Source organism: Mytilus edulis, chromosome 12 (genome assembly GCF_963676685.1).
Source record: "Mytilus edulis chromosome 12, xbMytEdul2.2, whole genome shotgun sequence".
Taxonomy (NCBI): domain Eukaryota; kingdom Metazoa; phylum Mollusca; class Bivalvia; order Mytilida; family Mytilidae; genus Mytilus; species Mytilus edulis.
In genome coordinates, this window is record NC_092355.1 from 66145231 (window position 1) to 66217319 (window position 72089).

The 72089-nt window shown below is 31.5% G+C and overlaps 1 protein-coding gene and 1 long non-coding RNA gene across 3 annotated transcripts; one reads left to right on the plus strand and one right to left on the minus strand.

Moving 5' to 3' along the window:
* The first annotated feature begins 24917 nt into the window (after positions 1-24917).
* Positions 24918-32706, plus strand: LOC139498952 (complement C1q-like protein 2). Its single transcript, XM_071287546.1, has 6 exons — positions 24918-24988; positions 25665-25744; positions 27575-27607; positions 29045-29077; positions 30117-30188; positions 31452-32706. Exons 2-6 carry the CDS (start codon positions 25690-25692, stop codon positions 31847-31849), a joined length of 591 nt encoding a protein of 196 aa, XP_071143647.1. The 5' UTR covers positions 24918-24988; positions 25665-25689; the 3' UTR covers positions 31850-32706.
* Positions 32707-33328: 622 nt separating this feature from the next.
* LOC139498953 (uncharacterized) lies at positions 33329-46333 on the minus strand. 2 transcript variants are annotated; one of them, XR_011658054.1, is made up of 4 exons: positions 46050-46333; positions 44627-44695; positions 34245-34352; positions 33329-33811 (listed from the first exon to the last, which is right to left on the minus strand). It is a non-coding gene; the product is annotated as an uncharacterized lncRNA (long non-coding RNA). The 2 variants fall into 2 exon arrangements; XR_011658053.1 differs by having other exon boundaries at positions 44614-44695.
* Between the last annotated feature and the right edge of the window lie 25756 nt (positions 46334-72089).

Here is a 72089-nt window from a genome sequence, read left to right on the forward strand (position 1 = left end):
TACTATCAACAGGTCAAATTAACAAAAAAAGTACGATTTGAGAGTACTCGCAGTTACTGACAGCTAGTTAAAAGCCAAAACTATTAATTATAAAAAAAATCATGCATCAGGGACTAAAATCAACTAAAACACGTCCCAGGGATTTAGTGTTTTAACATCATGAACAGTCAGAGAAGAGATGACGTGTGCACTATATATCTTGGTGTGTTTCTTATTTTAATTGTGACGTGGCTCTGTACATTCTTTATCCTGTCATTGCGCTATGGTTAATATTGTATCCTTGTCTTTCATTATTGTCAATGTGCGTTGAATATATGCCTTTTTGTGTTTTCTTATTAAAACATATTTCTGACTGCTACATGTATATCCTTATTATTTTTTGTTCACACATCGTTGTTAATATAATGATATTTAATGCAACTGTTAGCGTCACTGATGAGTCTTATGTAGACGAAACGCGCGTCTGGCGTATTAAATTATAATCCTGGTACCTTTGATAACTAATTAGACAGGTGAGAGGTCTACCTAACTATAAGTTCAGTCCACCATTTTCTACATAAGAAAATGCATTTACCCAGTAAGGAATGTGACAGTTGTTGTCCATTCGTTTAATGTGTTTGAGCTTTTGATTTTGCCATTAGATTTGAGGCTGTCCGTTTTTAAATTTTCCTCTGAGTTCACTATTATTGTAACTTTGCCTTCAAGTTTGTAACCCGAATTTTATTTCGCTTAATCGATTTATGACTTGTTATACTTTTGCCTTTATTTACTGTATGAACAATAAACAAAAGTATTCAAAAGTTGTTTGTTGACTGCTTGAAAACAAATAAAAAAATTCTTTTAAGTTTAACAGTGTTTAAGTGATATTTGATATTTATCTTAGGTAAATGTCATAAATAAATCGTAGTATATTTTTGGATGAAGTAAAGAATACGTAATTGCCGGTCTATCTGATTTTTATTTGTTCTTGGTTAATGAATTGGTTCTTATATCTATAAAATAAAAGACATTTTTTCTACTGTTTGGTTTTCAGTTTTTTTTTTTTTTGTACAATTGTTGTTACTTTCAATTTGGGAATTGTATGCATTTAAAATATCGAAAATATTAAATGGTTGACAGATCAGCAGGTCGAAAGCTTTTGATACATTCGAAATGATGATATAAAATCGACAGGATGACAAGTCCACCTGCTGACGCAATAAACCTATTGTTTGAGAATAATTTTTTTTATATACTGACATGTCGACCGGCTAATGTACTGCACTGTTTGGCTAGCGTAAGGGTTAGTCTCCAGTTTCAACAAAAATCTTAGTGAGGATCAATATTTATTCGACATGCCGAAATTTCGACAGCCTTATCTGTCGAATTTCTAACCTGTCGATCTGCTGATATATTGACTTATTGACCTGACTCAAATAGTTGGAGACCAATTATATTTGCTGACCTGTCAACATGCTGACTTGTCGACCTGCCGACCTGCTGCTTTATAGGATTATGTTAGTTTTCGCATAAGGGTTGGTCTGAGGTTTTTGAGTTTCTTAGTGAGGATATTTCATCGACATACTGACTTGCTGACCTGTTGATATGCTGACCTGTCAAGCTGCTGACTTGAAGAGCGGTCAACCTGGTTACCTGTATATATACATGCTGATTCTATAATTTAATTGTGTGAGACCAATTTTTGCTACATTGTATGCTGTCGACCCGTTAGTATATTGTATTAAACTCCAATAGCACTCAGCGTATGAATTTATTAAATACCAGCGAAGGAATTTAGGAGGACTATTTAAACGTCACCTATATATTTGGGTCATATGCTCTTCGTGTTGCAATATGGTATTTAAGTAAAAAAAAGTTCAGAAGAAACTGGGAAATGCATTTATGTGACATATTAATTTAACGTGAAAGCACAAAAGAGTCGTGATAATCGATTCAAATTCAGTTTTTTGCAAACTTGCCAGTAATCTCACGACATATCAAATTTAACATGTAGATTGATTTCGGCATGATCATATCTAACATATTGAACCATTAATGTTAGATCTAGATAATTACTATGGTTATATGAATTTCATAATATTTTTGAAACACGAATGTGAATCTATGTTATACTTTATATGCAAATTCCTTATATCATTCATTCATTATATTAGACAAGCGGCCTTTGTTTATTTCTACTTACCTATCACCATAAGACCCGTTCACCATTAACAATGCCTAAATTAACATCTGCTGAGCACGAGGTTTGTCGAATCGGACCAATAACCACCCGCTGCAAGCCATGTTTACCGATTCTTATTTCTACATCATTTCCGTCGTTTTGCCGTTGTTCCTAAAATTTCGTAGGCAGCACAAACGACACAGGAACGTATATCATAATCTATATAACAAAGCACATCTAAGTAACCAAGAATGAAACGTTACATACGGAACACTTAAGTACAAAGACAACAGTAGTATACCGCTGTTCGAAATTCATAAATCGATTAAAGAAAAAAACTAATCCGGGTTACAAATTTAAACTGAGGGAAAGAGGAGATAAACGACACAAAAGAACGCAACTTTAAAATGTAACACACACAGAAACGAAATATTAAGTTAAACTTCATATTTAAATAAACAAATTCTATATATTAACAACTAATAACTTTTTCTTTTAGTTTTAATCTACCCTTACACATTCATCTAATGGCAGTATGTGTATATTATCATGATTATATGCTTAGAATATTCATCAAAAAAGCGCTTCTGTTGCCTGTCGAAGTTTTTCGAATTCTTAACATTGACAAATACATGAATTATTCTCGTGTATTTTTGGTTCCGTATTATCTCATAAAGCAATCTTATCTGATTTTTGTTTTGCATTGTATTTAAATGATTGCACTCTATACATGTATATGTTTAACCCCACCGCATTTTCGCGCCTGTCCCAAGTCAGGAGCCTCTGGCCTTTGTTGGTCTTGTATTATTTTAAATTTTAGTTTCTTGTATACAATTTGGAGATTAGTATGGCGAACAAGTAATTATTTGTTTAGGGGCTAGCTGAAGGACGCCTCCGGGTGCTGGAATTCTCGTTTCATTGAAGACCTGTTGGAGACCTTCTGCTGTTGTCTGCTCTATGGTCGGGTTGTTGTCTCTTTGGCACATTCCCCATTTCCATTCTCAAATTTATATGAGTGTGGTTGTTTGTCATATCTATTTATTACATTTTGTCTAATTTGTAATGTATATGGAGTATGTTATGCTGTAAAGTTGTTAGTTTACTTTAGGTTACATATGTAAATATTCACTTTGTGTATTAATAATAAACGTAACAAATATGTCTGTTAATTGGCTGACGAAATAGACTAAAATATTTTGTAAAAGTTTTAAATAACTACTAAAACACAATGGTGTACCAGGCAAAACGAACATTCCTCATATAGAAGTAACGTTGTTTCTTAACGTTAACGCTGACATGACTTATTATTAATATGGTCATATTTATACATTAATTGCTTAGAACATTTTTGAATTTTTGAAATACTAAGGCTTTTTCTACCTTAGGAATAGATTACCTTAGCTGTATTTGGCAAAACTTTCAGGAATTTTGGTCATCAGTGGTCTTCAACTTCGTCCTTTTTAACTTTTTTGAATTCGAGCGTCACTGATGAGTCTTTTGTAGACGAAACGCGTAAATACAAAATTAAATCCTGGTATCTATGATAAGTTTATTTACGTTAAATGCAACTTCGAAGACTAGTATCTCCAAGGCGGGTCTTACGTCTTGCAATAGTCGTTAAATTATTTTCAACCTGAATTTGAGTCATTCCTGCTGTAAACATCTTAATGTCTCATTCTCTTTCATTTTGGTGTAGTGGGGGCCATAACCTTACTTGTGGCTTTTTTTTTAATGAGACCTTTTGTTACCAATAGTGTACGACACAATTAATGACCAAAATGACAATTCGATTCCATCTCTTTACAGGTAAATTTTGAAAAAAAATATGTTTATTTGTTTGAAATCAGTAAAGAACGTTACGTCATTCCAAAATTTGTATGCAAAAAGAGTAAACTTGATAGATATATTATGCAGGTCACTAGTTTTATTCTTGAAATATTTAAAATTAATACTAGTATAATAAAGATTTGTTTGTGTCAAAAAACAACGTTACGTATTTTTTGTGTCCAGTATATATCAAGAGTTTCAAGGCACCTTTGTTTTTAATTTGGTTTATCTTTACAAAGATTTTTAAACTGGAGGTAACATGGTTACTTAAGCTTGTACATGTTGTACACAGGAATGAAATGGGTGAGATTTTGATTGGTTAACTTCCATCGTTGTGTTCTTATATGCAATTAAATGTTTTGTGAAATTTTGTCTGTATTTCTGGAAAAGATCAAACTTTACTCATGCCAAGTATTTATATATTTAAAACAAAGAAAAATTCTGCATTTTTTTTGCGCAAATTTAACAAAGACTAATTGGGGAAAACAATAGTGGTATTACAACTACACCTCCTTAACAGTCATTCAACATTAGCTACCATTCTTGTCATTATGTTCATGATGTATGTTAAACAGTGTACTTGCTTATACTGGTACGAGTACTCTTTTATTATAAATTTTAAGGAACAGTATCACAGTATCAATGAAAATATAGATTTATGAAACATAAATACCCTATAAATCTCTCTAGAGACTAGTTTATTGCTAAACACTTACACGCAGCCCTTCAGTTGACAAGTTTATTACAGTTATAAATTGAAATTTGTATTGCTTTTTATTTGTAAGTATATTTACAATCAACTTAATATTATCAAAGACACTGAAATTTTATGGTATGAAATTTGAGACAAATGGACTGCCAGCTGACCTCTTTTTATATAAATGTCAACAGTTAAATATTCAAATAAAAATACTCAAAGGATAACTTAAATCATAAAGTCTCTTTATATCAAAAGGCAAAATGAAGAGCTAAAACACATCAAACAAATGGAAAATAACTATCAATTGGTCTGTTGGAAAATGTGTTAAGTCTTATCGTTTGTAGTCCAACTAGTTATAAAATTACCTTCATTCCATCATTGTCAAGAAAAGTGTGTGAACTGGTAATGTATAAACTTCGAGATTGCATATCCTTAACGTAAGTGCGTCATTGTGGTTTGAAATTCAACCAGTTCACAAAAAAAATCATTTTTATTATGTTCAATATACAGACCTCCTAGTTCACAAAATAAATGAATTGATGAATTTGAAAAAGAAATTACAACTGCCATCAATCATAATTCAGATATTATTTTAGTTTGTGATTAAAATATAGATTTTTTAAAACCTTATAATCAACCACAAAAATGGCTTAGTTTATTAAAAACCTATAATTTCAACCAGATAATTCAAGAACCAACAAGAGTTTCACCTGATTCTAGTACACTAATTGATCATGTTTATGTCACCAATAAAGATCTGATACTAGAATCACGTGTTGCTAAATTTTCAATAAGTGATCATTATCCAGTTTGTTGAACTAGAAAAGAAAAAAAATCCAATTATTTAAAAAAGACATTCATACTACCATTTCTTACAGAAATTTCAAAAAATTCAATGAGACAAATTTACTAAGTGACTTAACTATTGCACCTTTTGATAAAATTGAACAAGAAAGTCACCCAAATACATGTATTCAGATGTGGTATGACATATTAAATGGAGTTCTAGATAAACATGCACCAATTGTAACTAAAAGAGTAAAAAGAGACAGACAACCTGAATGGTTCAATAATGAAATTGCATATGCCAGAAAAATGAGAGAGAAATACCATACATTAGGAATGTGGTTAGAGTTCAACTTTTGGCGAAACAGGACAAAACACATAATCAATGAATCAAAAAGATATTTTTATTCAAAGATGGTAAAAAATTCAAAACCTTCTAAAGATTTGTGGAAATGTTTTCACAGTCTTAACCCATCCCAACAAGAAAAGCCATACAAAAATGATATGAACTTTTAAATGAAGATGGTGTTAAAACTTATAATGTCAGTGACATTTGTAATGTTTTAAATAAGCTTTTTACATCTTGTTTTGAAAACACGAGGACTGACAGATGTATGAGCAAAAATAATGATTATGCAAAATTAACTCAATTTGTACAAAAGAAATTTACTAAGTCAGAACAAGTAAAATTTTCAATTCCACCAGTCCCAATAAATGGTATATTTAATGAGATGATCAAACTTGACATTAATAAATCCACCGGATCTGATGACATAGGACCAAAAATTTTTAAAGTGAGTGTTCCTTTCGTAATTTCATCTTTAACTTACATTTTTAACAGAATAATAGATACAAGTACATTACCAAGTGTTCTAAAGAATGCAAGAGTAACCCCTGTTTTTAAAGCTGGTGAAAAATTCATGGCAACAAATTATAAACCAATTTCTATACTTCCCGTTTTATCAGAACTTTTAGAAAAGCATATTTCAAAACATTTTTAAAAAGATTAGATCTTTTACACCCAGCACAGTCTGGGTTTCGACAAGAACACTCTTGCCAAACTGCCCTTATCGATATCATAGATAAATGGATGCAGGATATGAATGATGGTGATATCAACTTAGCAGTCCTGTTGGATTTTAAGAAATCTTTTGATGTAGTAAATCATGATATTCTCTGTAAAAAACTTTGTTTTAAATCATATTTGAATGAAAGAACTCAACAAGTACAAATTGGTAATTCTCATTCTGAAAAACCTTATATCAAGTATGGTGTCCCCCAAGGTTCCATATTAGCCCCCCTGCTGTTAATATTATACATAAACGACCTTCCTATTTATAGGAAAAATTGTTGCACTGATTTATATGCCGATGATTCAACTTTACATCTTTCTGGTAATTGTTATCAAACTCTACAGTCAAAGGTACAGGAATATTTACATGGTGTTGAGGAATGGTGCAATGATAACAATATGTTCATCAATTAAAATAAAACAAAATATATGAATATTGGAACGAAGCAAAGAGCAATGCCACATTTCAATGAGAGTTGTTTAACTTTTAATAATCAAGTGATACAATAGTCCACATGCTAAAGTCTTTTAGGCACTAAAATTGAAACTTCCCTCACACGGACAAACCAAATTAACGTGATCTGTTCAAAAATATCATCTAGACTATATCCATTATTAAAGATTAAAAAAATTCCAAATCTAGACTGCAGAAAATTATTCTATAATGGTTATATCTAGCCACTAATTGATTATTGTTGTATAGTGTGGAGAAGTTGTAGCAGTGAGGATTTAAAAAAAAGAAAAAAATCAAAGGAGAGCTGCTAGATTAATACTCGAAACAGACCCTTTCGCTCCTTCTGCGCCCTTATTCAAACACTTAAATTGGATGACAGTTGAACAGAGAATAAAATATCACAAGCTTGTGATGACTTTTAAGTACATTTAAAATGATGGCCCATCATATCTTACTAACAAGTTTCATTGTGTTTCAGACAGATATTCTACCACTTGTGAAATGCTGTTTAAGGAAACCTCATACTCCCTAAACCAAAAACAGAATCGTTAAAAAAATCTTTTATGTATTCTGGACCATTCTTGTGGAATAATTTGCCAATACCGTTAAGAAATATTACAAATATTATTTTTTTCAAATACAAAATAACAGATCATTTAATGAAATCAACCTAGCTTTATGAATAATATTAAAAACTGATTTTGTCATCATGTTTATTTTGTCATCACATTTTCATCAAGTTGTATTGCTCATTATTATCATACTGGACTTGTTACACTAATGTATGCAATGTATATGTTTGCATTTTGTTTGATTTTTCATGATGAGAGCCTCAAGGAAGATTAGTTATATAGCTTACTGTGTAACGCTTTTAAAATAAAGTATTGTTGTTGTTATTGTTTGTGATGTCCTGTGATGTCTGTCATTGATTGCAGATACTCGTTGTTGTTCTTCGATTTGCCTTCCGTGTCGACTATTTTTTAATATTTTGTTGTGAGCTTCTCTGTGATTAGTGTTCACTTGTGTGCTGTATATGTGTCACGTAGTGTTTTCATTTTAGCGATATATTTTAGTATTATAATTTAAGAGGGAGTTTTGGCTAGTTTGTGAACAAGAAAAAACGCACATTTTTTTTTCTTTAAATGTCATGTACCAAGCCTGTTAAAAATTGCATGTGTTTTCAATTAGCTCGTTTTTATATATGGTGGTATTGATTTTTGTTGCACTTTAGTGTACCTGATATTCCATTTTATCATTTTGTAGTTGATGTGTTTTCCTCACTTTTAGTTTGTGACCCTGATTTATTTTCTCTCAATCGATTTATGTCTTTTGAACACCTGTATAATACGGTTGTCTTTATTTATATTCTCGACATATTACAGACATTTCCTTATGTAGAAAAATTGCGGATTAAACCTAGTATTAAAACTAGCTAAACTTGTATAACTGTCAGATTACATATCAATTATATTGAAAACAACGTGTGGTCAATTCAGAAGAGTGGAACAGCATTCGACATTTTATGATAATCTTCACAACAAGGTTCTAATTTCTTTCGAATCCGACATAAACCGTTGCTGGGATCTGAACATTTTCAATCGGTAGAGTTGTCGTACTTGCACGGACTGTGAAATAAAGAATGGAGGATTCCGGTGTTGTTAATTTGAATAAAATTTCGAACAAAGTTATTATTTTTTAAGAAAACACTGTTGTCAATGGAGACTGAAAATAGTAGAATAACGGAATTCAAAATTTCATTTTGATTGTGCGATTCCAGTTGCAAACGGGGGTTAATATATATTTTGACATTCATATTGATAACATATAAGTGTCGTTATAAAGATTTATGGTACTTGAAAACATTAAAAAGACCTTTGTAAAAAGTTGAAATGGTGATTGTGTTGAACACTATTTCACTCGGTGGTTCTATCTAAACAAGATCAATACTCATAGTTAATAGAAGTGCAAAGATATGTATGAAATTGTTTTATGACGCCTTCAAATAGAAACCTTGCTTTTTGGAATTTTAGGTCATTATTGCTCTTCAACTTTGTACTTGTTTGGCTTTATAACTATTTTGATCTGAACCACTGATGAGTCTTATTTAGACGCAACGCGCGTCCGTCGTATTAAATTATAATCGTGGTTCCTTTGATAACTATTTTGTAAATCGCACATTTGTCTTTTTGAAAAATATAGGATTAAATCAATAAAACGACACCACAGCTGTACTTTTATATATATGAAATTCTAAAAACGACCACCCTAGTTACATTTAAAAAAAATGCGAAACCATACAGGAGATCGCTTAATAGAGATTTCCAATAAAATGACATACGTACCTAACTCGACGTACGCACGTAACGGGACCGGTTATTGCTAACCAATTAATTTTGTTAAATGCGTTACTCAAATTTTAACTAAGTATTCCTAAACTATGAAACCAATTCCTGATAAATTTTATTAATATCAAATATTTGTAAGATGTTGAAAAACGAAAGAAATCATGATTTTTATATATCACGTGACTATTGAGATTCCCGCCTAAACTTCACTGTCAGAAGACCACGTATATATACGTATCTTTACCTATCATACGATTCATTTGAGTTGTCTTTCATAGTTTTGACCATGACTTTGTTTTTCCGATATACTTTGCAAAATTTAATGAACCTTTTATTATTAGATATTTATATTGATTTTGTGTGTCGTTATCAGATAAATGTCCCTTCTTCTTTTCGTTTTATAATGTTTATAATATTTAATTTCAGTGGGTATTTATCATAAGATAGATTTTTTTAGCCATTTTAGAAAGAATTACTTATGAACTCAAAGTGTTAATCAGAATCTGTTAAAGTTGATAACTGGGATTGCATCATACTTTATTAAGCATCATTTCAAACATTTTCTTCTTCTGCATTTAATCTCCTTAATTTACAATCTCCGATTTTTTTTCAACTTGGAAAACGTACGTCAACGGGAAGTGTATATTTAAAAAAAAAAAGAACAATGTATTATACATGTCTTCTACTTCTTTATATTTAATAGTTGAAATACTCTTTTTCTTTTAAATGAAAGTCAACGAACATTAAAAAAAATAAAAAATTGTAATTGATAATAATGTATGTAAATAAATGTGTACACCAATTCGTTATATAGTTTGTAATTTGGAAGGTGTACTTGATTAGCAACTGATGACTATTAATCTGCATATAAACATTGACCACTGTGGATAGTAAACTATCAATTTATAGTACATGTACATAGTAATTGGCTAAAAATATCCTGTCCCCAAGTATCTCTGATTAAAAGCGGACGAGAATGCCAAGTTGCAGAGTTGTTATATTTTTGAGACAACTATTATGTCACTTCAGTCTTTACGGGTATTTTATTTTACTCTTACGTATCCAATTAGAAGTAGATTCTACACATATATTGATTGAGTTAGCGAAAATTTTTAGTTTCAATTTTTGTCCCGCTTTGGAGGTAGATATATAAATTGACAACTATGCGACAGATCCATGAACAGGATCACAAGTGAAGGTGTTACACGACTGAAAAAAAAACCCATTTTATATTCATAATTTATATACTTGTATATGGGATTGACGGGTAGCAGTCTAGCCTCGAATACGGGTTCAATTATTTTGTTGGACCCCCTGATCGAATGACTTTAAGACTGTATTTTTCAATTTCTCCACCAAGCATGATGGTATCGGTTTCCTCGTAGAAAAACAAGTGTGTTTTTGTGGTAGTTACTCTCCTTTGTTACCTAGCATATGAAAATGTGTTGGGCATGTATAAAAGGTAGATGCATTGATCATTATCAATTCATCCTCCTTAATATATATGTAATATTTGTCGCTGGATATAAGACATACATCAGTATCATCATCATCATAAGTACTATAGCTTGAGGCTAAATCTCCGTCGTAAGTACATTTATTATATATATATATTGAGGCTTCTTCGTCGTAAGTATTGTAACTTGAGGCTTAATTCTTATCTGATATTTTAGCAAATTTATGTCGAGAACTTATTTTACACATGCTCCTCTATGCTACATAGTTTTTATAAATATCCAAGCTAAAGCCATTAGAGATCATAGAAGTATGTTTATCAATTGATCATGTAACAGTAATTAAAACAGTAAGAAAGGGATGGACTCGTGAGACTGAAACGAAGCATAAAAACAGCAATTTTTAGTATTTCCATATAAACTCCATGTACTGATCTAATAGTATCCACAGCTGCTGAACGCTATCTTAAAAAACAACTTCAACTAATAAATAAAAAATAATTATTCAGTTTATAATATTGATCAACTATGTCGCACTGTTACACCATTGTCCTAGTATGGATATGCTTGTCCCAAGTCAGGAGCCAGTAATTCAGTGCCTATCGTTTGTTGTTGTGTTTTCGTTCATTTTTTCGCACATTAATTTGGCTGTTAGTTTCCTTGTTTTAGTTGTTTTACTTTTGTCATTTTGCGGCCTCTTATACGTGTAGCTGACTATGCTGTATAAGTTTTGCTCATTGTTGAAAGCCGTACGGTGGCCTATAGTTGTTAAAATGTCTGTGTCATTTGGTCTCTTGTGAAGAGTTGTCTCATTGGCAATCATACTACACCTTGTGTTTAGTACAAATTAAGTATAAAAAAATCATAGACAGTCTAGAAAAACAAGAACTTTTGTGATGTCAAAAGCACAAAGTATCTGTAGGACCATTAGTGGTCATAACTTAGATTATATGTAGTTTCCATGGGTCCATTAAATTACACGTCAGTATCACATTTCTGTGTTCAGTGAGCTAATACATAACGGGAAAAATGTAGTTACAGTGTTAGTCTTAAACTTTTTAAAATCTCATGCTAGATGCCATATGTTCAGACATTTTTGTTTTTAAAAAGTATTTATCAATCAGTTAAGTTTTTGTTGTTGAGCAATACAATTTGTGATTATGGCCGGATCAAAGATATTTCAAAGAGGGTGTAGTTCCCGATAATTGAATTTATACTGACGAGCGGAGCGATGCGAAAAATAATGTGGACGATTATACGCTAAAAATTTGTATAGATATTGTGGAAAACATGAGATTTTAAAATTATCTAGGGATCGAAATGGGGGAGAACGCCCTTTAACCCTGTATCCTCGAATGCACGTTTAGGATACATGGACAAAACACTTGTCCCATACATAAGTATAGGTTAAGACGAAAAAGTACTATTTGATAAATATATCAATGATATGAATGTCTGCACACCTCAAATTATCTTCAATTTAAAAAAAATAGTCGAGTACACCTTTTACATTCGGTTGTGTTGGAATCTATTTTAAACGCTAAAAATCGTAAAACAATAAAAAGGCAACCTTCTCGCTTTGGAATTCATTATTTTATTATTTTCATGCTAAATTTTGTCTTGGTAGTTTTTGAAATTCATAATTTGAGAAGAACTGAAATATGGGTCAAGTGTAATGACAAGAAATGATGGGTGCATTTGATTACAAGTTGCTATCTTACTTATTCCATTATAAGATTTGTGTCAATAAAATCATTTAAAGTTTAATGACCAAGAATTTAAAGATTGAAAAAATAGTTGGGATGATTTCTACTTAAAGTATATTCCAGAAAATAATGAGTGTTCAAAGAGCAATACATGCATGCAGTGCATGCTCCCCTCCGTCATGCTTCAGTGCAATAGGACGAAATACGTTGAGTTAGGTCGGTTATGTCGAGTAAAGTCATTTTATTGGAAATCTCTATTAACACGAGACCCTTCTGATCTCAATTTTCTTATGTTATGTAGAAAGTTCATTAATTTAAAGATGCAAACGAGACAAAAAGAAATTTGGTTAATTTGCCTTTAATGTTTACAGAGGGCTTAAAGTGCCAGTTTGATATTTAAAATAGTATTAGTGAAAGCCTAACTTAGACCCCGTATATGACGGTGAGAACCAATGATCTTTCACTGTCAATAAAATTTAATGAAGTTTTCGGATGTATATATATGAAGATGGTATCAAAATTATTTTACGAAAAAAAAACCTTCATCTTCGATATCTACATAGCGCTTTAATTGTCTTTGTTTGCCTTTTTTAGCTCACCTGGCCCGAAGGGCCAAGTGAGCTTTTCTCATAACTTGGCGTCCAGCGTCCGTCGTCCGTCGTCTGTCGTCGTCCGGCGTCGTTAACTTTTACAAAAATCTTCTCCTCTGAAACTACTGGGCCAAATTTGACCAAACTTGGCCATAATCATCATTGGGGTATCTAGTTTAGAAAATGTGTCCGGTGACCCGGCCAACCAACCAAGATGGCCGCCATGGCTAAAAATAGAACATAGGGGTAAAATGCAGTTTTTGGCTTATAACTCAAAAACCAAAGCATTTAGAGCAAATCTGACATGGGTAATATTGTTCATCAGGTCAAGATCTATCTGCCCTGAAATTTTCAGATGAATCGGACATTCCGTTGTTGGGTTGCTGCCCCTGAAATTGTAATTTTAAGGACATTTTGCTGTTTTTGGTTATTATCTTGAATATTATTATAGATAGAGATACACTTTAAACAGCAATAATGTTCAGCAAAGTAAGATGTACAAATAAGTCAACATGAAAAAATGGTCAGTTGACCACTTTAGGAGTTATTGCCCTTTATAGTCAATTTTTAACCATTTTTCGTAAATCTTAGTAATCTTTTACAAAAATCTTCTCCTCTGAAACTACTGGGCCAAATTTAACCAAACTTAGCCATAATCATCATTGGGGTATTTAGTTAAAAAAATGTGTCCGGTAACTCGACCAACAAACCAAGATGGCCGCCATGGCTAAAAATAGAACATGGGGTAAAATGCAGTTATTAGCTTATAACTCAAAAACCAAAGCATAAAGAGCAAATCTGACAGGAAGTAAAATTGTTGATCAGGTCACGATCTATCTGCCCTGGAATTTTCAGATGAATCGGATAATCGGTTGTTAGGTTGCTGCCCCTGAATTGGTAATTTTGAGGAAATTTTGCTGTTTTTTTGTTATTATCTTGAATATTATTATAGATAGAGATAAACTGTAAACAGCAATAATGTACAGCAAAGTAAGAACTAAAAATAAGTCGGTATGACCAAAATAATCCATTGACCCCCTAAGGAGTTATTGCCCTTCATAGTCAATTTTTAACAATTTTCTTAAAATTTGAAGATTTTCAATAACATTTTCCACAGAAAGTACTGTTATAGATAGAGATAATTGTAAGCAGCAACAATGTTTAGTAAAGTAAGATCTACAAACACATCACCATCACCAAAACACAATTTTGTCATGAATCCATTTGTGTCCATTGTTTAATATTCACATAGACCAAGGCGAGCGACACAGGCTCCTTAGAGCCTCTAGTTTTTCGAAAATTCAGATCAAAGGGCACAGGGCGATGTTTAGCCAAGGCTCAATGTGCTAGTGTGATATTCGAAATATATCGTGAATATCTACCTTAGATATTGACGACTTCAAGTCTAAACCTCCTGATTGCACTTGTGCTAATTCCCAATTCACATATTATCATGCTGGCCACGTTATTACCGGTGACCTCAACATTGTTAATAACATTTCTCTACGAAATGTGTAATCGAATGGTCCGAAATATCGTACGCCTAAATCCATCAATTAAAAATACAACTTTAAAATGTTGATGGATTCAGTAGAGGATTATGCCAGGCAATAGGCTAAGCGCGAGAAGGAAGACGTAGATACTCTTTCCGAATGGATTAAGGAATTGAGGTCGTTGATACAAATCAGAATTAAGAAACTGAATGGGTCTATCAATGCCCATGCTACGTCAATCTTTAAAGACACAAATGTCTTTGATTTTAAAATACCAGAAATCAATCGGTCTAGATCTTTAATAAAATGTGCAAATTTTGAGAGTAGTAGGTAAATCGTGTGTAAGAATTTTCATTTCTATATAGAAAACGACATGTCTAGTCATATTTATGGTGATATTTTACAAAACAAAACCGAATATTTTTTTTCCATCTTTGCCACATAAGGGTAGGCAACTTAAATGTATGGGCTGATTGTTCAGATAAAGTTACTTATACTGTTGCCTTTATTTATACAATAGAATGTTTAAGGAATGTTTACCCTTTTTTTACTTAATCTGTAAGTATAATATTAGAGCTATCTTCGTATATTTTATCTCAAAATTTTATGGTGTAGGTTTCGTTTTTATAGCAGAAACTTTGGTTTTCAATGCATTTTCTATACAACACCTCTGTCAATTTTGCAGAACCTGTAGCGTGAAAATAAGCCCTGTGATCCATTTTTTTTCTTTTTTTTTCTTTGAAAAGCAAGATATAAACTATGTTTTGGCAAATTAATAAAAAAAAATCTATGGACTATAATCTAGACACCCCCATCTACCTAAATACATATTTTCCTGCTCTGAAATGATTTATATAGTAAATATGTCTTCATGAAGCATTTTGTAACTGTAGTCATAGTTATACTTAATATACAAGACATCATGATAATTCGTTTAAAAAAATACAATAATATTGAAAAAAATCAACATGAATCTACTGATATCAGATATATTTCTGATATTGGAGATCATATCTTTAGAAGTGAAAGATAGACTTTTGGCTTATTCATCTTTTATTTTTCAAGTTAGAAAAAAAAATGTTGATTTTACTTTAAAAGTATCGTTTTGAAAATATAATATCTATTTACATTGCATGTGTAGAAATAATGTTACTTGCAGTGAAAAACATAACAGTTCTTTGTGCATTGTATTGTGCATGATATTATAACTAAAGATAAACGAACCAAGAATATTATAAAAATACTCGTCTTTTCATGGTTCATTCATGACAACACCATAAAATAATTACAATCAATTAAAAGTTATCTAATAATTTAAATAGTTTATTTAAGTATATTCATGTCATTGTCATAGCGTTACTCAGAGGTATATAAAAATCTCGTATACAACATAAACATGTTTTCGTTCGCATAGGGAAAGGGAAAAGGGAATAAAGATAGAAAACATTTTCTAAGGATGATCACATGGTTATGACAGAAATTAACACATTTTTGTAATCTCCAAAGCCTTTTCATGGACTTCTCCTCATGATGACACCTCAAAAAAACAAGATACCTTCATACGTGATAAGTTATATGACAAATAAAGTACAGTAGTATACCGCTGTTCGAAATTCAGAAATCGATTGAGGAAAAAAGAAATCCGGGTTTCAAATTTAAATTGAGGTAAACTCATCAAATATAAGAGGAGAACAACGACACAACAGAAACACAACACTAAAATGCAACACACGCATAAACAAACTATAATATAACAACTGCCATTTCCTAACTTGGTACAGGACATTTTAAAGAAAAATGGTGGATTGACCCTGGTTTTGTGGCTAGTGAAACCTCGCACTTAACCAGACGACAAAAGAAGCGAAACAATCCACTTCGAAAAAGGTGACACTGAATGACTTGCTTTAATTTATAAAAAAAAACAATTTAACTTTTCAAAGTCAATTATCAATAGTTCAACACATTTAACATATGAAATGTTAAATCCGATTGTTGTCTTAATATTTTAAAACGTTTGCGTTTTAGGATTTACTAAGGATGAAATTTTACAACATTACAAATCTGTCCTTCTTTCTTATGGTATCAACATCAAAGAAAACGAACAAAATGTACCGTCATTATACTGGATACCAAAACGTCACAAAGCTCCATATAGAGAACGCTACATAGCTGGCTCATCAACATGTTCAATTTTACATCTTTCTTAGTACTTACCACTATTCTTTCTACAGTTAAAATGGCCTTCAAAATTATTGTGATGATGTATATTCAACCAGTGGTGTTAACCAGATGTGGATTCTCAAAAATTCGAAAAATCTTCGATCATAATCTTTGCAATTATGCAGCAACATAAAGACTGTTGATTTTTCTACGCTTTACACTACTATTCCCAATGCTTAGTTGAAAGATAGAATTCACCATATCCTTTAACAGAGCTTTTTCTTTAAAAATGGGAATAGAAGATACAAATTCCTTGTTTTTGGGACACATTTACCAGAAAATATACGAAAGATGATTTTATCATAATGCTGGACGTTTTGATCGACTATTTATTTGTTGAGTTTGGAGGATTGGTATTTCAACAGACAGTCGGCATTCCAATGGGTACTAATTGAGCACTCTACTGGCCGATTTGTTTTTGTACTCGTATGAAGCAAATTCAGTCAGAACCTTCTAAAAGACAAAAAGAAAAAAGCACTATGCGAAATTCTTTTATTTTAGTTTCAGATATATTGATGATCCTATTATAAAATAACTCATATTTCAGTAAATACTTAAATCTCATATATCCCAGTGAACTTGAAATTAAGTATACTTCTGACACTAAAAGAACTGTTTCATACTTTGATTTTTGCACAGATGGACTACTTCACACTAAAATCTATGACAAACGGGACGATTTCAACTGCCAGTTATCAATTTCCCATTTCGCAACAGTAACATACCTTCGTATGTTGTTTACACATATCTCAGTTGATACGTTATTTTTGTGCATGTTCTTACTATACGGACTCCATATAAAGAAGTGTGCTCCTTACGCAGAAACTGCTTCAACAAAAATATGAGGAGGAACGATTAAAAATGACACTCCGTTAATTTTATGGATACCATCATAATTTTGTTTATCCATACGATGTGTCTCTGTCAAAACAAGCTAAGGAAATTTTTACAACGCCTAAGATTGTTGCTTGCCATTTAAGTCGTCTAGTCTTTTAAGTACCGAACGTGACCTATTCCCGAAATCGACTATTTTGCTGAGAGTGATTTCTCATTACTATAAGACGTGTCAAGGTACTTTGCTATCAAACATTAGTTTATTTAGTTATATTGTTGTATTTGTAATTCTGATCGGATCTTGTTAAATGTTTTATCGTTTGTAGTTGTTATCATATTTCTTCTATATTCTATTCATATGTAAAAGTAAAGATTATTAGTAACCCAGTTCATTTATAACATTTTAGTTCTTGGCAACTTAACATATACCAATCAATTGTTTTATAGCTTGAGTTAGAAGAAATACCGACATTGCTAGGAAATACAGTTAATTATCTAATGCTCCAATCCCACTAGATCATGATCGCACCACACTTACCGCGATCTAAAATAAATTCAGATATTTGTGAGGTTGCGGTATTAACGGCATGAAAATGTAAATGTTCGTTTCAATGACGTTGCTACTACGCTCTTATTACACTTCTACCACGATCCCGGTACGATTATACCACATTCTCACCACGCTTATTCTGCGACCTCACTACGATTATCACCATCTTAATACGGTCATCACGTCCTCACAACGACCCTACCACACTTTATCTGATTGCAACACGATCTTACCACGCTTCTTCTAGGATTATACAGATGTAGCACGCTCTTACCACGACCATACTACGATCAGACCACGTTCATACTGCGATCTTCATCGCTCTCAGCATTTACGTCAACATCGTGTCTCATATGAATACTGTATTATTCCTTCTTTTTCTCATTGATACGTAGAGTTTCTCGTAAAACATCGTACTTATGAAACCAAAATCTACGTTATGGTAAGTGTAGAGGTAGAGGTAAATGGAAATCTGATAGTAACGAATCATGATCCCGAAGATATATGTCGGACTGACCAATCCAACCTGTATCTAAACACATTGCTGGTCAATCAACATCAAATGATAATGCTTTAGTGAACGATCATAGTAGGATTAACATAGATTTGTTAAGAATAAGTGAGCCGTTGGAGATAAAGGACAAGAGGTTCAAATTACATACAGAAAAACAAAAGCTAGATAGCTTTTATAAATTTTATATGACAATGACAATGCATGAGTATGATGATCGTGGTCTAAACGAAGTCGGGTCATAAGAACGGCGTGATGAGGACGGCATGGGCGTGCTAAAATCGTTATATAGTCTTGAACAAGGTGGTATAAGCGTGGTATAAACGTAGTAAAGTCGCAGTTGAACGTTTTCTGTCGCTCTTAGCACCTGATGGTCGAAGTGGGGTCGTAGTAAAGTCGCTGTGAGATCGTACTGTAGTCCGGTCATGTAATGATGTTATTTTAGTGTTATATTTAACATTGTCATTGAAACCCGAGGTTTGGCTAGCCGCAAAACCAGATTCAACTAACCATTTGTTCTTAAAATGTCCTGTTCCAAATCAGAAAAATAACAGTTGTTATCTTATAGTTCGTTTCTGTGTGTGTTGCATTTTAGTGTTTCTGTTGTGTCATTGTTCTCCTCCTATATTTGATGTGGTTTCCCCAGTTTTAGTTTTTATCTCCGATTTTTTTCTCTCAATCGATTAATGAATATCGAACAGCGGTATACTACTATTGCCTTTATGTATCCCAGTTTTTGACAACGTCCATGTGTCATTTTGATAATGTTGATGTGCAACGTATACACAAGTTATAAAAGAGTTAACTGAAATTAAGCAGCAATGGACACTTTAGCAAAAAAAGATTTATAATACATAACAGTTGCATCTATGACATGAAAACGGTAACTTTTCGTCATAACAAAAAGTTATATGCCAAGGGAGTTAACTATTATTGTTCTGAATAGACTAGCATACATCTCGTTTTACAGTTTGTTGAATTATCTCTATCAAATGCTTTAAATATTAGATGCAGCTGATAGTTTATAATACATTATAATATATATGTTCCTGTTATTAAATTTTATATACTGTATATACATTTTTTCCTATTTTCAACTTTTGATTATGAACAAAACTTCTCTAATAAATAATACGAACTATGGGAAAAAGGGAGGTACATTTTTATTTTTTTATTTTTAAATAAATGAACATCTTATAGATCTTTTTGCGTTCCAACTTTCATTATGATATATACAGTTGAAAGGTTAATAAGTACACAATACTAAGCAATATATGCAAAATGAAGCTTTCCGTCGTTTTTAGAACATTAATGACATGCCCCAAGTAGTAAGTGTTGTCAGTGTTCTTTATTTTCTTCGACATTTTTAACATAAAATGTCGTCTACAAAAGACTGATCAGGGACACTCGAAACAAAAATGTTAAGGGCAAATAAAGTTCAAAGTTGAAGAGCATTGAGGACCAACAATACCTAAAAGTTTTGCCAATTAAAGCTTAAGGTAATTTATTCCTCAGGTAGAAAAGCCTTAGTATTTAAAAAAAATGAAGTTTTTGTAAGCAGTTCATCTTATAATACTCGACATTAATATTAACCAGTATCGACTAGACACATTTATACTCCACCATTCTGTTGCAACAGCCTTAACCATAACGACTTTGTTTTCTAAATTCCAATATTAAATCATTCTTTGAACGTATACATTGTATTACTTGAAACCCAGATGTGACCTTTCATCCTGGTTATATAGCTTCAAATTTAGTCTTAATTATCTAGTTTAGGGGTAGCGTGAATTCAGTTGACCAATGAGATATAATTCCTCTGGCAATTGAATTCACACACTATTTTATTGACCCTTTGCATAAGAACTCCCCATTACAAATCACAAAGCACATTGAAAAAAATTATCATGTTTTGTTTCCTTAAAAATAGCGAGCAAGGTAGACATCAATACACATAGCTTGTCTTTTGAAATTAGTGAAAATTTGAAAATAAATAGCAGATGAGTTGTAGCAGTAAACTTTAGCGAATTATCTGAATATTGTATGTTTTGACATGTATCAAACTGAAGTTGGAAACAGTAACGGTGGACTATTGGCAGGGAAAACATTTTCTATCTTACATGGTTTTTACTGATAAATTCTATTGGCTTATCCTTTTATTCTTTAAACAGTGAATTGATTACTACGTATTTGTAAAGTTGCGAAAATTTCAATATCACTAGCTGAATCAAATCCAGTGTTACCTTCCTTATCCGACACCTGAGTATTCCAACATGTTTAAGCCCTGCTTAATCCGACATTTTGTTTTGGTTCCCCCAGTGTGTGGGATTACACAGCTTACACTGTACTTATACTTTTTGCACTTTCAAAACATCAACCATTTCTAAATATGTGTACTTTAATTATACCAACGTATACTGTAAACTGTCTTAATTTGCAGTCACTATTTGTGTAAAACACTTTCAAGTTTTTTTGCGGCGATTTAATTTCGCAATTCAAAAAATTATAGATTTCTTCAATTAAAAGACGATTAGTGTTTTGCATTTTCTTTACAATTTCTATCCGCGTTATTTTTCTATTCGTCAAAATGAATCGATATAAAAAATTAGTTGGTGTAAAGTATACAAATGAATTTCGTCGTTCATTTTCAGTTACAGACAAAACGAACAAAATGATGCGTTTTACAGGTATCTTCGATACAATTGGACAAGTTGATCATATCGCAAGCAATTGTAGTACAAATTAAGGTTTCAAAATCATGTGGCTTGGCCTTATCAAAATTAAACTGTTCATAACAAAAATTTAAATTTTCATATTTCGTGAAAAAGGATGAAAACTAAAAGTAAAAAAGTTATATACATCCCATCAGATTATATGTTCGTATTCTTTCAAATTATAGTCCAAGGTCGCTGAGCTTCACGTATTTCTAGTTATCATAAAGTACATGGACGTGGCAGCTTTTTCTGAAAATCGAAAGCATGACATAAAATGTCTATAGTTATATAATATTTTTAGGTAATTTGACAAATTAATTGATATTTAGTATTTATACATTAATTACACGCAGAATACACCGTCTTGCTTCAGTGAAAATAAAACGTTACGTCATTAGTTCAAGGTCCAATGTTTAGTACTTTTTTAACCATTCATACCGTTTTGGTGAACGCTTTGAAAATATTACCTAGAATGCATTTGATTCTAAAACGTCGATTTATATCTATGATGATGATGATCTCCTATATATCACAGAATTTAAAAGTTGATATTAACTTCCTACTGATAACTTCGAGTTTGCTCTATATCTTTTTTTTTTTAAATTTCATAAACAAGAAAGTCGAAAAATTGTTTGGAAAAATTCATTTCATCGAAAGGAGAAATAAAAAAATGGGGAATGTGTCAAAGAGACAACAACCCCACCATAGAGCAGACAACAGCCGAAGGCCACCAATGGGTCTTCAATGTAGCGAGAAATTCCCGCATCCGGAGGCGTCCTTCAGCTGGCCCCTTAACAATATGTATATTAGTTCAGTGATAACGGACCTCATATTAAACTAAAGCATATATTATGATGATGTCAAAAGATTAACAAAAATAAAACAGAAGTTTAACATCAGTGAGGCAATTCGCATTTTTGCGATACAGGGAGAGTTGCTCGTATAAGACCACTTTCAATATCTGGTTTTAATTGATACAGTTATAGAAAACGTTTTTAAACATAATTAAAGTAAAGTCCAAAGTTGGAAAGCACCGAGAACCAAATTTTGAAGGTTTTTAGAAATACAACTTAGGTAATCTATACCCGATTTCAAATATCCTTAGTACAATGTATTTCTGTATATCTGAACAAAATACCATTTTCGTGCCATGAATAATTGTAGGTATTGTTTATGTGCATATTTACGTCCTTGATTGTTTACTACATGCAATATCATTCAAATAACCTTGTAAACCAGACACCGCTATACGTCATGTTCACAACATATTAATTTTTAATAAAACGACAAACTGTTTTGAGGGGTTTAATGAAGGTTTTGTCTAGAAGATGATCGGAAGGATATTTGTTGCAACGGGATAATTATAAGAAAAGATCACGTTATTCTGCTGAAGACAATGATCACATAGGTTGTGTAATATGGTGTTATTTTGTTAATGTATGCATTTATAAATTTGAATTTCGCTCTCATCTCCTCCTTTAACCATTTTCTTACCTTTATGGTGATAGGGTTCTCTATAATGTATTAATAGTTTTGAAGAAGTCAAGTTCGATAAATACACCCACATTATTAATATCTTGAAACGCAGTTTAAGCAAATTTAAATAAAACGCACTTCATTTGATTTTTTCACTATTTATAAAATCAAAATCCGATTTTAATAATGCAGGCATATATTAAGTTTAAAAATAGTTAATGGCATTATCGTCAGCATGTTTAATACTGTTTGTCTTTTTATACATGTTGCATGTAACATAGAACTCACAATTCAAGTTCTTCAAAAAAAAAAAAAAATTGATAGCAAGTGCATAGACATAAAGTATTTGAACAAACATGGTAATCTACCTAAATAAAGGCAAAAATAGTATACCGCTGTTCGAAAGTCATTAATAGATTGAGACAAAAAACAGATCCAGGTTATAAACTAAAATCGAGGGAAACACATCAATTATACGAGGAAAACAACAAAACAACGGAAGAAACATTGATGATATTTAGAATAGAGGTATAATAAAAAAAAAAAAGGCAACTGTCTTCAAATTTTTGTTGTAGTCTGTAATCTTGTATTATTTTTAAAAGGATAGATTATTGTGAATAAAATATAACAGTCATGTGACTTTTGATTCAGTACATAAAAAACAAAATGCATATTCTTTCGTTCGAAATTGAAAAACTAATTATCAATAAGATAAATTTTAATCACTAACAAAAATAAGTTGATGTAGTATGATTGTCATGGAGTCGACTCTCCACCAGAATTGAAATAAAGCGGAAGCAAGTATCTATAACCTCATAAGGCCTTCAACAATGACGAAAAAAATCATACATTTTTGTACATCGTATAGTCAGATATAAATAGCATCGACATGAAAAACGTAAAATCAATTCAAAGGAGAAACCAACAACCTATATACGGGTGCCATATACGGTGCAAGAAATGCTTACCCTTCCGGAGCACCTGATTTCACTCCCGGTTTTTAGTGGAGTTCATGTTGTTTTTTATTTATTATTTATAACTATTGATGTAAATGTCTTTTGGTTTTACTAGTCTTTGTTTACCCCTTGGTTTTGATTGTTATTGTTCTGTAACAAAAGAATTGCAGAACTACAAACATGACAGACATGAACCAACGACATCCGCTGGTGTTATTTGTCAAGTATGTAAAAATAATGTTCGAACAAATCAACAGCAATTTAGATTAATTTGATTTTTTAAAAATAAATATAGCATATACGTTAACATGTGCGATTGCTGGTTTCCTGGTTCATATCACAGTCTAAATATGCATTTTGCAGTCTTTTTCCGAAATAAATACTACTCCAATTGCTCGCTAATGGGGGGTGGGTGGATTTAGGGAAGCTATTTAATTCAAATCATGTTTTAAATGATTATATTATAATGTATTCCAAAGTATTCGTAAGACTTATCATAAACTGAGTATTCCATGTATTCACACCACTAACTTGTACATTTTAACTAGTATGTCTTTTTTGCACAATATCAATAGTTTAACAATGCCAAACATGTCATGTTATTCACTTATGTCTTGCAAAATGAATGCATGCACTGTAGTTTGAACACCAACAAGATCAATACAAAATTTATAAAAAAAAAGTGCTCGGTAATGTACTTGCACGACGGTCTTGTGAGAAATGGGGATTATTTTGTGTAGCCATCTCATTAAGAATATATATCATTCAATAACGCACAGTATTATAACTTCACTCATGTTAAGCATGTGCTGTAAACATGTAGCAGCCTTTTAAAAATAAAAATACTGTATGTACTTTTCATTAATGTATGGGTGGCTGAAGACCGAGATGAACAGATTAAGATTTATTTTTGGAATACATTATCTACAAACCATTTAGTAAGGAAAGCAATTTGTAAAAAAAATGTGGCAGACTTTTTCTTATCTTTATTTGTACATTCACAACTGCGCAGTTTTCTGAAGGTTATTTTAATTATGAACGTTTTCAAATACAATTTTGTGGTATAAATAACATTGTTGTACAGAAAAATTTACATTTGGAGAAAAGTGGAGTGGGAGTGTGCTGATTTTCTACTCACAGTAAGTTTCAAAATATTTTCTAGTCCTTGTTTGTCGATATTTATTATTCACATTTCAAATTAAGTATATATATGCAAAAATAATTCTATCATCGATTTGAAAGGACAACACATATCTCAGTATAATTTATTTTCGCGACGTCAAACTGTGACATATCGGAATAAGATGAAAAGAGGAACAAGGAAACCACTTGTTGAAGATCGTGCCTAAATACTGAAATATGTATGAAAATAATTTGTACCAATTTTATGAAAAAATCACCGATGTATATTTTTTTTTTTATATTAGATATAGTTTTTTTCCCTTTAAATTAATTTAATTCAATTTAATGAATTAATTATAAAAAAATGTTACTTATAAATGATCTTTTGAAATGCAGATTTTTCAGCTATTTTTGTAAAAGAATCAATTGTCAGAAACGAACATACTGTTGATTCATTATTTTTCGTTAGATACCACTTTTCCTTTGTTTCGTGGGTACAGGTTTACCACAAAATTAAAAATTCAGCGAATGAAAAATTGTCATAGACCTGTATGTTGACTTTGGCAAAATCACTAAATTCAGCCTTTAGTTACGAACATTTTAGTTTTTTTTACGAAAATTGATATCCACGAAAATAAATGAATCAACAGTATCGATTCTATATATATAATGTCATGTCAAATTAACTTTCAGCAAATTCTTCAAACAGCAATTAAAGATGATTCAAACAAAAGTGCAGACTTTGGTTGTTTTGTTACTTGTTGTTTTTATAGGTAAGTTACTCAATAGTGTAGACTTGGATGTTTGGTTGCTTGGTGTTTTTATAGGTAAGTTACTCATAAGAACGAAAGTGCAAACTTTGGTTGTATTTTTTTTTTTGGTCGTAATTGTAGGAAAGTTACTCAATAGGGACTTATGTGCAGGCCTTTTATAAATTTCCTGTTGACAAAACTTTATATTTTTCGAAAAAAACTAAGGATTTTCTTATCCCAGGCATAGATTACCTTAGCCGTATTTGGCACAACTTTTTGGAATTTTGGATCCTCAATGCTCTTCAACTTTGTACTTGTTTGGCTTTATAAATATTTTGATTTGAGCATCACTGATGAGTCTTATGTAGACGAAACGCGCGTCTGGCGTACTAAATTATAATCCTGGTACCTTTGATAACTATTTGGATGGTTTGTTGTTTGTCATTTTTGTAGGAAAGTTACTCAATAGGGACTAATGTGTAGGCTTTTGTTGTCTTATTGGTTGTCGTATTTGTAGAAAAGTTACTCATAAGAACGAAATTGCAGACTATGGGTTTATTTTTTGTCGTAATTGTAGGAAAGTTGCTCAATAGGGACTATTTTGCAGACTTCGGTTGTTTTGTTGCTTGCCGTATTCGAAGTTGAGTTACTCAATAAGAACAAAATTGCTGACTATGGTTGTTTTGTTGCTTGTCGTATTTCATGTCTTTGTTGGTAAGTGTCTCAATAAGAATGAACTTGTAGACTATGGTTATTTTGTTGCTTGTCTAATTTGTATGTTACAATGACTGTTTGATTTGTTTACACATCGTTGTCAATATAATGGAATTTTGTGCGACTGCAATACAAGCGAGAGGTTTATCTAGCTGTAAATCTAAGTTAAATCCACCAATTTCTACAAAAGAAAATACATGTACCAAGTTGGGAATATGACAGTTATTATCCATTCGTCCGGGTATGGTGTGTATTAACTTTTGATTTTACCATTTGGTTAGGAACTTTCCTTTTTGTATTTTCCTCTAAGTTCAGTATTTTTGTGATTTTACTTTTAACAGCTTGAGATCGAAAATATACGTGTTCACTTAACAATGTAAACATTGACACAACCTAGAAGGATTGACACAATAAAGTATTTGCATTGAACAACGAAATGCTGAATGCGACAGATTAACAATCTACGCATAGAAATTAAACTTCTTTCCATAGTTTAAAATTAAATAAATATTATTCCATATCGATCTTCACTCTTCATTGCAATTTTTCGGTTTTTTTTACCCATTGCATTGTAAGTCTGTTTTCATTAAATTTGTTGGATTATCATTTTGGTATGTTCTGCACAAAAAAATTGATAAATGACACTGACGGAAAAACATTTTAAAGAGATGAAACGGTCCAACGATGACAAAAATATGGGAAAAATGAAAACTATTGATGAAAAAATTAGAAATGAGATTGAAAGCTGTTATGAGATTGTTTAGGTATGGCCCTTTTTAAATACCAACCCAAGATTATAGGAAATAGTTTAAGCACTCCCGAGGACATTTGAAGACTAAATTCATCATTGTATCGGACAAGGTCTGATGTATTCCGGTTCCCATGTTCCTTTCTCCTTTGTCTTTTCTATAACCTTGGGATGGTATTTAAAAATACCTTACCCCAAACAACAGAAATTTGGTATAATAACAGTTTTGAATCTAATTTCTAATTTGTTCATCAATTAGAAATCAACAAGTATACCTTATTTAGGGATTTCAAAGGGTCACAGAACGGTAGTTATTTATCCAACAACTCATTTAAAACATACAATCCAAGATTTAGATTGGTAATTCATATATTTCAATTCCTTTTCAGGAATGTTGGAAGGATCGCAGTATAAGAAACACAGTAAGTTGATTAAATATTATATACTTTAACGGATGTACTTATGCCAGGTTTAGGAATTTGTGTCAGATATGCGGATTCCTTGTTTTGTTACCAACAAACCAGGGTAAATTATTTCCCCCAAAACACTAATTTCTCTTTTCATATGACTTTAATTGCTCGAAAATGTAAGTTGGCAGTTGTAAGGTGACAGAAAAAAGCAAACGTTTATAGTTTACATTGGCACTAATATCGATTTTGTCATTAGCAAATTAAAACATAACTAAATTGTATCTTCTTTTGAGGCGGGATGTATAGAGACACAGACACGTTAATTTTTATCTCTATAGCAGTCGCTCCTCACTATCCTACTACCTGTCGATACATTTATTTTTGGCATTGCACAAGTCATGTCTTCTCTGACTGTTCATGACGTTAAAATACTAAATCCCTGGGATGTGTTTTAGTTGATTTTAGTCTCTGATGCATGATTTTTTTTATTATTAATTGTTTTTGGCTTTTAACTAGCTGTCAGTAACTGCAAGTACTCTCAAATCGTATTTTCTTGTTAATTCGACCTGTTGATAATGTTTATAATGCTTTTTTGTTGTTTTATATTTATATGGATCTTGTTTATATTCCAGCTTTGATTATTTGGAATATCACTTCTTCTTACTGCATTTATATAAACTTCACGATCTACCTATATTTTTTTTTAAACCGTTTTTTTTTCTAAAGTGAATATTTTCGAAGGGTTAAATATTTCGCAGTGGTGTCTTGACATGGCTTTGTTTGGACTTGTTTGTTTGCTTTTTTGCCTTGAATGTTTGTCCCTAATATTTTATTAACTGTGCACTTGCATTCAGATATCGCAGATCAAATTTATTCGTTTATAGTGTATTAATGTACGTTTTTTTATTGAGTTAAGCCTGCCAATTGATATTTTATCGTGTGTTTTTCTATGTTGTGATGATATGCTATTGTTTCAGAAAAAGGGAGAAGGTTTGGATCCATTAAAACGTTTAATCCCACTGCAAATGTTTGCACCTGTCCTAAGTCAGGAATCTGATGTACAGTAGTTGTCGTTTGTTTATGTAATTTATGCGTGTTTCTCGCTTCTCGTTTTTTTTAATTTTATATAGATTAGAACGTTGGTTTTCCCGTCTGAATGGTTTTTCAGTAGTAATTTTGGGGCCCTTTATAGCTTGTTGTTCGGTGTGAGGCAAGGCTCCGTGTTGAAGGCCGTACATTGACCTATAATGGTTTATTTTTTTAAAAATTATTTGGATGGAGAGTTGTCTCATTGGCACTCACACCACATCTTCCTATATCTATATAAAATAATTTTATAAATGGTTTCTATTATTCCTGCCGCAATTTACTAGTTACAGTTTTTATCTCTTTTCTAACTGGTTTTATAAACGTTGAATGCTCTTGTTATATCTATGTCTATATTTTCAGGAATGTTTGGATTGCAACTAATTAGGGAAAACAGTAAGTAAAATTAATTTAGTCCTCAAAACGTATCCATTTTTGTCTCGTTTTTTTGGATGACTACATTTGCAAAAATGATGGACATAGATACTCAACGCTGTACAAACTTGCTAAACATTTAGTATCGATTTATCCACTGTCGGACTGATCATTCTAGATACATATGTATATATTGTTTTATTAAAGTGCAACCTGATATAACACTATAATACAAATATGAAACATATTTCATGCCAGCCAGGTCTTCATAGGTTTATGATGCACCGTACTTTTAAAGTTCTCATAGTTATCTGTTATAAGTATCAAATATCAAAGCAATGTTAATCCTGTTATATAAGTGGTTTTACCTGCGTGTTCAAAATGTCATACAATTTTTACTGTCCTTTCCTAAAGACTGTGGTTACATGGCAATATCTATCAATAGTAATTATATTGTTTTGCATCAATAGAATATTCTGAGTTAAAACCCATCACGACTTCACATGGTCTTGAGGAAAGATGATAGTCCGTAGGAAATGGACGATAAATGACTGACCCGTGTTAAGAGAGAACCATTTTTTTTCTTGCCTGTGAACGACAGCCTTGTAAATTTTGAAAAAGAGCAGGGCCATGCCGCAACAAGGCAGCACTCGCACCCGCAAATAAGAAAGGGATTAATATAAGTTGCAATAACATGTTTCCCAATCCATTGTAAATCAATATGTTTAAACTAATAGCAAACGATAGTTTAAAGATCAGCGGTAAACAGTTCTAATGTGCATTTAATCATATAATGTTTTATGCATTTCTGAATTTTATAATACAAAAAAAGAAGATGTGGTATGATTGCCAATGAGAAAACTCTCCACAAGAGACCAAAAAGACACAAAAACTAACAACTATAGGTCACGTGTGTATCGAATTCTAAATTATGTGATGTTCACTCTTCAAACAAAACGAAGATATCATGCAGAAAATGCAAAAGTTACTCAAGTTACGTCTACGGAAAATTCTGACTCAATATTTACTTTTTAACCTCACATGTTATTTTCCATTTCAGGAAGGTCTGACTTAGACAACTTGGACTTTGAAAATCAAGTTGATTCGTCAAAGCGTGTTGCGAGTGAAAGCCGTAAGTCTAAATATATGTGTAGGACTCAAATGTATGGCGGGTTCCAAATCTATGGCAGATTCCAAATCTATGGCAGATTCCAAATCTATGGCAGATTCCGTATCTATGGCGAATATGACGTTACAAGTAAAATCTGTAACATATATATATACTAAACGTTTTGCTCCTTTTGAAGGCCGAATAGTGACTTCAAGTTGTTTATTGATGTGTCATTGTGTCTCTTGTGATGAGTTGTCTCGTTGGCAATCATATCACATTTTCTTATTTGTACAAAAAGTATGCGTTTTATGTCCTTTTTGGTTATTAAGCTTGGTGTCTTGCGCTTAATAAGAAAGTAATAATTAAGCATATCATATTATTGTTAAACAAATTTACTTTTAATTTGTCATGATAATCAAGAAAAAGCTCAATTACAGCATAAAACAGAAATAGAAATAGATTGCGTTACTGTAACGTAAGCTGTATTTTGAAAACACTTCGTATCTGATGAGTTTTTTTAAGTCATTGTGTGGGCACACAGCTTAATTCCATGATGTTTATATAAAGAATATTTCTATGGTGCGGTAATCATCTTTACAAGCCAATTTACCGTATAATAAAACATTCAAAAGGTACACGAAGTGATTCGCAATTTGCATTTTTATCTTATCCTTCATGTTCTACTTAAGAAAAGCTTGTACCAAGTCAGGAATATTACAGATGTTAACCATTCGTAAGATGTGTTGTAGGTTTTAATTTTGGGATTTTCGTTTTGAATTTTCCTCAGAGTTCAGTATTTGTGTCATTTATTTTATATATATATATATATATATATAACCTTAAACAATGCAAACCATTTAACAAAAAAACTCTTGTAATTCTGTTAAACTGTTAAAATGTCTTATAAATATACGCTTCAGGGAAAATAATTTAATACAAAAGGGTTGTAGGTGCAATACAGATGGCACATTCAGCTAAAAATATATTACGTGAGGGACGATAAATTATCCTGGATAAGTAAACATATGATTCAGACAAATCTGTAAACGCGGGATAGAACCCGAAATGCAAAGGTACATGTAGCGCGTTATTATGAAATGAAAAAGGTATTGATAGAATATGAATAGCATTGAAACATATTTGATACATCCTCAGAAATATTTGCAAAAAGTATTAAAGCAATATTTCTGTTTTTCTTATCAACATGTATGTTAAGATCACATGTGTTTTTACAAAATGTATTCAATCTTTGATTTTTTTTAAATTTTTTCTTCTTTTTTTCAGCACCATTAAATGTAGCGTTCACTTATCGAATTTCTAAAGATACAGGAATAATTCCTGATGATGGTACAGTCAAGTTCGATTCAAAGGTTTTTGATAGTACAGAGAGCTACAATCCAAATACTGGAGAGTTTATCGCGCCTGGATGTGGCATGTATGTGTTCATGCTTAATATTCGTTCGAACCAAGGTAAAACATGCTGGGTTGATATCATTAAGGATGGCGATAGTTTGGCAACCGCCTTTGCTGAATCTGGTCCGAAATCGCAACTTGGAGATACCACATTTGTTACTATATACCTTGAAAGGGGAAACACAGTATGGGCTAAGAACCATGGCTACCAGGGAACAGTCTGTACCATTGATTTCTATTCTAGTTTTGCTGGATTTCGTCTGTTTTGAGCTATATCTTTTTTGTGACCAGACAACTGTATTATTGTAGCTGTGCATGTAACCGTTATGTTTTTTAATCATAAGTCGATCAATCAATTTGTTATAAACTTATTTAGGGGCCAGCTGATGCACCCCCCTCCCCCTGATGCGGGATTTTCTCGCTGCGTTGAAGACCAATTGGTGGCCTTCGGCTGTTGTCTGCTCTTTGGTTGGGTCGTTGTTGTATCTTTGATATATTCCCCATTTCCATTCTCAATTTCATTTATATTTTGAAATTGTATTCAGTACACAGGTAAAATAGCTACGGACGTTTTACGTCCGTAAAAAATCCGTAATACGTCCGTATTATACGGCACGTCTACGGACGAATAGTACCACGGACGTAAAACGTCCGTTGCTTCCCATCCGTAAAACGTCCGTAATACGGATATTTAGTACCACGTCCGTAATACGGACGTTTAGTACCACGTCTGTAATACGGATGTTTTGTACCACGGACGTATAACGTCTATTATAAATATGCATTATAATATATATATATATTATAGTATATAACACACTTATTGTAGTATATATAACACACTTATTATAGTATATAGTATAGTTTGATTTTTATGTTACAGTTGCAATGTATTGCTGAAACTTTTGATGAAACTGTCAATGATAAAATGCTATACTTTTTTTTAAGGTGATGATACTTTTTATTTGCATTTCCTTATATCATGTATATAGTCTCCTAGTGTTCTATCTAAAAAAAATATTCTGATGCAATACACATACAAGGATTTTGTCATAGAACTTTCTGTCATACAGTGACTTGTTGTTTATTGAATATTGATGATATCTTTTAAACATTTTACATAATATTTCAAGAGTGGTCTTTGGTTTATATTTTGCTTTCATGTATTAACTTGATAAAATAAGGCTCTTATTTTTCTCTTTTTGTCATGTCCAAACCTTTTCACAACACACTATATAGTTCATTTTTTTCATTGTTGGAGGACATATGGTGACCTATAATAGCTCACTATATATATATATATATATATATATATATATATATATATAAGTACGTCTGAGTCAGTGACAACTCTACAACAGATGTATCCATGGGATCGCCATCAAATGACAATGATGGTGATACATGGCTGTGTACATAATGTATATACAACTCGTCTTAACATCAACCCAACAATGTTAGATCTGTAAATTTGCTTTCGCAAATTTTTGGTTCTTCCCTCGACGGGATTCGAACCCATGCTACTGTGTTATCGTGACACCAAATCGCCTGCACTGCAGCCGTCCCGCTAGACCACACGACCACCTGGGCTCTCAAAAAAAGAGCTTTCGCTGGCCGTGTGTTACCTTTCCTCGTCAGTTTTAATCTAGCGGCGTACTACAGTACATGATATATAAGGCATGAAGATGTTATTGTTACAGATCAGCTGAATTATCCATAGTAAAGGATCCTACAAATTAATGTAATATACAGTCACAGAAAATAATTATATTTATAAGTACGTCTGAGTCAGTGACAACTCTACAACAGATTTATCCATCTAGCTATCACATCATGTGAACTCTGGTGGATATTTTTCTCATTGGCAATTCAACCAAATGTCCTTACTTTTATAAGTCCTTTTAATAAATATCAAGAGTAATTGATCTCAAGAGTATACATTGAGAATACTGTAATGTTTCCTTTTTAGTTTTGAATGTATCCTTTTTCTTCAAACTTTTTTAGAACAAACATAATCTTCAATCTTCTTCAAAGTTAAAATTTTTAATTCCAAGGATTTATATTCACATTATAATTTCTTTACTTTCCAAGTCTATGGATGTCAAAATAAATGTCTTCTTTGTAAATTTAAACGTTCTATTTTTTGTAAAATTCCCAAGTTTGTGAGGTAGTCTTTTATGTCCTGTATTCATGGTATTGGTTATTCTTCACCATGTTCACTGTGATGGTAACTGAAATAAAATATTCATAAAGAATATTAATCTAACTTCCATGAATTACATAAGTTAATTACTATATGTTTGCAAATTCATTCTGTTAATGCAAAATCATTAACTGGTCGTTTTTTTTTTGCTTATTTGAATGTCCAGTGGCAAATATTTTATGTTTTCTAAATGATAACAGCGTTAACTTATCAATACATAATATAGGCCAGTCTGAATAGGTAAGTTTGTAATGTAAATGCTATGATAGTCTGAATTTCTGACATCTCAAGTGTGTGTGTATGGAGCAGAAAGAGGCGAGCAGAGTAAGGCTTAATGCATGCATTGAATCAGAAAGTGAGAAAAATAAGCAACAGTGTACATGTACAATTAAACGTGAAACAGTTTTAGGTAGATAACATAAAATTATTTAAATTAACTGCAATTCTACAGATGAACTTACTTTGATATCAGGTCTGTTTTGCAGGGCATTCACACCTACATGACAAACATGTTCACCAGTAATATCAATCCTTGCCAATAATGTCCTTTCCTTTCATTTGGTAACAAGCTAAAATTGTATATATATATGTAAATTAATCAAGAAGTCCAGACAAAAACTACATGTAGTATGAACCGATGCTCACTAATTTATACCTTTCCTATATACTTTTACTTTTTAAGTAAATTGAAACAAAATGTAAGCTAACAACAGAAAGAAGATCAAGTTTAAGCTTATAAAAAAATCCTATATATGTGCAGATTTTAATAAAAGAACAACTTTTCAATGTACCTTGGCAATTGATAAACTTCAATTGAATCATAATTTCCTGTCAATATGCACATCTACAAATGTACATAGTATGTCCTTATTATCTACTAAGTTTCATGAAATTCTGTTGTGTGGATTCAGAGGAGTTGCAATGACAAACTGTTGAAGTAGTAATAAAGCAAATAAGTTCAAAGGGGCATAACTCCTAGAAAAAAAAATGAATTGTAATTTCCTGTCGATATGCACATCTACATAGTATGTCCTTATTATCTACAAAGTTTCATGAAATTCGGTTGTGTGGATTCAGGGGAGTTACAATAACAAACTGTTGAAGTAGTACATTAAAGCAAATAAGTTCAAAGGGGCTTAACTCCTAGAAAAAAAATTGAATCTTAATTTCCTGTCGATATGCACATCTACATTGTATGTCCTTATTATCTAAAAAGATTTCATGAAATTCTGTTGTGTGGTTTGAGAACAGTTGTGATGACAAGAAACAGGACTTGACGTCAGACAGACAGGTCAAAAACATTATACCCCACAAAACTTCGTTGAGTGGGACATAAAAATGCTGAATATCATGAAACTTAGTTAAATTGTTAATATTTTTTGTTGTAAGCTCCCATTTGATTTTTATAAATTAAAGTTTGTCAGTTGCTGAGTTAAAAGATTTTCTTCATACATGTCATAAGAAAAGGGCCGGGGTGACTTTCAAGTTTTTGGAAATACATGTATCCTTAAAATGTCATTAAACTTTGATGACTGATTTATAGCTATTCAGAAAACCTCCTTTTAGTTTTCTTTTTATAAATTTCCATACCTGCCAACTGTCACTATTTGCGGGAAATTTCCCCCATGGAGGATCCCAAATCAAAATTTTGAAAGAGCAATTTTGTCCACAATTTTAAACAAAACAATTAATTTTACAATGACATTAGGCTTATAAAAGTGTGAAGAGGCCAAAAAAACAACATTAAAATTTATTTGAATGCCCCTTTGAAGGTTTTTCAGGACTATGACAGCCATCTTGCACGCAAAACCCCCATGGGCATTTTGAAAAGTTGCAACTTCGTTTCCAATTGATCTTATCCAACTAATTATCAATCCGTTCTGTTATGTAGACATTAATGCAAACAGAACTGTTTTTGAGGAAACCAGTAACTTTTTGGAACCCCTGTGTAGACAGTTGCTTTATAATATGCATAACAAACGCTATGCTTTATTAGCTAATATAGATAAGCAAGGCAGTAGAAAATCTAACTTCTAATTGCTTAATAGTGTAGTTTAGAAAGATTGGCCTTGCAAGTACATAACGGGCACACATGGTCCCAGAATGAGTTGTTTTTGTATTCAAAGAACATTTAGTTATATTTCTATCAAAGATTTTTCTTATGTTTTATTTGTGTATGTAACATAAATTCTTGAGGTGGCGGAAATTTTTTATATTTTAATATATGAAGTGATGCGCGTTGTATTGTGTTATATTGCGTATTGACATTTTCCTCTGTGTGAATGGAGGTGTGCCTTGATTGGCAGAACTACGATTACAGATTACAGATCAAGGTATGTCTGATAATTTGCAATGCATGACACATATTTCTAACTAAATAAGTGTAATTTAGTGGTTCGATTTGTCTTATGTTGCTGTTTATCCTATTATTTTTTTTGTTCTGTTTTTTATATTTTACATTGTAAATGTATCCGACACATATTTCTAACTAAATAAGTGTAATTTAGTGGTTCGATTTGTCTTATGTTGCTGTTTATCTTATTATTTTTTTTGTTCTGTTTTTTATATTTTACATTGTATAAATCAGTCTCTTAGTTTTCTTGTTTGAATAGATTTACAAATTTGTGATTCTCATATAGGGTCCTTAATCAAAGTGCTGGATAGCACCTCTGGAAAGTTTGCAACTGTATATGTGTATTATTTCAAATAGGTTATAGACGTATATTGTTTCAAATATGTATTTAATCACAGTTTTTGATTTTTCAAACTAATCCATTGTCTCGCCAGCAATTTCAAAAAAAAATAACTTTTTACGCCTCATGTATGAGCATTATGTTTTCTGGTCTGTACGACCGTTCATCCGTCCGTTCGTCTGTCTGTCCCATTCAGGTTCAAGTTGTTGGTCGAGGTAGTTTTTGATGAAGCTGAAGTCCAATCAATTTGAAACTTAGAACACACCCGTCATATTGCGGGTCCGTGACTGAATTAAAGTATATAACTATGCGTGAGCCTTATTTTAGTATTGGGATTGTCATCTGATAAAGTCATGACGATTATAAGATGCAGTTTTCTCTGCTTTCAAATTTTTCTGTTTGAACCCGTCGACCTGAAACTTAGCAATTATTGGTAATATTAATCATTCGGAAAACAAAAGGTTTGAAATGGAGTATTTTTTAATCAACAGCATTGTCCTATATTTAGTAATTTAGTTATAAATAAAGTTGAATTCTTTGATTCACTGGTTTATGTCATGCCCGCTAACAAATTAAAAACTGTACCTATACGCCTTATTTTAAGTCCAGATTTTTAGTATTCGTATTGTCATCTTAGAAAGTCTTACTGCTTAAAATACTACAATAGGGAACAATTTGACAATGATTGAATTTATTTAATAGTGTCAACCCTGTGATTATAACCCGTGTACATAGCAAAATCCGAAATACACAGTTTGGTGGTGCAGCTGTCAGATGAGAAACGTACAGATAAGGTAATAGGTAACAGGTGAATATACTATTGGTATCGGTATCGGATTCCATTTTCACGATCCACTGAACATAGAAAATGATAGTCACGGCAGATGGGGCATGCATGTACTACGGACACATTCATGTTTTATATATCTATACTTCTAAATCTAAAGACCGTATTATGTTCACCTGATAAATGTATAACCGAAGAAAGCTACAAGTCAAACTTATATATAAGGGCTTATATACTTGATATGGTATACTGAAAATTTCACCCCTTTACATCTAGAATGGTAAAAGTGACGCCAACAAAATTCAAACTTGACTTGTGTTTTGTGGTTAATATAAGCATTGCGTATAAGTTTCATAAAATTTGGTACAGGCAAACTAAAGTAAGAGAACAGAAATCAATTTTGGGATGTATGGACGTACGTACAAGTAAGGGATGCACATACTTACAGAAAAAACAAGGATGATAACTCAATATGATGGGGGCATAAAAATAGTAGTATGACCTCAGGAATAAAAAGTTTATATACACTAGATTCATACAATGTTGATCTGATGTGCTTTATAACCATGTAACACATTTCAGTTGCTGCTGTGTAATTACCATTGAGGCAATGCTATTTGAGATTTTTGTTTTAAGTCATTTATTTGATATGCTAGTAATCATTGCCTCTGTGTAAGGACGACACACAGTTAATTATAGGTCAATCTTAAAGAATCAAACTGCACCAGGAATAAAGTGTGAGGATAAAAAATTCAGGATCCGCCATTGCATTGTTAAGCACTAAAAAAGCCATTTTGCTAGTACATGTCAGTAACATATGTCAGTAACATGTACAAATGTTATTAAATCATTTTAATAATTTCTACAGCACTTGTCTATAGCTTGATCTCAGTCTTGATATGATGACTCGGTTGCTTTTAAAATATTCGGATGCTATGATACTAATTGTCAATAAGACAATATTTTTCTCTTGTCAGTTTGATCCACTTGAGCATGCTGAACGAGTAAAGGTCCTTATATCCACAATAATATTGGAATTTGAAACAGCTAGTAATAACGCAATTAAAAGTTTTCAAATGATTTTTGGCATCAAAACTTTCAGATCGATGTCAGTTTGGGTTACACTAATGTCCTGACAATGTCCTGACAGTGTCCTGACAGAAATGAAAATGCTTAATACTTTTTTTATTATTGGATGGATTTACTTGAAATTTAGAATCAAACAAGATGAGAACTTATATTAAATAAATAAAATTAAAAAAAAATAAAATAAATATTTATAAGAGTTAGAAAACTTGACCTGACTTTGAATATACTAATGTCCTGGCCGATATGAAACAGCAACAAATTGCTTTACTATTGACAGGATAGACTTCAAATTCGATACCAAGGAAGATTAAAACATTTAATACAAAAATATAAGAAAAAATAAGAAAAAAAATATTTTCAAGAGTTAGAAAACTTGACCTCACCAACTACGTCTTTCCCATGACCAATGTCCTGACCGATGTAAAATGCCTATAACTTTTTTATTCTTTAAAGGATCGAATTCAAATTTGATGTCAATGAAGATTATAATACTAAATATTATATAGATACAAGAAAAAGATTTAAAAAATATAATTTAAATAGTTAAAAAACTTGACCTGACCAACGTTGACTCTGCTCAGACTAATGTCATGACCGATGCAGAAAATGTTAATAACTTTTTATTATTGAAAAAAAAAATGACTTAAGTTCCTTACCAAGGAAGAGGATAGCATTAAATATAGGAATTTATGAGAGTTTTTATATTTCTGTGTGATTCTAACAAAATTCTACTTTGAATGCTCGTAAAAACAATGTATTGAAATCAAAAGATGCCTATTCTGTAATCTGTAATCTGTAATCGTATTTCTGCCAATTAAGGCACACCTCCATTCACACAGAGGAAAATGTCAATACGCAATATAACACAATAAATAAATTTGGTGTTTTGACTGTCTTCTGATTGGTTAAAATTATTAGTTTTATTTTCAATGTTGTCAATTTTGATGGCGACACGCCCACTCTGACGTTGCGTATTCATACGCTAACATGTGTGTACGTTGTCATTGTTAATATAAATAATATAAAAAGTTCTTTGAGCCTTATTTTTGATAGAAATTTATTTATAATGAATGGCAATAATTTCTTTTGATTTTATTGAACCATAAAACTAATTTTTGACTCTTCACATTTTACATAATCCGCTTCGCGGATTATTCAATGTGAAGAGTCAAAAATTAGTTTTATGGTTCAATAAAATCAAAATAAATAATAGCCATTCACTAAATACAACGCGCACCACTTCATATATTAAAATATAAAAAATTTCCGCCACCTCAAGAATTTATGTTACATACACAAATAAAACATAAGAAAAATCTTTGATAGAAATATAACTAAATGTTCTTTGAATACAAAAACAACTCATTCTGGGACCATGTGTGCCCGTTATGTACTTGCAAGGCCAATCTTTCTAAACTGCACTATTAAGCAATTAGAAGTTAGATTTTCTACTGCCTTGCTTATCTATATTAGCTAATAAAGCATAGCGTTTGTTATGCATATTATAAAGCAACTGTCTACACAGGGGTTCCAAAATGTTACTGGTTTCCTCAAAAACAGTTCTGTTTGCATTAATGTCTACATAACAGAACGGATTGATAATTAGTTGGATAAGATCAATTGGAAACGAAGTTGCAACTTTGGCTAGGATCAGGCTTTCATTATCTAAGATCTTTGACAAAAGTGGTATTCTTGTCTCTTCTTACTTTTCACACAAAAGAATAAAATGTTCCACCGTTTCATCCGCTTTGCCACAGAGTTTACAAGTTGGACTTATATAATTATTCTTTGAAAATGATGCCTTGTGGGTTTGTAGAATATAGTTCCCAGTTGAAATTTTAAGACGTACAGGAATTTTTCTGATGTCCTTTAGATTTGCATTAACTGATATAGCTAAAGGATGTACGGATCCAATATTATATTTATGGTCCATAAATTTAAGAGTTGAGTAACCTTTTGACTCATCAGTAATTTTAGATGTCCAATAGTCATGAATTTTTTATAGATATATAGATACAAGAAAAAGATTTAAAAAATATAATTTAAATAGTTAAAAAACTTGACCTGACCAACGTTGACTCTGCTCAGACTAATGTCATGACCGATGCAGAAAATGTTAATAACTTTTTATTATTGAAAAAAAAATGACTTAAGTTCCTTACCAAGGAAGATGATAGCATTAAATATAGGAATTTATGAGAGTTTTTATATTTCTGTGTGATTCTAACAAAATTCTACTTTGAATGCTTGTAAAAACAATATATTGAAATCAAAAGAAGCCCATTCTGTAATCTGTAATCTGTAATCGTAGTTCTGCCAATCAAGGCACACCTCCATTCACACAGAGGAAAATGTCAATACGCAATATAACACAATACAACGCGCATCACTTCATATATTAAAATATAAAAAATTTCCGCCACCTCAAGAATTTATGTTACATACACAAATAAAACATAAGAAAAATCTTTGATAGAAATATAACTAAATGTTCTTTGAATACAAAAACAACTCATTCTGGGACCATGTGTGCCCGTTATGTACTTGCAAGGCCAATCTTTCTAAACTACACTATTAAGCAATTAGAAGTTAGATTTTCTACTGCCTTGCTTATCTATATTAGCTAATAAAGCATAGCGTTTGTTATGCATATTATAAAGCAACTGTCTACACAGGGGTTCCAAAAAGTTACTGGTTTCCTCAAAAACAGTTCTGTTTGCATTAATGTCTACATAACAGAACGGATTGATAATTAGTTGGATAAGATCAATTGGAAACGAAGTTGCAACTTTGGCTAGGATCAGGCTTCCATTATCTAAGATCTTTGACAAAAGTGGTATTCTTGTCTCTTCTAACTTTTCACACAAAAGAATAAAATGTTCCACCGTTTCATTCGCTTTGCCACAGAGTTTACAAGTTGGACTTATATAATTATTCGTTGAAAATGATGCCTTGTGGGTTTGTAGAATATAGTTCTCAGTTGAAATTTTAAGACGTACAGGAATTTTTCTGATGTCCTTTAGATTTGCATTAACTGATATAGCTAAAGGATGTACGGATCCAATATTATATTTATGGTCCATAAATTTAAGAGTTGAGTAACCTTTTGACTCATCAGTAATTTTAGATGTCCAATAGTCATGAATTTTGAATTTAACTAGCTTTTCCATTGGAATTTTGATAACGGATTGTTTAAATAAGCATATAAATCATTAATTTCATATTTTAAACACAATTCCTTGACTTCAATAAACCAGCTGCAACTAATATGGGGTTTTATCTGTAACTGTCTTTCGGCTAGCCGCCATTCAATTGAATCACTATTCGCTCTAGATATGTTTCCAAAAAGATTGATAGCTTTGACATGGATTTCAGCTTCTATAGGGAGTAAACCAGATAAAGTATAAACTGCAGAGTCTGCTACGTTGGAATTTAAAGACAGAATTTGTTTGATCCATTTTTTATATTGAATAGATATATTATTTAGTATTTTTCCTTTAGGTAATAAAATTTCCAAACCATAAGTTGGCAGAATATATGTTCTTATCAATGCTATTGAAGTTTTACTATCTAAACCATTCTCTCCATGGAGGCCTGTACCCATTAAAATGTACATCGCTCTACGTGCTTTCTTTATATTTTCATTAACTGTTGATTCAGCAGAATTTTTGTCAGATTTTTGAATTCCTATGTGTGAGGCGTTCGAAACAATTGGCATGTTTTTTCCATTTAATTTCCAAAATCCATCTTCAATTTCATAAAATTTGCGGCATGTTTTTACTGGAATAATAACGCTTTTTGTAGGCTGTAATAAATACCCTTCTCTTTTGCTAAAACCCAAAGCAATGTTAATCATGGTTTGTAATTCTAGAGGGTTGTTGGAGACAAGTGCTACATCGTCAGCACATGTAGGAGCACAACAATTTATGTTCCCTTCTCTTCCACCAAGACCTGATGTACTTAAAATGTTAAGCAGAGGATTAATGTAGATTTTATATAAGTCAGCGCTGAATGCCCCACCTTGACGGACCCCTTGATCAATAGTGAACATCTCTTTTGACATTGTATTATTCCATTTGATAAGAGAAGATGCATTTACATATAGATTATTTAGTAATAGTATGGATTGTTCCGTAAAGTCTATCTGGAACATACGACGGACCAAATTAGCATGTACCACAACATCGTAAGCTGACTTGCCATCTAATAAGGCTATGTAGACTGGAAGTTTAAGGTCTTTGCTTCCTGTCCTTATTTATGTTATTTGACATGTTTAATCCCTCATTAACTAAAAATATCAAAAATTGAGTGAAATAAATAAGAAAAATATAGGTAAGTAAACACTCCAATTTGTGTTAATTTTAATTAATGTAGGTGTGATTAAATTTTAATTATTCATGTCACTGTCTTTGGACTAAATTGCATTCTGTACATCTTTATAATCCTTTCATATTAAATGTAGAAACGGTGCATTTACTTAGTATCTACAGCATCTCTAATCACATACTTTTCTCAGTGATATAAAACTGTGTGGTTATATCCCTTTCAATAACAAAAAAAGTTATTGGCAATGCAATTTTATAACGGTCAGGACATTCATCATAATAAAGATCAAGTTGGTCAGGTCAAGTTTTCTAACATTTCAAAAATTAACAAACATTTTTTTTCTCATAAATTCTTATTTTGAATATCCTTGGTAAGGAACTTTAATTCAATAACAAAATAGTTATTAACATTTTCTACATCGATCAGGTCTGGACATTAGTCAGGGCAGAGTCGACGTTGGTCAGGTCAAGTTTTATATCACTTAAAATTAGTTTTTTGAATATTTTTTATTATATCTCTGTATGTAATGTTAGAATCTTCCTTGACATCAAATTTGAAGTCAATCCTTCAAAGAACAAAAAAGTTATTAGCATTTTACATCGGTCAGGACATTAGTCACGGGAGGACGTAGTCAGTCAGGTCAAGTTTTCTAACTCTTGAAAATATTTTTTTTCTATTTTTTTCTAATATTTTGGTATTTAATGTTTTATTCTTCCTTGGTATAAAATTTGAAGTATATCCTGTCAATAATAAAACTTTTTTAGCCGTTTCATATCGGTCAGGACATTAGTAGTTTAAAAGTCAAGTTGGTCAGGTCAAGTTTTCTAACTCTTATAAATATTTTTTTTATTTTTTTTAAATTTTAATTATTAAATATAAGTTCTCATCTTGCTTGATTCCAAATTTCAAGTAAATCCTTTCAGTAAAAAAGTATTAAGCATTTTCATTTCTGTCAGGACACTGTCAGGACATTGTCAGGACATTGTCAGGACATTAGTGTAACCCTGTCAGTTTGACAAAAACGATGCACTTTTCTATTAAAGACGGTATTTACCTTTACGCGTCCTTGGTGTGAGACATAAGCCATATAATTATCGATTATTTTATATTCTATCACCTGTGTATTGTTAAAATAAATCAAACCATTATCACTTGTCAATTATCCGACAACTTGGTCAAATATCAACTTGTACTCGCATACCGGACTCTTTCGGTACACTCGGGTTTTTACTTATTCAATAATAAACAGCTGTAAATATCGTACATAGTAAAAAAAAAGTGCGGGAAAATATTCATTCATGATATATTTGTGAATGAAACGCTGTCTCGCGTAGATTTCTTTTGATTTTCTCTTCAGCCAATTGCCGATCATCAAAGTAGTGTTTGTGATATTTATTTTCAAAATGAAGTTAAATTCATCTGAATTGTGGGTGAACATTCATTCCTTTTTTATTCAAGATGTAATCTTTTAAAAAGAGTAACAACTCAAAATATCCAAGAATCAGAATTCGAACACTAGTACTACATTATCTTGGAGCAGAACATTGCAATAGTCTGTCTCACCGGAAGTTAAGGCCGACACCTAAGGAAAGTAGCTATAGCAAGCTATAGCAAACTTTCCAAAAACTGAATATGCAGTATTGGCTTTGCTCATAGTCATTGTTGAAGGATGTAAAGTGACCTATTGTTGTTAACAGTTAACTTCAATGTCAATTGATTTCTGGTGGAGATTTTTCTTTTCTCGTTAAACAATATTTTATTTTGAAAATAATTATGTAATTTAAACATTATTATCATATAAATTACAATATGACAGATTTATAAGTGGAAAAAAGTGAATTTACACTTTTAAAAATTCCTCTATTTTCTCATTCACTATCAATATGATCATGTTGATCACCACATTTTTTGTATTTTTATATTAACATTATGTACATGTAAAGCAGACCTTTCACCTTCTCAAGGAGTCCACTTCCCATATACAAGAGGAGGCCCAAACAGCTTGATTTTTAGTCAGCTAAAAAAAAGTTCAAATAGATAATGATACACTAAATAAATACATAAATTACATGTACATAATAATTTAATAATAAATATGAATCCACAATCATGGTTTCAGAAATGACATCAATTTAAATCAATAGATATCATCATGATCCTACATCTGCATTGGCTAGAGGTACATGTATAGGGAGAGGGTTGAGATCTCATAAACATGTTTAACCCCGCCTGAATTTTGCGCCTGTCCCAAGCCAGGAGCCTCTGGCTTTTGTTAGTCTTGAACTATTTTTAATTTTAGTTTCTTGTGTACAATTTGGAGTTAAGCATGTTTAGTATGGCGTTCATTATCACTGAACTAGTATATATATTACTAGTATATACAGCTGATGGACGCCTCCAGAATTTCTTGCTGCATTGAAGACATGTTGGTGACCTTCTGCTGTTGTCTGCTTTATGGTCGGGTTGTTGTCTCTTTGACACATTCCCCATTTCCATTATCAATTTTATGTATATATTAATTTGTTTAGTCTAGTAGTCCAAATTATTATGACGTCTTGAAAGGCTATTATTATTATTTTTTGGACGCTTTACTCTAATGACTAATTATGTAAGGCGTCAAATAAAAAAAAATGCAATAGCCTTTTAAGAAGTCGTAATTATTTGAACTAGGTAGTCTAGATAAGTACAAATTTATGTAAATAAGGGCAAATTTGCAGACTTTTATTTTTTATATCAATTAAATATTAATTATATTCATTTGGATTTTACCCAAGTCATGCAAGTTGGGCAAGGCCATTCTTTGCAGTAGTACATGTATATTTTACAGATTTTAACCCTTTTTATAAGTAGGGCAATTTTTTTTTAAAGCAGAACGAGTTGGTAAGGAAGCCACCACTTGACTTTTATGGGGTGGGGGCTACGATAAAAATGTTATCCTGCATTATTTTTTAAAAGTTGACAGAACTCCAGTTCCGCATATTTTTCAAATAACATCCAAGCACCCCACACACAGGCACTTGTCTCAGAAGAAAAAAATCCTATATACCTTAATGTGTTATATTAAGGTATATATAGGGAATTTTTTTTTCTGAGACAAGTGCCTGTGACCCCCCACCTCCAATAAAACTCGCATGGTAGCGCCCTTAACAAGAGTCGGACATTTTTAGAAAGGGAGACGTGTTGTTAAAAAAGTAGGCCGTTTTGGCAGTGGGTTGAGTTGAATTGCGTCCGTTCTTGTCTATCTTCTGATCTTTCTTTGTTGTCAGACTGATTTTCGGGTTTGCATGCGATGAAATTTATAAATTCAAATGTTTTTTTCGTGAAAAGTATACCACTAGCATCTTCTTAAATATGTGCATGATAATATTTACCTTTCGGTGCGCTTTCCAAGTACAAAATAGCGGGTATGTAATCCATCAAAAAGAAACACAACTTTCTTGTTTGTGTGCGTTTCGTTCCCCGGTTTCTTCAAGTTAATCGACAAGCAACCCATTTCAATTTATCTGTTTATAATAACTTGTTGATCCAACAGTTTTGAAAAACCAGAGGGCCTCGTATTATCTATCAGACTAGTATATATCTTTTCATTCTTTTTAACTGTAAAACATGAATTCAGCAGCAGACGAGCGTCCATGGATGAGTTGCGTCATAGTGTTAAAAACGGCAACGGTGATTTTTCCGGGTTTTCGTATTCCACTTGTCAAGCTTTCGAGAATACATTTACGATCATTTACGTATATGATTGAGTTTTAGTCCGGAACCCGGTCTTGAATCAAGAATGGGGATTTAAGTATTGAAAATAAATACAAACAAGTTCAGAAGTGGTACACTGAGTATTTTAAAATAGGCCTCTGTTATAAACAAGGATTTGTCTACAAATCAGTCACGGCGGCTTTATATAAAACTATGAAGACATGAATCGGAGACATAGGCCTACATGACATTATCATACATCAGTGGCGGATCCAGGGGGGGGGGGGGGGTTCTGGGGGTTGGACCCCCCTTTTTGGGACGATCAATGCATTTGCAGGGGGACATATAGTTAGAACCCACCCCTATACCCCCCTTTTGTAGCGGTCCCGCTAGACCACACGACCACCTGGGCCTCACAATAATAAAGTTTTCGGTGGCCGTGTGTTATCTTTCCTCGTCAGTTTTAATTTAGCGTCGTACTACAGTACATGCTATATAAGCCATGGAGATGTTATTGTTACAAATTAATGCAAGATACAGTCACAGAAAATGATTATATGTATGAGAACGTCTAAGTCAGTGACAACTCTACAACAGATTTATCCATCGGATCACCAGCAATGATGGTGATACATGGCTGTGTATATATATATATATAATCTTTATGAATTTGGTATGATATATATGTCTGTATGTTTGTCATGTTTGTGTATAACCAATGTGTATTGTCTTGGTATCAATCCTATGATTTTGGATTTCAAACCAATAAAAATTACTAACTTACTTACTATACACATCCTAGCTTAAATCAGAGAAGAATTAAAGTCTTGGACACTTATTATGGGCGGGGGAGGAAAAGGGGGAGGGGGGTCACTTATGTATTCATTTAAGTGCAATCAAAATTTTACCAATCGGACAGACCTTCAGTTAAAAATTCGTGTCAAGCTCTTTTGTAATCATGATTATTAGGAAACATCTTATGAGTTTTCCTACTGTCTCCTTGATTTACTCGATACAATTAAGATTCTAATAATAGCCAGTGCTACATTATCAGCCTGATAGATCCTTGAAATGGTTAAATTTTGGACTTGATCATCAATTGTTCCACTTGAGGTGAAACAATATATTTTGTTTTATAATTCTCCTCCTATATTCAACGGAAAGCTCACAAGATCTTGTGGACGACATCAAAAGTTCAATGTGGAATAAACAAAACTTAATTAACATAGTTTTTTCACTGCCCCCCCCCCCCCACCTTCTTTACTTAATTTTGGAAAAAATGATTAAATATACATGTAAAATTGATGTGGGATAAGCAAAACTTGCAGCAATGTTTACCCATCCACCCCACCCCTAAACTATTTGATTTCATTTTTTTTTATCCTACATTGATCTTTCCGATGTCGTCAGTGTGTCCCTTATGTTATCATGTTTGTCAATATGTCGATGCAAATCAAAATTGTACTTACTAAATTGAGGTTGCCAAATTTTGAGAAGCCACGGGAAGTTCCGAACTGTTCACTAGTACATGACATGACTAGTGAGGCCTGTTTTTTTTACAGTCAGTGCCCCTCCCCCCCCATCCCCTTTATAAAATTTTTTGGATCAGTCAGTTTATGTTTAATGGTAAGTTTAAAGGGGTCTTTAAATATTTATATTTTTATCTTTTATTCTCGTTTGATTGGATTTTTTGTTATAATTGGTATCCTCTTTCCAATTTCATCGTTAACAATATACCTAAAGAAAAAGGCCCTGTACTGTAATTTTCTGTCTTGCCTAAAAATACTTTCAATAGTACCCCTTTCTTCCCATAGTACTGATTTCATAAATGCTTGCTTGAAACACAAATAAAATAGAAGCAGGTAATTTGCTCTTATTCCACACCAAAGGAGGATAAATGTATGATAACATTTTAATGTTACCGGCATTATTCTACATACATTGATTCTGAGACTACTTTAACATATACATTCTAAGGGCTTTAATATATTAAAGGGCGGATATAAGGGACGAAGTAACACCATGTGACTATTGCATTGGTTGTTGTGATTAAAACACGATAAGAGTGTTTCCTTCCCCTTGCATCTTATGATCCTCATTGAACAGTAGAAACTACTTCAGCAGTTCAGACATTAAACAATCTGAAATTTTTAGGTACTTTCTATATGCTCATGTGCAATTTCTTGTTAGCATAGTTTTGTACTTGGACAGATAATCAGAATGATGGCAAAACCTGGTATGAGGTAATTTTGTACAATATATACATAGACTACAGTCATTTTTGCTCAAGCATTGCAAATAAGGTTAAATGTTAAATGTTAGATGTTTTATATTGTTTTAACTGCATTCATGGCAATTATTTAACCATCCATCATTAGCATGATTAGTTGGTTGTTTGAAAGGCACCAAGCAGGGGCTGATTCAGCCATTTTAAAAAGAGGGGGGAGGGTTCCAACTATATGTCCCAATTCAAATGCATTGATCGGCCAAAAAAAGGGGGGGTTCCAACCCCCGGACCCCCTGGATCTGCCACTGCCAAGCACTCTTTGTATTTATAATTCAACTTAATTGTAATTACAACCTTTAGAAAAAAATATAGAAAGATTTTTTTCCATTTCTTTTTTTTTTAATTAGGTCAAATAAAATAATATCTGTGTTCATGCTATTCAGCTATTACATCTTTGAAAAAATAGGATAGGAAGGGATTTTTTTTATTTTACATTTTACATATTTTTCATTGACTCTTTGGGCTGATGGGAGAGAAATTCTGACATTAACAGTGCTTATTGATAATCGGTACGGTATTTCTAGGCTTAAAATATAGGGTACTTGCGAATGGATGTTCATAATGAACAAAAATTAATTATTTTAATAATAAAAAATTATATTAGTACATCTATGTCATGTATGTACTCATATTATGCAAATATTTAAAGTTATAGCCTTGAAGCAGAGATTCACTATACATATGTATGTCTGGCATGCAGAATGTTGAAAGCAAGTTAAGAATTTTACTTTATACATGTATAAGCAGTCGTGCGTATATCATGCATGGTACTTTTACATCTTTGAATATGATACAGCCGTAATACGGATGTTGTAGAAACGTCCGTAATACGTATGTTTAAGATACGTCCGTGAAACGGACAATCCGTTTTACGTCAGTTTTTACACGTACGTTTTACGGATGTATTTTTACAGACGTTTTACGGACGTACTAACCGTTTCATCCGTAATACATCCGTATTACGGCTGTTTTACGGACGTTTATTACAACGGCCGTGAAACGTCCGTAGCTATTTTACCTGTGTAGTCATTACATTTTTCTCATTGATACATACCTGCTTTATTCTGCGAGCAAAATTTTGAAAAATAAAGAGTTCTTCCACGGTTTTCTCCATACTAAAAATAAAATATATTTTGGTTCGAAATGCCAAAATGTCAATAAAATAAAATAATGCTTGCAATATTGTACTCCTGTTCTCATCATATGTTGTAGTCATATTTTTTTTAAAGCTACTATATTGCAAGACAGATATTTCATAATCTGATCTAAGATATATATTGCCATGCTTTTGTGTAGTGTGAAATATTTTATCCTTTTTACAGCAGATAGGGGTTTTTTCATACTACTTGTATTTATTTCCTAAATATAGTAACACAGCTAGATTTTTTGCAATTTCAATTTCATCATGGAACACGTTTTCCACAACGAGGGGCTCATTAATCGATGCAAATACATTTGAAAGTTGTGTTACAATTTAAATACAACATGTACATGTAGCTATCGATGACTTTATTACAGTTGCATAATAAAAAAATATTAGGTCAATGCCAGAAAAAAAATGATATATTTGGCGCAAAAAAAAAATGGAGAAGGACTTGGTAAAACTTCGCCCTTACGCAGTTTCTCAACCTCATACAAAAAGTGGATATTTTTCTGACACTGACCTAATATTGTATATCTATTTAATTTCCGAAAGTTACTCAAAGTACTTACTTAGCAAAAAATAAATTTATAAATAATTGGATCATTGATTTTTAAATAGTTTGATTCATGTAGACAAACTGAAAGAAAAGTACAAAAAAATGAACTGTTTGTGATTTTTACACATAATATATATTATGTTCAAAATGTGTATATCGTAGTATATAGAATTAAGAAAGTATATTTTCTATTTTCTATTAATAAAACAATATATTTATCTTCCATTCTTTGTTTGTTTACAATTATAATTGTTCTTCTGGGATCAAAATGATAAACAGTAAATTTACAAAAATATCGAACTCCGATCAAAATTATAAACGGAAAGTCCTTAGGCAAGTGGCAAAATCAAAAACCAATGAATAATAACAACTGTCATATTCCTGACTTGGTAAAGGCATTTTCTTTCGTAGAAAATAGTGGATTAAACCTTGTTTTATAGCTAGCTAAATCTCTCGCTTGTATAAAGATTTTTGAACATATACCTGATTAAACGTGATAATGCGGTTTGTTCAAGTAAAGCATGATAATGAACTATCAAATTGTATAACAATTATAAATAAATTGAAATCCGTGTGAGTTTAGATTAAAAATTAACTAAAAAATATATCCAAGGAAAACTTAAATCGGTACATCCCCTCTAAATAAATGATAGCATTCTTTTATATACGATACTCTCAATATAAGAATATAATGCGGTCTGCTTGGCAATGAGACAGCCATCCACAAAAATTCGAATGAAGTTGATGTGTGAAAGAATAGGCAACCAAACGACCTTTAACAATGTGAAAATCCCACATCGTATAGTCGGCTTTAACATTCCCCGACAATTCAAACAATGGCCTAATTATTTAAAAATTAACAAGAAATAAATGTGAAAGACATCAATAAAGGACAACTACCGGACTACAGGATCCTGTCTTGGGATAAGCACAAACAGAATGGGGTGGGGTTAAACATGAACGTTAGCACTCAATGCGCAACTGACCTGAGACAGTTGTATAACTCCACAACGTAAGAATAAATTGTAAAAATCAGTAGCAATAAGTTTTACTTTAAAGATCGATACGAACAACTATAATGACTAACAAACAACATCGCCACAATGAATCCAAATAAGGGTACTCGCAAACGAAACAACAAAATCCGTGACACTTTTACATTTAGATTCAGTTGAAAGCTGTCAGTACGAGCTGCCTTTAGGCCGACTTATTCGATTTTTTAATTGACGTCTCTGACTGCCGGTGGTGACTTTATGAAATGGCATGGGTAAATTTCAAAGAGAAAAGATTTGGGGTAACGGATCGTTTTGGAATAATTACCGACGAAAGAGTAGAAAAAAAACATATAATACCTCTAGTTGTAGGAAATGACATAACGAGAATGAAAATACAATAGCTTTTCGTTAAGTGATCATTGTATTCTATCTATAATAAGAAAAAGTAACAAAGAGATATACCTATACAATAGAAGCAAGTCTTTGAATTTCGCTGTAGGAAGATCAACAAGTTTCTTGTCCAAATTGGAACATATAGCAGTGTTGGGCTAAGTTTGAGACGAATTATAAATATGTTATTGTGTTTGCCCTGTATGAGCAAGAGTTATCATATCAAGAGATTGTCTGTCCTTTGAGAAAAACTAAATATATGAAATAGCTGATCTAAAAACCATTTACTTGCCATTACTCAGCTTGTACTGTGTTACAACCCTAGATGTAGCCTATGTGATCTAGTTGTATGGAACGCTAGACCATGTGCAGACTCTGTTGTCACGATGTCACTAAAAGCATCGAATTCTGTCGATTGAAGAACGCAAATTTTCTGACGAAGAGGGCAGGAAAGTGGCAGTTTCAAAATATTTTTCCGCATTTAAAAATATGAGAGTACCTACGGTTGACACTCAACTTCATACTTGACATTTCTTATAATAAATAAATATAGATGCAGTTTAAATATCTTGCTTGGTGGGTGGTAGGGATGCTTATAGTTGCAAATTAAAAAAATTAAAAAAATTTAAAATAAGGCGTATTAAAGTGAAATCATTGAAATATCTAAACGGACGGCGGACAGGGGAGAATTTCCAAACTTCACTTAAACAGACGAAAACTTCTCTTCGTAATGTATAGCATAGTTTCATCATGATTTTCATTTTACATCTAAGAATAAGGAGCTCAGGATACGGATACTTCTGTATTCATTATTGCGTGACTAATCTTTTGAGTTTTTACACAAAATCAAAAATAAACTTTGACAAATTTTGTAGAAATGTTAATTATGTAAATGAAACCAAAGTTGTTAATGCCTAGGCCTTTTTAAGTCTTGTATGGTTTTTTTTTAAATTTAGTTCCTTTATTTGTGTTGGAGTTTAGTGTGGAGTAGATTTAAACTGAACTAGTACACAATTATATGTAGGGGCCAGCTGAGGAATCCCACCGGGTGCGTGATTATCTCGCTGTGTTGACGACCCATTGATGGCTTTCGGCTGTTATCCACTCTGTGGTACCGTTTTTGTTTTGTTTGTTCCAAAATACCTGTCATAAAGTCATATTCGTGATGCGATAAGTTTTTTCATTCAACGTTATGAACAGCCGTTCTATATAAATACTTGACTTTATGAACAACTACCTTCAAATTTACGTTCGGCTTCTCGTTATTTTTACCGTCCGTCGTATAAAGGGAATATAAGGCATTCTATCTCCAAAACGCTTGATATTCGTGTTGTCCTTCATATTATATAGACGTTTACTAATTCTCTTTACCAACAATGCTTTTGATCAAAAGTATTTAGGAAATCTAAAATATGATCAGTGAAGTCACGTACAGCCGCTTTCCTCTACTGACTATTGCCCTCGACTATGCCTCAGCGCAAAAAAAATGCAACTCTGGAGAAAATATATTTTCTATTCCACTCATAACCAGTCAAAAAGTATAAAGTAAGAGACTCCTAAAACAGTCTGTATTGAAAGAGTAAAGGGTATATTACTGTTTCAAAAGTGAAACTGGAAAATAGGAGAATTGAATCATTAATTTTGTCATCGATTCTGGTTAAAATCGTCTGGCTGTGTCCATTTCTAGGAAAGGTTCAATATGTGAGGGAAATCTGCAACTTTCGGTAGTATAATAGTAATATCATATCGTAATTTATGTTATAGAGTAACAAACACCATGAATATATCTTAAAAGCTTATGCCTGTTAAATGGTTTGCTTTGAAAAAAACACAATGAAATATGTTGCTGAAAAAAGTCTTGCAGGAACATAAATTGACATCGCACATGTATATTTATATCTTCAAGTGTGTGCTATTGGCTCTTTTTCTTTTGCAGCTGATTTAAAAAAATCATAATGTCAAATGTCTAAGTGATTACACGTTTTATTCAGTTAAAATACAAATATATCAGTTAAAATAACTATGTAACAATCAGGCATGGGGTAATCGTAATCAGCTGTGATCGATTACATTTTGCAGTGTAATCCTATGTAATCAGTATTTATGCCATTTCTGATTACAAGTAATCATAATGTAATCGATTAAATTGCAAAAAAACAGGTGTAATCATGATTACTTTTGGATTACTTCAAGATTACATTCATATGATTACTTGCTAATTACAAATCTTGTATATACATGAAAATCATTTTTGATAGACAAATTATGAAAATAAGAAAATATAAAGCTTGAATGAAAAATCAGGAAACTGGTATTCACAATGATGGGACCTTGTTTAATGTGATCAATTGTATCATGTATAACCAAGTGTTTTATTTTGCAAACAGTTTACTAAAGGAAATTGCCTCTCCAATATTTTGTTGTGAGATTGAGCTCTTATGATACAAGAATATGCCTTGAAAGCATTGTTTTCTTGATTGAAAACTTCTATTAACTCCAATTTCAGTTAAGTTTAACTAATATTTTTACATAACAACATTAAAATTCAAACGCAGAAAACATCTAGTTCCAATTTTACTTTGATGGTCGGCATAAATATATGAGCTCACTTAATTCAAAATGGGAGTTAAAACCAGATTTCATTTATTGACAAATTGAATAAATTTTATTTTCCATAAATTCATGTATAATATGTGCTTTCTAAACGGCTCACCAGTACAAACAAGTACATATACAGTGTATACATATGGCATAATATTACAAACAATATGCATAGTAAACAACAGGTGACGTCAGAAGTTTCATTAGTACAAAATATATTTTATTAAAATAAAATGTTTCTTAATTTAAAGAGAAATGTATAAACTTTCCTAAGTTACAAAGCTGTTTTGTGTTTTCACCTGACAATAATTATTAATAAGATCAAGTATCAAAAAAATTCAAACAAAATAATGACAATCAACCACTTTTAACTTTATTTGATAGTGTTATTAAGACAATAACATTTTAATACCCAAGCTCATCTATTGTTTGTTAAAAAAATGGAAGTGGTGATTAACACCTGTAAAAACATTAATGGATGTGTCAATTATGTCCCAACAGACAATAAAACTATACTTAATTAATTTTCCTTATTTGTTCCGGTTTTTTGTTAATTAGGCAGTTGGTTAAAATTTGTAGAAAAAAATAAAGTTCTATCTTTTACATAGAGAAAGTACATGCACTTGTCTGTAATAGCTATTTTATCAAATTACACATGTTACACTGTACTTGTCTATAAATTCTTTTAATTAAGATGAATAATTTAAGGCTTTTAAAAAAATCACCAAAATAAGCTTTTCTGTGAGAATAAAAAATTATAAAAAAAACTTTGATATTGCAATATACAATGTTATCATAAGTAATCTAAAGTAATTATGATTACTTTAAAGAAAAGTAATGTAATGTAATCGATTACATATGAAAAGGGTGTAATTGTAATGTAATCGATGACATTTTATTAGCAAAGTAATTGTAATTTAATCGATAACATTATAAAGTAATCGACCCCATCCCTGATCACAATTGAAACTTGCGATTTAAACATTAGTTACCCATATTTTATATAACAGATAGTTGTAGTTCAACTATTCCCGTCCAATCATGTTTAAAATAACGTTATTGCTATCATGGTCATTACATGTACATCTAAATTCACGATCTCTATATTCGGGCATCTGTATTACATTGCTGTTTTGACAACTTGATCTAACTCCTAAATATAAATTAAATAAGTCATAAGCATTGTGGACAATAAACTAAACGTTTGTATATATATTTGATAAAACATAATAAAAGTTAATATTAAAGACTTTTTAATTTATAAATCTATCTCATATGTTTAGATTGAAAGTATATATAACGAGTATTAATAAAAACAAAAAGAGTGAAGTTACACAATGCACAAGCCGTACTGTTTCGTGCTATTTACTCTTCATGTATTGCAAATTACCCTCTTATGCAGTGCTGTCTTTCGATTTTAGTTTCTGGTTGAAATTACTTCCTTGTATATGTTTTCAATTATTTCTTGTCTTTTTCAAGGTCGTCGAGTTCTAATAAATAATGATACATTTTACAATAAACATTTATATTAATTATGATATCACATTGATTCCCCGCGTAAATGCACTGTAGATTTGTAAAGTTGAAGTCATATTTGGAACATATTAGACATTATCACTATGTGTCTCACTGAAATTATTTAACTGTGTCTATAAAACTTTGTCTTCTGAACCTTTCAGTCTCGGGCAACGTATCGATTTATATAATATGTTATGTCTTTTCTGCTGGTTGTTGGAAAGCACCACAATTCTGCTGGTGGACTGTTAGGCCGAAGGGTATCACCAGCCCAGTAGCCATGAAAATACGGATTTTTTTGTGTTATTAAAATTTACTGTTACAAAGTGTTAGAAATTATTATAAATTAAGGAATTTATCTTTCTCATGCAAAGCTCTGATTTCTTTCACAGATTTGGCTATACTTTTTGGAACTTTTGGATCATAGCTCTTTATCTTTTATATAAGCTTTGAATTTCAAATATTATGGTTACGAGCATCACTGAAGAGACATGTATTGTCGAAATGCGCATCTGGTGCAGGGAAATGGGTACCGTTAATGTTATTTCAAAAGTCAGAAATATATCTAAATTAAGATTTACGCAAAATGCACCATGTTTATCGAGTGATATTTTCAAGTGATCGGCTAGATCGAATCTCATTTTTAGTACATTAATTCAGGAATGGTTTCAAATCTGAATTATATTAAATGATAGAAGATTTTGACCTTAATGACACCTCTATGAACATTAATGTATCCATGTGGTGTTGTGTCATTAAACGATTGTTTTACTAAATCTCGAAGTTATCCTTGCAAAGTGATATCAAATGATACAATTATAAAACTGGCTTTAAAAGAGAGGCATACAGATTATTATACAATACAGGCAAAGTTCATAAACTTACTTCGTACTAATGTAATGGAAAGTCATCCCAATCAATGGTATCTTTAGCTTCAATACCTGTTTGATTAACACAGTGCTACATTAGAAATTTATTTTATTAACTATATAAAAAGAAAAAAAGATGTGATATGATTGCCAAAGAGGCATCTCCACAAGAGACCAAATGATACAGAAATTAACCATATAGTTCACCATACTGCTAGTTTAAAGCCACTAACAACTAATAAAAACAAATCATGCATCTACACTTTTGTAAGACTGGCAGATTTTTATTCTTTTAATAGGATTTTCATCTCAAATTATTAAATAATCAAATAACATTATAAATGATAAGCTGGTGCCTATATCTTACAAATCAAAACGCAGAACTAATGAAAAATCACAAATATTTATCAAAGAATAATTTAATTCGGAATGTAACGCGTCTTTTAATTGGCTAACGTGGTTTTGCTTATCAGCTCATTGACATAATTTCGACATATAACCGTGACGTCTTAAAGGTTTTTTTTATGATTTACTCCGGCTTAAAATATAATTTTAAATTTAATTATAAGGAATGACTTTAATATTTTTTCTGTCTATTTGTATAAATTTCTAATTGGCTTAGGGAGTTTCCGTTTAGAATTTTCCTAGGTGTTCGGTACTTTTGTTGAATTTCTTTTTCCTCGAGTGTCAACTTCAATTTTTTGGAGGAATTGTTGAGTAATACCCTGGAACAAGTCAGTAATTCGTAGATATAATCAGCTAGATTTTGGGCTAAAATAGAGCATCAATTGATCTGCAAAATGATGAAACACTTTTGACGTAGGTTATTAGGGGGGAAAAACTAAAATCGACCTGATACCGATGTTTACCTAGTAAATAAACATACATGGATCTTTGTTTATGTCTCCAGAACACATATAACTTTCAAACAGTTATCATCGCGAATAAACAAATCATATTTGTATATAGAATTTCAAGTGACAAGGTTAAACCGGTGTAATAGAATACTAAGGTGCAAAGAATAAAAGTTATGAAATGACATGGGAAATACACGTCTTATTGTTTATTGTACATTATTTTGATATGTATATTTGACTTATGGTACAATTTAGAAAAACAATACATGCTTTCGGGAAAATAAATTCACAGAAACATAGGCAACAACAAGACATAGACGACTTGAAAACAAAAGGTCAGATAAGATGAATAATTTTTAGCGAAGGATAGTAAAACATAGACTGTTAAGGTAGATGGTGTCTAAATTATAATCCATAGAATCTTTTAATAATTTGCCAAAATGTAGTTCATATCCTGCTTGTTTAAAAACATTAATAAAAAGAATGAGTCACCAGACTTATTTTCACGCTACAGGTTGTTCAAAATTGTCCAGATTTTGTATAGATTATGCATGGAAAACCCATTTTTCCACCAAAAAACACAAACCACACCATAGAATTTTGAGATAAAATATGAGAAGATAGCTTCAATATTATGCTTTCAGATAAGAAAAAGAAAAAATGGGGTCACCGGACTCGTTTTCTTGCTACATGTAAAAATGGGTAAATTCCTAACACATTCTATTGTAAAAGTAACACTATCTGGATTATCTGCCCTTGCATTTGAGTTGCCTCCCCTTATTTGACAAAGTTGGAAAAAAATGAATCAAACAAAAGAATTCTTATTTTTGTAAAATACAATGATAAATATGATCAAACATGGCATTTTCTATATTATAATGAAAATTCTTACACATGAATTACCTACTACTATAAAAATTTGCACATTTCATCAAAGATCTAGACCTTGTTTTCTAGTATTTCAAAATCCAAGATGGAGGAAGACACCCTATCTACCTTAAAATATGATATTAACTCTTTTGATAGTACACGGGAAAACAATATCATTTAAAATCAGAAACAGAGGCTAATGAAAAGTTTTTAATACTGTTACTTAATCTATAAATTTAACAAAACAAGTCTGTTCAAGTATTCGTAACGTGGCTTTGTAGAAACACAATTATTTTTTTAGTCGTTTCGTTCTGTCAATCTCTTTGAAAAACATGAAACAAATTGTATCTATAACTCAATACAACAATGATAACAACTGTTAAATACAAATGGGATAGTTTACCTATATCTTCAAATTCGTCATCGTTATTGAGCTGTGTGCCGTTAAAACACATGGTTATACCTCTGTGAGGTGGCACGCCTGCATGTTGTCGAATCCACAATTTCAAGTCGATAACGTTCTGGTGAGTGTATATTTCAGTCAAGCTGATAAGTCCGTTTGAGACATGTCTGATCCAAACTAGTTTCGGGATCCGACTTTCATCTAATGAATTCGTGAAAAATTTGAAAAACATATTAATAGACAAATAAAATGTTGCTGATAATATACTGTCATGCAGTTGCAATGAGCAATACGTTTAATTATAATTCATGTAAATTCTTCTATTATATCGACCAAACTTTCCTCACATGATTACCGGCCGCGTATGTTAACATCATCATGTATTTACTGTAACATAAAAACGTTTTCAGCAAGTTATATTATGAAAACAATCCATCAACAAATCAAAATGACGATATTGCAACACTATTTTTTATTACCAAATGGTATCAATTATAATATTGCTCCTATGGAGGATTAGTTGTTTACTATAATAAGCGTGAGCAAAGTGTCATCACATGGCATCGTCTACAAGATTCATTTAATTCAAATGTTCCGAAACCAGTACTCACTAAATAAAACAAATCTAGCTTAGCAAAAAAAGAGGGACGAAATATATCAGAGGGACAGTCAAACTGACAATGCCTGGCTTTAAAATGAAAAAGATAAACAGAAAAACAATAGAACACATGACACAACATAGAAAACTAAAGAATAAGCAACACAAACCCAACTAAAAACTAGGGGTGATCTCATGTGCTCCGGAATGGTAAGCAGATTCTGCTCCACAGGTGGCGCTCGTCGTGTTGCTTATCTTATAACAAATCCGGTAAATAGTTTAATTCGGTAAATCACATACATGAAAGGGAAGGGGGTTGTAGATACGACGTAAAGAACATATCACATAACATTTGTAAATCGGTAATTCCATAACGTGAATTCTGACCAACAAAGCTCGGTCAATACCATGAGAGAACAGTCAATCTTACAAGAAATATATAACAAGACAACAAAACAACAAAAACAAATATATCAAAATTTATTAAAGATTGGCCTATTTAAGAAGAATTGTAAACACAAATTGATCATAGAAGTGTTCGCTCACAAAGTAGCGATCGACAGATCATATGATATAAAAGATTGTTACACAAAGTATAACTTAGATTTTCAGCAAATTACAGGATTTAAATCAAAATCCCATTTTGCCTCTTGGCTCGGTTTTTCTTTGACAATATTCGAAAATGACATTGTTTTTCGATCATTTTACTTTAGTACAGCTATCAGGCAGAGTGCCATATACACGTGATTTATGAGGGTTTCAGATTTTATCTATAAATGGCCTAGAAGAAGCAGTTACCACATACTGCTCAAAAAATAAATTTGAGTGGGAAAATATGAGTGGTTGCCATGGTAACGGACACTCTTAAAAATTAACTTCAAATGGTTCAATGGAATGGAAAGAGATTTACGTGAACAGTGTACTCAAATAAACGGGCATAGCCATGTTGATAGATAAAAAAGCATCTTTTTAACACCAGCGCATAGTAGTCAAAACGTTTGTGTCGAGAAAAAATATCTATTTAATGTTCAGTATCTTGAACACGAAAGTTTTGTAATTTTCCATTGTGTTGTGCTTTAACTTTTCAAATGTTTTGATTCGAACGGCACTGGTAAAACTAGGTAGATTAAACGAGCGTATTATGTACAAAATTAAAAGATTTACAAACATTTGGTCGTGCCATTTACGAAAATATTACTGAATCAAGTATTTAGTTATTGACACAGCAATAGCGATGTGATTAATATTCATGCACAGAAACATTGTTATCATTCCAAATAATTAAAAACTAATGTTTGTTAGATCGCATAACGTAATGTAAGATAAATTTGTTTACCTTGTTGAAATGTCAAATACATGTATGATCTGTCTTGTATACCTACAAATGTAACAAACCATTGTGTCATAGAACTCAGCAAAGATGTAACATTATATCAACAATAGATAGTTAAGACTAAAATAAACAGTGACATTAACCCTAGACGTAATACAAATAAGCATCAAACGTGAATGTTCACATGACATCATTATGTTTATAAATTCTTTAAGGTCCTCAAAATAAGACGTTAAGTAATATAACATACCATGTAGATACCTGTTCCTGATTAAACATGCATGTCGTGTATGTTTGATTGTTGTCTAATATTTATGAAAAGATACTATTGTGCATGTGATTTACTAATTTCATTGTATTTCATTTTCGGGATAGGATTATATAATTTGAATTTAAAATATTTCACAGGGAAAAATTCTGAGTAGACTGCCTGACAATTGTTGTTTCGGCAAAGACGCCGACAAACTATCAGGATACCCAAACATTATTATTAAACTCTCTACTAAAAGAAATTAATTAAAAGGTTGTGTAGTAATATAATATATAGTCTTAAAATGCTTAAAAACATTTTATCTCATAATTTTGCAATAACTGTAAATGCATTTAATGCACAGTTCTTTAGTAAATTATGTTGTGTGTGTGTATGTACTGTCTTTAATTTATTTTAGTTACATGTATTCTTTGTTATTCTGTGGTTAATAAAATTTACCAATAAATTATTTAATTTATGTATGTCTCTGTGTTGAGTGTTCTTTCATTTATCTGTACTGTTTTCTTGTCATGTAATGTTGAAAATGTAGCGGAATACTTAACACTGCCATAATAATCGGAAGTTTGCCTTACCAAATAAGGAAAACAGGTTCAACCCAATATTTGTTCCCAAATTGTCCTGTATCTTATAAGGAATATAGCAGTTGTTATCCTATAGTTCTTTTCTATGGTGTATTGCATTTTTGTTTGTGTTTTGATTCATTTCAGTGTTTCTAGTGTTTCCTTGTTTTCCTCTTCTAGCTAGTTGGTTTTTAGTTTGTAACCAAGATTTGTTTTCTCTCAATCGATTTATCACTTTTGAACTGCGGGATACTACCGTTGCCTTTATTTGACATACCATATGAGACTAAAGACACATGGTCATGCAAAACTAATCCACCATAAATCAGTTTTTGACTGCCAACTGGTACTCCTGTTTTACGTTGTAGTTTGTTTTTAATGTCAATTGTTGTTGTACAACAGTGTAGCTCTATTTCAAAACATTTCCCTTTAAGATCTTTGATGAACACACATTGTGTGGTGGATGTTGCTTTTTTCATATCACCTGATGTTATAAAGTAATATTGATATAAGTGGGTTTTTTTTCAATTCTAAAGCAAATATTACAATTTCTGAAACTGTGCTTAATTAAAACATTTTTAAATATCGTTATTTTAACATTGTGTTCAATCGAATTTTAGACAAATAAATATAGATGAACAACCACAAAAACACGATAGGACACATATAATTCATACTGATCAGGTTCAGGATATGTGTTTACAGAATGCATGCAATATTCGCCAGGATAATTCCATCTCAGAATTTATTTTTACGTTCCCTCATGTTTCCTAAGTTTCTGTGAAGTCAATTAGTATGACGCTGGATCAGATTTGCAATAAGCCACATTTTAACGCATTTTAACCTGTTCCTCGTTCGGAGGATACGAAATCAACTCAAAGGAGTAGGTCCAGTAAGATCTCGTTTTGGCCCCAAAATATACCAGTTTTACAAAATTGTTAAAATGTAAACTTTTAGTTATTTCTTGGACGGAAGAATGCTTCTGCTACATAAATATGGGCTGTTTTTGACAAAACAATGCACATATATCGGGTAGTAGCACCAATAAGTTATGCTAAATTACTGAAATCTTCAAAGTTCTAGTATTTTAGTTAAATTTAAGATGGGTTTCGTGTAAAACGAAAGTGGCAGCATTCGTGTTCATCCTTAATATTGAAATGTAAGTTGTATTTGATGATGATTCATAACATAATATAAAGATTGTGGGTGAACACGGATGCGGCCACTTGCATTTTTGACAAAAACCATCCGAAAAGTGACATTTTTCGGCATAATTGGTAGATTTTTCATATTTAAGCTTTAATCGGATCGTTTTTAATGACTAACATGACTAAATCAGTTGATATCTTTCACATAAACTAATTGAATCGAATGAAATAGCCATTTAATTATTGTTTAAAAACAAATGTTTTCCATGTCTTTGATGTGTATGAGACCTTCATTTTGCTCTTTGAAAAAGGGATGTTTCTATTTTACTTTTCCTTCCATTTTTTTTTTAATCATTTATCATGTTAATAGAATAAGGTGGTAAATTATTACATGTAAGAGTGAAATGTGTCCGCGCTTCTCACAAAATGTGCTTCGATCAAAACTTTTACACCACAATAAAAATATATAAAAATAAGTATTTATTTTAAGTATTAAATTGTTCCTGTGGTCACTAACATGATCATAATGGAGATTTTGGGTCGTCCTTAAGGAGGCTCGAGGGTATACAAATTTAGAAAAATTTCAAAAACAATTTTCATTACAAATTTTATTTCTTACTTTATTAGAATTACTTTTTCATATAGTACACAACTCATTCAAAGAAATCGATTCGTTTTGGCCTAAGATACATTTTAAATGCATATTATATCTCATTAAAAAGCTTTAATTTATCTCCCTTTGGCATTAAAAATGAAAATACTTTATTAACTCAGAGTTGACCTATATCTTTATTACTATTTTCAAATAAGCTGTATTTGAACTTTTAAAACCCCTTTTCTCCTATAAGTTCAACAGAAAAAAAGTTACTTTGCAAAAATGTTTGATACTTTTGAAGGCAAATCGTGAACGTGAATGAATGGTGTCACCATTTTTTTATTTTATTTTTCTGTTCAGTATAAGATTATGTTCATTTATAGAAAAATATAGCGAAATCCTATATTTAGATAAAATAAATCAGTTTAGACCCGCGAGCCCCCTTAATGATACAAATGTATGCTTTACATATATTCTTTACATTTAGAAGTAGATAAAGATTGATGTCATATCTATCATTAGCTTTCATTTCTTTAAAATAATTGATCAACAATAATACCTTTACATTTAGTGGTCTTTTTAACGGTATTGGTCGCATCAACTGATATGTATACTTCTTTAACGAAAGTATTATGCATTTCACTTTGAGCAAAAAAATCAAGACTGAAGGGCATTTCATTTGTAGTTTTGATATGGTTTTCTATTTTTATCGATCCACATCTCTGAGTTATACTCCCTGAAATGACATTTGATTCTTCTGATTTGTCAGATAACGCTGTAAAGACGCTATTTGTAGATGGATATGTTTGAACTTTTCGATTACTTTTATATCTTCGTCTTGACTCATTATAGTTCCAGTTTTTACGTCTACAAAACCGTTGACACCTTAGATCTGTTTTCCTATTTTCAGTCCGTCGCTGCCTCCTTGGTTTCGTAGTGTTTGTTAATATTTGAACCAACAATCTTTTAATATCATGTATATCTTCAGTACCCTGGCTCATGTGGCCAAGTTTGTCATTAATGACTTGTACTCTTTCATTTAGGTTTTGTAGTTCCATAATACATCTACTAGTTTCCTCTTTCAACCATCCTATTTCAGCCAAAATTAAACATTTGTCCTCCAAAGGTTTTATGTTGCCTTTGAATAAAAAAAGTTAAGAGTTAGTAAACGAAAAAGCCAAAACAAAACACAAAACGAATGTAATCATACTGAACAAAAATATAAATTAAAAGGGGACATACTTAGTGGTGTTTGTATCACCACAGTATACATTGTAAGCAGAAGCTATGGTGTAAAATTTAATAATCTGAGTGATATATGACACATATCATTAGTTTTGTTAAGTATCTTAGAAATAGTATAGAAAAATTAATGTTTTTTCATGATACATATATAAATTCACAAAAACTATAACCAAAACGTTTTCTTTTTTTCACTCATCAAATTCACATTTGACATTGAAGATACGACCGTTGAACTCTATACAATTTATGAATAAGTCGGCCGATTTAGCAAACAACATGACACTGTCAAAATTATCATTATATTTATGATATCACCAGTTCAACCTTTAAGGCAGCGTTCATAAAGGACTATTTTGGAAGTTTTATTGTAAACGAAAAGTTCCTTTGGCGTACAAATTGTTTAGCCTGAAATCTATCTACCACTTCAATTTATATTTGTATAATCAATGAAAAAGGCACAACATCGAAAAGGCATAACGCATAACAATAAAAAGACAAAGCAAAGGAAAATAGTATGTATCATTAAAAGGGTTACACACGATAGACGACAAAAGCAAAAGGAACATACATATGATATAATATTCTTAAGTTAAAAGATAAAATATGATGGCAAAAACAAAGAAATAGCAATAAAAGCAGAATACGCTAAGGTTTTTTTTATTATTGAAATAGAAATATTACTGTGTAATGGTATATAAACCTCTTGTGAACAGAATTTAATTAAGCGTTGAAACTAGCAGACGGTATTAGATTTTACAAAAGTATATCGTTTGTTGATTTTTTTATATAACTAAGCCGATAGCACAGATGTTGTAAACTTTGCCTATAATATTCGCGAAATGACCAAATTCTTTGTTGCTTTTACTGTTAGTGCCCAAAAATTACATATATTCTGCAAATATAAAAATGATATGTTCTTGTTTATTGAGTAAAGTCAATACTTGCTATGATCATCAAGTTGTCCTTATTGGCTTTTTGTCAAATAAAGTATTTTTTTTATAAAACTTACTTGTTTCTACTTCTGATTCCTTAAAAGTGTTCTGTGAAGAAAATCAAATTGTTTATGCTATTATAACAGCTATTATTAGCATAACAATGTTGAACGTAAAACATGTTTGATTAAAAAAATAATCAATCCATTCTTCTAGATTAAAGTAATATCTAATTGCAGCATACCATAGGCAATATATTTACTTCTCTATTTTTTAAATTAATAATGTTTAAATATAGTAATATCAATAAAAAGAAACATATCAATAAAGACCGGCGAACTACTTTTTCGTATTAAAAAAAACCGATTGCTTTAATTTCATTTACACATTTAGGGTATAGTAACCAAAAGTATGATATATGGTACATGATGAATTGTCCGTTGAGTATGGAACTTTTTTATTTTACATTGTACTAATTTATTGTCTAGCTTCGTGGTTTTTTTATGATAGCACTGCCTTTTTCGCTTCTTTCTTATCTCCCTCGTTTTTAGAACATTCAATTACCTAATGATTTACTAGTAGAATGCTTATATATCAGTGTTTTTATATTAAAAAAGGCTGACAGAGATCTTCTAAATCCCATTTGAAAGATAGATCAAAACACACCAGTGACCATGATATAAAAAAAAAATCTGAACACACGGAGTTGATAGAATTTCAAAATGCTGTTATAGTCATTAATATTTCAGCGAAAGAAATACAACAACAAAATAATCCAATACATTACCATCTTCATGAACTTGTCCTCGTCTTTTGATTGATAACTATAACCCGATAACTCTAAAATAAAAAAGGTTTATAAATTTAACTTTATAAGATATCAGTACGAAATACGTATTATTATAAATTTGCAGATACATGTAGCACATTCAACGTATATCAATATCTTGTGTACTGCCGTTTGACATATACCTTTGTTCAACTTAGGTGATACCAGAATAAAATTATATATAAATCTACATATGAAACAGTGGCGTGCACAATTTGTTTTCTCGTCTTGCACATAAAGCTTTTTAATATACTCGTGTATGTTAAACAACACAAACTACATAGACAACTGTTGTTGCTTTAACAAAAAAACTGCCAAAAAGAGTTTTTAGCCAGATAAAGTTTTCTGTCATATTCAAAAATATGATGACAGATACGATGCGTCTGTTTCCGAACACTGCAAACTGCTCGGAGTCAAAACAGACCAGTTTTTGTGCTCGACCAGTAAATACTAGCACAAATTTTAGTCGACTAGTCTCTACATCTTCTTAACTGTTATCGACTAGGTCTTGACTTTAATTAATCAGTTCGATTCAGTAGTTGATGATCTTGGTGTAGTCTGAAATGCTCCCGACCAAGGCCCAACCAGTCTCGACCTGTTTCGACCAGTCTCGACTAATCAGGACCTTTAAATTTAGTCTTCACTGGTGAAAATCAGCCCATCTAACTGAATTAAATACAGATCTTACAAAATTTCAGTTTATTTGGTAGTTTGATTAATTGCTGCAAATTACAGAATTTGATTAATAGGTAAAAAAAAAGGATTAAATTCAGATAGACATAGCCCAGTAGTCCGCACTTCGGTGTTGACATGAATATCAATTATATGGTCATTTTTATAAATTTTCTGTTTACAAAACTTCGAATTTTTCGAAAAACTAAGGATTTTCTTAACCCAGGAGTAGATTACCTTAGCCGTATTTGGCACAACTTTTTGGAATTTTGGATCCTCAATGCTCTTCAACTTTGTATTTATTTGGCTTTTTAACTATTTTGATCTGAGCATCACTGATGAGTCTTATGTAGACGAAACGCGCGTCTGACGTATAAAATTATAATCCTGGTACTTTTGATAACTATTAAAAACTTTTTCAAATCAACTTTATTAATTTCCATTAAACTTTGCAGCTATCTTAGTACTATATTGATATACATAAAAATCTGTGATTAAGTAAGATCTAAATATTACCAAGGTAGCTGTATAGTATGATGAAATCAAAGTTGATTTAAAAAAAGTTATAAAAAAAATAAAGTGTACTTAGTCTATCAGTTTTTTGTCCGAAATTCCAAATCCTAGCGGTATTTATCTAGACTAATTTAACTGTTAAATTTAAGAGCAATACACCAAATTTTATAATGATATGTGATTAAGTAAGATTAATATACTTTTACTTTCCCTATAGATCAGTCATTGGAACCACAACAATCGTCCGATTACAGTCACTTACGGGTAGTCTATTTGACATTAATTTACATATAGATTCTACCACTGCATCGGGTTTGATACGATATTTATCAACTCTAGAAGTTAACTTTTCCAATGTAAAACTCAAGGCTCGCCGAGCGTTTTAAATCTTTAAAATTTAACTATCGAGAGTTGATAAATATCGTATTACACGAGATTAGGTCGTGGAATCTGTTCTTCTATTGATTTAAAAAAAATACGGAGGCAAACTTATTCCTTCTTTGTGACTGATCTGCAAAAAGATGTGTTCTTTCTATGTGACGTCATCTGGTGTGGTCGTCTTTTTGCATGTCGTTACAATCGGAAATGCAATGGAAAACAAGAAAATTCGACGTCATAATCGGATCTTAACTAATGAAGTTCTGAGATCAAACGAACCACACGTTGATTTTTTTTTACAATGGGTGCAGAAAGGGATAAATTGACGAAGAATTAGAGAAACATATATATATTTTTTTTTATCTAAAATCTGATTTATTGCACTATTGCTGTTATAATGAATACCTTGTCTACAGCATTTGACAGGGCACCCCTGTAGTGTTAGTTTTACTATACAAACAGGGAGATTGTTCAGTAAATTAATAATAATAATAGAAGGTTAGATTTACATGTAACAATATTATGTATACAGATTACTACAGAAATTAATTTCCGGAAAAAATTACATTCGTGAACCGCTTTGACTCTGTATATATGCTAGTTGACCTGGTCATGACCTATTGATCAAGGATCACACGATGGAGGCAAATTAACAGTCGAAGCAGTTTGTTATATATTAATTATGTAGGTATACATACTTGGTTGCGAATTGAAGTACATTATATAAGTTTATTTATTTATGAATATGTGATATGTTACATGAAGGATGCTTCAAGAATAGTAGGGGTTTCATCTTTTATCACTGTCGCTGATCATGATCATGACGAAGTCCACAGCACGTGGTTTTAAGATTAAATAATATTGAGACACATGTATTGCTGCATAAATATAGCATATAACATATATGCAAGAATAATAATTATATGTACAAGCTTACTTCTTTCAAAATTTTACCATGTTTACCACCTGAAAGTATCGAAATATTTAAGTAGTTCAAAAATCTTTTTTGAACAGGGCATACACATCAAAATTTGTAGTTTTATAATTTGAACTGTGGGTGCACTTGTGGATAGAAAATGTGATGAGTGTCACCAACAGATTTATATCATAATAATTAATATCACTGATTTTATATCCTGTAATGATATTTCTGTAGTTTAGGATATGATGACCTATTTTAACTTTATTTAATAGTATTTGGATCTTTTCCCAAAAAGTTTTAAAGTAATGACATTCTAGAAAAAAATGTTTATAATCTTCTGTTACATTACATAAGTCACATTTACTGTCTTCTTTTATCTTCCATTGAAAAAGCAATTGTTTACAAGGAAGGATATGATGCAGCAATTTCCATTTAAATATTTTTAATCTGTTATCTTTTAAATAAGTAAATACAAAGATTAGCATTGATTTAATTGGGATTAAAGAATCTAAATTTAGGACACGTTTCCATTTAAAGAAACTTGAAGGCGTGTCTTCATTTCCACTATTAATGTGTGTGTATATCTGTTTTTTTTCCATTACTTGTAAACTTATTATCTTATTTTTTTCTTTTGTATTAATGCAAAGGTTAAGTTTATTTTTTACTTTTGATTTTATTGATTTTTCTGATTTAAGTACCTTGAGCCATTCATTTGGTATAGCGTATTTAAGTTTTGAAATTTCAAACATTAAATTGGATTTTGAGGATATTTTATTAGATATTATTTCTTGAGAGATATTACCATTTTGGTCAATTATATCATTAACATATATAATACCTTCTTTTATCCAATTTATAAAAACTAAACACTTTCCTTGAAATTTTATCAGTTTGTTTCCCCATAAGATTTGTTGTCTAATGTTTTTAAAATTCATATTGAGTTTGGTATTATTTAAATTTTGTACTTTGCACCAAGACTTTATTATTTCTAAGTAGAATTTTGGTAAAGTTTTATGAAGGTTTTGTATTGAGTAAATGTTGTCTAGATTCATGTAAAGTAGCATGAAGTTAGCACCAAATTTATTAAAGTAAAATGTCGGAATTACTTTCCAGTTAGCAAAATCATCTGCAGTAAGTCTTTTGATCCATGCTATTTGTAGTGCAGTTATATAATTGTCTATATCTGTCATCTTAAGCCCTCCCTCAGTAGTATTTTTGCTTAGTGTGGTTCGTTTGACTTTTTCTCGTTTACCATCCCATATAAAATTGTAGATATGAGTTTTAAACTGTTGAATGAATTCATGTGGTAGGTTTGTGACTGAAGCTAAATATGTAAGGTTTGGTATAAGAAGAGATTTTACAACTGTTATTTTACCTATCATTGTAAGAATTCTTTTTTTCCAATTACTTATTAATTTGTCACATTTCTGTATTATTTTTTCAGTATTCAGTTTATCACATTCAGCTCGATCTGTTCCAAAATAAACTCCTAGACTTTTTATTGGTCCTTTATTCCATGTTATATTTTCAAACTTATCTTTACAATGTTTTAATTTTCCTAACCAAATGCCCTCAGTTTTTGATCTATTTAATTTTAAACCTGACAGTGTTCCAAAGATTTCAATAATATTAAGAGTGTGACGTACTTCATCTTATGATTTAAGAAAAAGTGTTGTGTCGTCAGCTAATTGAGAAATCTTTAAACTGTGCGTTTTAGTATCTAGCTTAATTTGAAAACCTTTGATGTTGTTATCTTGTCTTATTCTGCAGGACAAAATTTCTACAGCAATAACAAACATCAGGGAACTTAACGGGCAGCCTTGTCTAATACCACGTTTAATGTTATATGGTGATGAGACCCACCCATTGTTTAACATACAACCAGTTATGTCTTTGTACAGAGTTTTAACCCATTTAATAATAGAATTTGGAAGGCCAAATTTCTTGAGTGCTTCATACATAAATGGCCATTCCAATGAGTCAAAGGTCTTGGAAAAATCTATGAAGAGCAATGTTCCTTCAATATTAAAGTATTCTGCATGGTTTATTATGTCTTGAATTTGACGAATGTTGAAACCTATATACCTATTTTTTATGTAACCGTTTTGGTCACTATGGATGATTTTAGTTAGTATTGGTTTAAGACGTTGTGCTAAAGAATATGCCATAAGTTTTGTATCAACATTGAGTAAAGTAATTGGTCTATAGTTGTCTAAAAGAAGTGGGTTTCCTTTTTTATATAATAAAGAGACTACTCCTATTTTTTGTAGTGTGCTCATTTCTTCCTTTTGATAGCATGTGTTAAAAACTTTAACAACAATTTCTTTTAAATTTGTCCAGAAGGTTCGATAAAATTCTACACTGAGCCCGTCGATGCCTGGTGATTTATTTAATTTCATAGAATTAATAGCTTCTGTACATTCTTTTATGGTAAGCTCCCCTTCTAGATTTTGAGTTTCCTCGTGAGAAAGAGTTTTATTCACTTTTGTTTCTGTTATATATTTTTTTATTTCATTTTCATTAGGATTTGTACTTTTATATAAATTTTCATAAAAGGTTTTTTCTAACTTTAAAATTTCAGATGAATCTGTTATAATTTCTCCTTTTTCATTCGTAAGTGCAGAAATATTTTTATGAGTTTGTCTGGATTTTTCAAGGCCTATAAAAAATTTTGTGTTTTTTTCTCCTTCTTCTGTCCATTTTACACGCGATCTAACCTGAGCTCCCTTTGCTTCATTTATGTATAGATTCTCTAGTTTTTTCTCAGCATTGTTTATTCTATTTTGAACATTATTATCCTGTGAGTTTTCTACATTTTCATTCAATTTTTTTAATGACAGTTCTAATTTAATTATTTCATTTTTATTTTAGCTTGTTTTTGCCTACAGTATTTGATGGTTATGTCTCTTACTTCAGCTTTAAAAACATCCCACTTAACTCGAGGATCTACTGCCGTAGTAAGTATTATTTGTTTGTATGTTTGAATTAAGTTATTAATGAGCTTTTGATATTGTGTATCATTCAATATACTGTTATTAATGTTAAAGAAACCTCGGCCTCTGCTTTGTGCTTTGTGTCTTAGCTTTAACGAAATTGCCTGAAGATCAGTGTAAGAAATAGCAGCGGGTCTAATATCTGCTGCTGTAATATGTGGTCTTATATCGGAGCTGATAAGAAAATAATCTATTCTGCTTGCTATGTTAAAGTTATTTTTCCTTCTCCAGGTAAACTGTCT

Excerpts from the sequence above, each read along its gene's own strand:
- LOC139498952 (XM_071287546.1), top strand. The coding sequence starts at position 25,690 with ATGATTCAAACAAAAGTGCAGACTTTGGTTGTTTTGTTACTTGTTGTT. Across the intron at positions 25,745-27,574 it reads GTTACTTGTTGTTTTTATAG|GAATGTTGGAAGGATCGCAG; the intron begins GTAAGTTACTCA and ends ATTCCTTTTCAG. Across the intron at positions 30,189-31,451 it reads GCGTGTTGCGAGTGAAAGCC|CACCATTAAATGTAGCGTTC; the intron begins GTAAGTCTAAAT and ends TCTTTTTTTCAG.